The 72,089-nt window shown below is 43.2% G+C and overlaps 2 protein-coding genes across 7 annotated transcripts in view; one reads left to right on the top strand and one right to left on the bottom strand.

Moving 5' to 3' along the window:
• Window positions 1–14,911, top strand: part of abca1 (ATP binding cassette subfamily A member 1) — a 150,144-nt gene extending 135,233 nt beyond the window's left edge. For all 3 annotated transcript variants that reach the window (XM_033018219.1, XM_033018216.1, XM_033018218.1), the window contains exons 45-50: window positions 2,031–2,172; window positions 2,395–2,529; window positions 3,341–3,444; window positions 5,319–5,411; window positions 6,047–6,290; window positions 12,565–14,911. In XM_033018219.1, the coding sequence (XP_032874110.1) occupies window positions 2,031–2,172; window positions 2,395–2,529; window positions 3,341–3,444; window positions 5,319–5,411; window positions 6,047–6,290; window positions 12,565–12,705 (859 nt within the window). In that variant the 3' untranslated portion in view covers window positions 12,706–14,911. The remainder of the gene's footprint in view (window positions 1–2,030; window positions 2,173–2,394; window positions 2,530–3,340; window positions 3,445–5,318; window positions 5,412–6,046; window positions 6,291–12,564) is intronic.
• A 25,525-nt stretch (window positions 14,912–40,436) lies between these two features.
• LOC116971227 (protein NipSnap homolog 3A-like) lies at window positions 40,437–66,848 on the bottom strand. Of its 4 annotated transcripts, none has more exons than XM_033018215.1 (7): window positions 66,568–66,848; window positions 66,235–66,342; window positions 59,155–59,368; window positions 47,302–47,460; window positions 46,709–46,722; window positions 43,107–43,193; window positions 40,437–40,746 (listed from the first exon to the last, which is right to left on the bottom strand). In XM_033018215.1, exons 1-7 carry the CDS (start codon window positions 66,637–66,639, stop codon window positions 40,744–40,746), a joined length of 657 nt encoding a protein of 218 aa, XP_032874106.1. In that variant the 5' UTR covers window positions 66,640–66,848; the 3' UTR covers window positions 40,437–40,743. The 4 variants fall into 4 exon arrangements, with proteins under 4 accessions (XP_032874106.1, XP_032874103.1, XP_032874105.1 ...); XM_033018212.1 differs by having other exon boundaries at window positions 46,573–46,722; window positions 66,568–66,845; XM_033018214.1 differs by lacking the exon at window positions 46,709–46,722 and having other exon boundaries at window positions 66,568–66,847.
• Between the last annotated feature and the right edge of the window lie 5,241 nt (window positions 66,849–72,089).

Here is a 72,089-nt window from a genome sequence, read left to right as displayed (position 1 = left end):
CTGACAAATCCACACATGGCTCCTGAAGAGTGTTTCTGATCTGTTGAACAGGTGTTTGAGGATTTTTCTTTATAGAGAGAATTCATCTGACATCAGCTGTGGAGGTCTTGGCCTGCCAGTCCCTTTGCGATTAGTAAGCTCACCTTTCTTCTTAATGATGTTCCAAACAGTTTATTTTGGTAAGCCTAAGGTTTGGCTGATGTCTCTAACAGTTTTATTCTTGTTTCTCAGACTCATAATGGCTTCTTTGACTTTCATTGGCACAATTTTGGTCCTCATGTTGATAAACTGCAATAAAAGTTTCCAAAGGTGATGGAAAGACTGGAGGAAAGACTAGGTGCTGAGAGCTCTCTTATACCTGCATTATTGAGGCAATTAAACATACCTGAGAATTACAAATGCTTGTAAAGTCATGTGGCCTAAACATTATGGTCCCCTTCTTCTTGCGTACGATATGCAGAGCCTAAAGTTCTATTTGATCTTATTTGATTGTGCACGCCAGGTTGATTGCATTCGTTGAAACAGGGCGGACCACATGAAGGTTGCAATCTCCCACCCCATGGTGCTCTGAAATGGGGGAAACTATGTAAAACACAGCTGTAATTTTTACATGGTGAAACCAAAATGTATAAAAATGGCCTTTAATAAAATCTGACAATGTGCACTTTAACCACATGTGATTTATTTTTTTCCTATTACATATCTCAAATTGTAACGTACAGAGGCAAATAATGTCCCAAACATTATGAAGGGCATTGTATACAGCCATACAGCATGGAAACAGGCTCTTTGGCCCAACTCGTCCATGTCGACAAAGACGCTCCATCTAAGCTAGTCCCATTATTTCATTATTTATCTGCTATGTAATATTTGGTAAATGTACTTTATTGCTTGGCTTGTAGCACAAAGTTTGATAAATTAATTTAGCTAAAATCACTGGCTACTTTCAGGATCCCTTCAGTAACTGTGCCTTCATCCGTTCCTTGCCCATACTCTGTGTAATGTGAGGATGGTGTCAGCTGGTGCACCAGTGCATGAAAACTGTTCACACGAAGCCACGATGATCATCCAACATGCCAAGTACAACCTCTGGAGCTTGCCAAAGGCTCAGATTCCTGTATATTCTATTTGCCGGACTGGGCCAAGGCACTTTCCGGCAGAGTATAACGTGCAGACCACAGCCTTGTATAGAAGCAGTTGGATACTTTAATGGATTAGCACAGCAAATCAGGAGGGAGAGGAATGGAAAGCGGTCACCGGAGCGCCAGTTGTTATGGAGGATGGTTGCAGTATGATTAATTAAGGCATGTTTCAATAGCCTCTTTGGAAACGGGACATAATTTTTCATATGTATAACCATTTCTCCAACAAAGGTAGAAGATGTGAGATGGCCTGCTTTTCAGGTCTTGCGGTTAATCTCTCCCTTAGTATTTAGACCAGCTGTCAACCCCTCAGAGCACAGGCTTGGCCGATGAGTTTAAACTGTGGCCAAGCCAAATCTGTATTTTCTATCAGTGCAAAGCTAATTAGAATGAAGGTGGATAATGTACCAGGGAACAGGAGATGCAGGAGGAATGTGTATGAACTTCTCATAGCAGTGCATCTCAGATTTCCTTTATTGTAAGGATGACATGTGCACCACGAGCAGGCTCCTGAATTAGAGTCAAAATTGGAGCTTTCCAAAATTACTTTATCTTTACCTAATTTAGTTGATGTAACACAACATGATCCTAAACATGAAGAAGGGTCTCAACCCAAAACGTCGCCTATTTCCTTCGCTCCATAGATGCTGCCTCACCCACTGAGTTTCTCCAGCATTTTTGTCTACCTTCGATTTTCCAGCATCTGCAGTTCCTTCATAAACATGATCCTAAACATGATGATTTTTCATCTCAAGCTTAGAGATTGCTCTATCTTGTACTATATTACCATACAGTAGATTATGGGTTTTTTATTCAAAAGGAGAGCATGTTACAAAGAACTCATTAAAAACAAATGGCTTCATCTTGCTTTTTTTTTTGTTCCTGCAGTATTTTATCCAATATGCAAGATGTCCATCGGAACATGGGTTACTGCCCTCAGTTTGATGCCATCAACGAACTGCTGACTGGCCGGGAACATCTGGAGCTTTATGCTCTCCTCCGTGGAATTCCCGAAAAGGAAATCTGCAAGGTAAAGTAGTGTGCAACAGGCAACATCTGAATACACATCATCTCTCCGAGTGGCATTTTGCTCAGAGTTTGTATGATTTATTGTCTATTGTCTATCAGATCTCACTGATTAGCAGTTTTGGGAAAAGAGTGCAAGTAATTTGGGACTACTCACATCTTTGTGGGTTGTATGATGCTTTGTAGCAAATTATCTGTGTGCACTGACGTCTTTTCTGCCCTCCAGATCGCTGAGTGGGGGATCCGAAAGTTGGGACTCATTCGATATGCTGACAAGAGGGCTGGTACCTACAGCGGAGGCAACCAGCGCAAGCTCTCCACTGCCATGGCCTTGATTGGGGGTCCTCCTGTTTTATTTCTGGTGAGTAGTTTCTACCATTCACTGACTTTTATCTCCTTATGATATGAAATTGAAGGAGGTCACTTCAGCCCATCAGGTTTGTGCTAGATCTGAGACCAATCCCATATCCTCTTTAATTTTCCCTATAACCTGTTCACACCGTGTTCCCATCAATACCTTACCGAGATCTAACACCTAAATACACATTAGGGGCACGTCTTAAAGTTGCCAATTAATGCACTAACTTGCACCTCTCTGGGATGTGGAAGGAAACCGGGGCCACTGGGAAAATCCACAGCGAGAATGTGCAAACTCAGACAGACCACACCAAAGGTGAGGATCAAATCCACATTGTTGGTGATGTCTGGCGGCAGCTCGACTGGCTGTGGCACTGCTAGCCATTTTGCCCGCAGAGCTGAACCTAATGCATCAAAAACGAAGGATCAATGCATCTAAATATTACACTCACAATGAAGATGTTTTGATAGAGATTATAAAAAGAAATCAATTCTATGGGCAAGAAAATCACCCAATGAGCAATACCCATTTAATTGGTACAAGATTTGAAGCAAAATAAGAAGACTGCAAATTTCTATAATCTGCAGTACATTTTCCAAAAGGGTGAAGAAATGAAACAACTAGGAGATGATTAATGTGACCATCAAATTTATCTTTTAGATTTCAATCTACTCGTTTCTCTAAATTCACCATCAGGGAAACATAACACCTGTTAGGTAACCTTAACTATCTATGAATCCACTTATTTTGAATATGTTGGGTTCACAATCATTGACTGATATTTAATCAGAGCCTGCGTTGTTGTCAAAAACAGGATGAACCCACAACGGGGATGGATCCAAAGGCACGGAGATTCCTGTGGAACACAATTCTCCATATCATTAAAGGAGGTCGGTCGGTGGTTTTAACGTCACACAGGTGAGTGGCAAGCACCAGAAAGACGACATCTATTTTCTCCTCTGAAATTGTTCCCAGCAATGTGCCTCATGGAACTTCATAGCGAAGATCCTGGAGGTGCTGAGGACATGATGGTTCTGGGCAGGAAGACGTCCTGCATTTATGTTAAATATTGCACCTTGTAGAATATATACCAATCTGCATTTCACTATCACCTGTTTTTTATGCTTGCCGAGGAATTCGCACTTACTGAGTAGCACTGAGAACACTCTATAGTAGCCATTGACCATGGAACATAATTATTTCCTCAGTTGCTGCAAAGATTTTGTTAGTTGTCTGATTCAGTTAAAAGAGGACAAGGCGTATGATGATTCTGTAGTTATTCACCTCGAGTGTGGCATCACATACCCCAGCAGCACTGAATAGTGAGCAATATCAGCAGAACCACTTCCCGAGTTATATATATATTTATTCTTCATTGTGCCAGCCTATGCTGTATCTGCATTCTAGTCCTTAGAGCAGCATGGCATCAGAATTATGTTGATGTAGGGCTATTAATATTGAGCTAACACTATTAACAACCACTGCCTGGTTATATTTGTATTTCTCTGTACGTTTTCAATGTACAGAAAGGGAATTGAAAAAAAGGGGAGCAGTGGGAGGAACTTAGCAGCTCAGGCAGCATCTGTGAAGGGAAATGGACAGTCGACATTTCTGATCGAAACCCTTCATCTGGACGGAAAGAGTGGACGAAGTAACCAATATAAACAGATCTGTGGAGGGGTAAGACAAGAGCTAGTAAGTTATAGCTGGATACAGCTGAGGATGGGTTAATTGGAAGGTAACAGTCAGTTAGTGAAGGGGAGGGTGGAGATAGCAATAGAGGCTGGTAGGTGATAAGTGGAGAACCAATGGCTATAGATTCTGTAGGAAAGGAGGGTGAAGAATGGAACTGAATGATGAGGGGTGGTGGCAGATAGGAACAGAGGGAGTGGAGTGGTGAGCAGCAGGGGAGAACTGGATCTAGTGAGGAGTGTGTGGAAGAAGGGAGAATGAAACAGGTTGATAGAGAGCTGGCGTTTGAGGTAGGAAGAAGGGTGTGTGAGAGAGAACCCAGGGTGCATAGGAGGAGAGAGAAAGGGACAGAGGGGATATGAATTATCTGAAATTGGAGAATTCATTGTTCATGCTGTTGAGTTGTCAACTACCCAGGTGGAATATGAGGTGCTGTTCTCTAGTTTGCATTTGGCCTCCCCCTGACATTGAAGGAGTCTGAGGACTGACAGCTCAGTATGGGAATGGAAAGGGAAATTGAAATAGCTAGCAACCATAAAACATGCTGAGCTTTTCCAGCTGCTCTTCTTTTTTGTTACAACAGATTCCAGCATTTGCAGCCTCCTATGCCTTCAGGAAAAGATAATGTTTTCTCTGCACAACAGGGAGAGGATTATTATTAACATATACTTTTAAGATGTATTTTGTGTGAGTGTACGTACATACACTTGTGTAACAGAATATATGTATGCAGAAATCAATATACACCAAGTTAAACATTAGCTGTATAACATATGTATATAATAGCATTTGTTTATGTATAATATGCATGACTATTTAATGTAAATACAAACATATAAACTTTTATTCATTGCATGTTTGTGAATGGTATTCAGTTTTAAAACTTGAGACTCTTCTGCGGTACTTGGGGTAGAACTTGCAAAAAGTATTAGGCATCCCCAAATCACTGACATGATTGATGTGTTGTTTATTAATATGCAGCAGCTCAGCCCTTGCCCCAAATAATTCTGAATTCAAATTGACTGCTTATAACAAAATGTAGAGCAGTGTCTCCACTGAAGTTGCAAACCTAATGGCCTTCACAATTTGTCTCCATACAGCATGGAGGAGTGCGAGGCACTATGCACACGAATGGCAATAATGGTTAATGGCAAATTCCGATGTCTGGGCAGCGTACAGCACCTCAAGAACAGGTAAACCCCTCAATCTTCTTTTAACACTGAAGCTGATGCGTCTCAGAAAGAGGATTATTGTCTCCTGCTTATATTTGTTCAAAGCATCTCTCATTATTTATCATTGGGGGAAAATATCAAATTGATAGAAAGTATTAAAAATAGGTTTAAAAATATTTAAAAGTATTAAAAAATAACCTACTGAAAATAGCAGGTCAGGAGAGTATTGAGTTAAATTTTCGGGCTGCTAACCTTTTTTCAGAATGCTACTGTGAAAATATAGTAACTCAGCAATTTCCAAACATTGAATTGAGGAGCATTGGAATATCAAAGAAAACCGAAAACCAAACAATAGTTCATCTGAAAAATTATAGGCTTATCCAGTCAAACAATTGAAAATAATTAAAATTATTTCACAGGGCCAAATTGGATAGCAGTTAGGTCTTGTTGTGCTAGGATTAAGGAATTAAGTTGTGCTAGGATTGGATAGCACAACCTGATATATTAGAGGAGGTGGCCATCTGTATATATACATGCTAAGGAAAATACACTTAACCAATAGTTCCTCGTGTTAAGTTGTGACATACCGGTCTTCAAATTGTACTAGGGGTTTTCCTTTACCAGTAACTTATTCACTAAAACTGCCTTCTTTCCAGGTTTGGTGATGGATACACGATAATTGTGCGGATAGCTGGTCCAAACCCAGACCTGGGTCCCATGGTGCAGTTCTTTAAGCGGGCTTTCCCTGGTAGCATTCTCAAGGAGAGGCACCACAGCATGCTCCAGTACCAGTTGCCTTCGTATCAGTCATCCTTATCAAGGATCTTTAGTATTCTCTCCAACAACAAGGAGAAGCTTCACATTGAGGACTACTCCGTATCACAAACCACGTTAGACCAAGTAAGTGCTTGCTTTTTTTGTTTATTGATGCTTCAATGCCATGGGCATACATTATCACTGATTTAGAATAGTTTGTGAAGCAGGAACATCACAAGTGTAATATCTCTTCATGTGGCGGCACATTGGCTCTGCTGGTAGAGCTGCTGCTTCACAGCACTGTGGACCTGGCTTTGATCCTGCCCTCAGGTGCTGTCTGTGTGGAGTTTGCATGTTCTCCCTCGAGCCATGTAGGTTTCCTCTGGGTGCTCCAGTTTCCTTCCGCAATCTAATGACATGTAGGTGAGTAGGTTAATTGGCACATTGCCTATGGTGTGTAGAGAGTTAATGTGAATAAATAAAAATAAATAATAAATAAAATAAATACTTTATTGATCCCCTCGGGGAAATTCAGATGTCCAGAAGCCCCCAACCAACAAACCCACAGATTCAAAACGAACGCAGACAGAAAATACATAGAATACAATGTGGACACTACCTGAGAGCAATAAATACTTAAAAAGACCAATAATTAACAATTAAAAATTGCAAAATGCATCCCCCTACAGCCTAGCGGTCCGAATTATAAAATCTAATGGCTGCAGGGGTGAAGGATCTCCTGAACCGCTCCGTTCTACAGGGCAGGGAGAGGAGCCAGTTGTTGTTCCGAGTGCTCTTTTGACTCTCCAGAATTACATGGAGGGGATGCCCGGGGTTTTTCAGGATGACCTGCACCTTGTGCCTCATACGCCTCTCAAGCACATCCATCCCAGAGTCCACTCTCCCCTCCAGCACTGAGCTAGCTCGTTTAACCAGTTTGACCAGCTTCTTGTTGTTTTTTGCACTAATGCTGTTGCCCCAGCAGACAACAGCGTAGAAAATAACACTTGCAACCACAGTGTTTGTAAAACATGTGCAGCATATCATAATAATAATAATAAATCTTTTATTGTCATTGCACGTCAGTGCAACGAGATTTAGTGTGCAGCTCCACTGATGTACAAGAAAGGTAAATAAATACAATACATAAATAAACAAGCTGAATTGATTGACGTGACCATCTGAGGGAGACTGTCCAAAGGGGGTGGGTGGGGGGGGGGCACTCATTAGGGCCGGTTCAGAGCCGCTATAGCTCTTGGGATGAAACTGTTCCTGAGTCTGGAGGTTCGGGCGTAGAAGGCCTTGTAACGTCGTTCGGGCGTAGAAGGCCTTGTAACGTCAAGAAGGCCTTGTAACGTATCAGTCATCCTTATCAGTCATTACCCACATTGAAGGATTTGAGCCTTCTGAGGAAAAAGAGTCTGCTCTGGCCTTTTTTGTAGAGGGAGTCAGAGTTGACAGACCAGTCCAGTTTGTTATCAAAATGCACTCCAAGGTATTTATATGTCTGCACCACCTCAATGTCAGCCCCTGCAGCGTTGACCGGCTGAAAGGGGAGCTTGGACCTGCCAAAGTTAACCACCATCTCTTTAGTCTTAGTTGTGTTCAGGATGAGACAGTTCTCTTCGCTCCAGGCACAAAAGGCACTGGTCAAGTTCCTGTATTCCTCCTCCTGCCCGTTCCTTACACATGCCACAATCGCTGTATCATCTGAATATTTCTGTACGTGGCATGTGTCAGACTTATAGTTAAAGTCTGCTGTATACAGGGTGAAGAGGAACGGGGCCAGAACCGTTCCCTGTGGGGCTCCAACATTGCACACCACTGTGCCAGAGACACTGTCCCCCAGCTTGACAAACTGTGGTCGACCCGTCAGGTAGTCGTATATCCAGGAGATAAATGTGGAATCCACCCCCATCTTCTTAAGCTTGTCATTCAGAATCAGGGGTTGGATGGTGTTGAACGCACTTGAGAAGTCGAAGAACATAATCCTCACGTAGCCACCTGGTTTGTCCAAAAAGGAGTAGATCCAGTGCAGCATGTAGAGGACTGCGTCATCCACCCCAATGTTCTCCTGGTATGCAAACTGTAGTGGGTCGAGTGCGTGCTGGACTTGTGGTCTCAGGAGACGAATGAGTAGCCGCTCCATTGTTTTCATGATATGGGATGTAAGGGCCACCGGTCTGTAGTCGTTGATCTCGGTCGGCCGCCCTGCTTTGGGAACCGGCACGAGACATGATGTTTTCCACAGAACTGGTACCCTCCCTGACTGAAGGCTCAGGTTGAAAATGGTCTGGAGCGGCTCCGCCAGCTGAGCCGCACAGTCTTTTAGTAGCCTGGGACATACACCATCAGGGCCAGCTGCTTTACCAGGGCGCAACCTCCTCAGCTCAGCTCTCACCTCGTCCTCCGTGAAGAACAGTTGAGGAGATGCTGGCATAGGAGGTGCTGCAGCTGTGGTGTTGGGGGGGCTGCCTCGTGGAGGTGATGGTGGGGGAGAGGCTGCACCTGTAGAGGTGGGAGGGGATACCAGATCAAACCTGTTATAGAACAGGTTAAACTCATTGGCCTTGTCCACATCTCCTGACGGCTGGCTTCTCTTCTCCTTGAAGCCAGTGATGGTCTTCATTCCTCTCCACACCTCTTTGATGTTGTTGTACTGCAGTTTCTTCTCCAGCTTCCTTTTATAGTCCCCTTTTGCCTGCTTCATACTCCTTTTCAAGTGGTGCTGTACCCTCTTGATTTTTTCCCGATCACCCACCTTGAAAGCCTCCTTTTTCTCGTTTAGGAGGCTCTTGATGTTGCTTGTAATCCAAGGTTTGTTATTGGGAAAGCAACAAACAGTTCTTACTGGCACAACAACATCCCTACAGAAGTTGATGTAGTCCGTTATGCATCCAGCCATCCTGTCGATGTCCATACAGCTGTTTAATTCCTGTGGCTCCATCAGTACGTCCCAGTCTGTGCATTGAAAGCAGTCCCTCAGTGATTCACTGGCCTCTGGTGTCCACTTTCTGAAAGACCGGGTGGTTGTAGGCTGTCTCAGTACACACGTCGGGTCTGTAATCTCGCGACAGTCTCTTGGATGATGTCACATGCGACTACAGGCTCCGCTCGAGGAGGAATGTAAACAATAATGGCGACGATGTGGGAGAACTCCCTCGGTACATAATAAGGTCTCAGTCCAACCGCCAGGAGCTCAATATCCCAACAACAGATCTTATCTTTCACAGTTATGTGACCTGGATTACACCATCTATTGTTCACAAGCAGAGCAAGTCCCCCACCTTTGATCTTCCCACTCGCCTTTGGGTCTCTATCTGCTCGTACCGTAGTGAAGCCGGGGAGATCCACACAGGAATCCGGGATGATGTCCATCAGCCACGTCTCGGTAAAACACATGAGACTGCACTCACGGTAGACCCGTTGGTTCTTCATAAGGGCCTCCAACTCCTCACACTTGTTAGGGAATGAGTTGACGTTCCCCATAAGGATCGATGGCAAAAACGGCTTGTATCTCCACCTCCAGGCCCTTAGCCTGGCCCTTAGCCTGGCACCTGCACGGCAACCACGGAACGGCTTCTTCAGCTCAGACGGAATATGGTGTTTTATTCCGTAAACTGTCCGTCGCCACATAAGGAGTTCATCCCTCCTATACGCGACTCTACACATGCTGTGTAAAAATTACTGCACAGCAGCCAACGCACAAAATGCACTTAAGCACTAAAGCACTAAACAAAACTCTGAGAGGACTCTGTATCCAAGTCCTTGTCCTTGTCCTTCACAAAAACTAAACAAAACTAAATAAAACACTAAACAAAACACACTAAAACGCTAAAACACTAAAACAAAACTCGGAGCTACAAGGACTTGCTGCCTCTCAGTTCGGCGCATGCGGATACAAGTGGCATAGAATTAAACTAAACTAAACTAGTGTGAATGGGTGATCGATTGACGGACTCGATGGGCTGAGGGGCCTATTTCCATGCTGTATCTCTGAACTAAACTAACCCAAATGTTGTGCTTCCATATAACACCCTCCAGACAAGATAACTTTTTCTTCCCTCCCCACTTTAAGATTCTTGCATTCCCAGCTTCCACTTTGCCAATTTCTCTTCCCCACTTTTGGTGAGTTAATCTTGGCCCCTCAGTTGTGTAATCCTTTTCCAATCTGATGTCCTTGACCATTCTCAAACTCGTATCCGAAATCCAAAGGCTTTGAACAACCATTTGATCCCCTCTTTTCCTATTATTTCCTGATAAAGATCAATGTTGAATTTCAACTGGGTATTTGATTACATTTCTGGTGGTAGTAACTTGGGAAATGTTATTATGTTGCAGACACTGTGCAAGCACAAAATTACTATTGTCGGTTTATTTAAACTATGTCTACTAGCCTGTTACCACATCCATAAAATATGTCTACTGGCCTGTTACCACATCCCTATTTTTGTTAATTGTAATAAATTGACAATTATTGTATGTGCAGCCTTGCAAAGCACACCGTGTGTGGAACAGAGTAAAGTGCAGTTAGGTCTTGTTGTGCTAGGGTTAAGGAATAGAGCTCTGAGGTCGATATTTGTACTCTCTATTCTTACTCTCTTCATTCATCAGTTAGTCTGGTGAAGCCCAGGCATGTTAGAAAGTTCAGCTTAAAATGGCACTGAGGATAGGAAATGCATCCTTTGGCTGGGGATCTCAGTCCATCCGCTACTGTGAATCAGAAGGCCATGGTTTATATCACTCAAGAGGTTTGAGCTAAGATATAAAGGCAGGTAGCAGGCGTGTTCCTGTACTGATGATGATGTTGCCTTTCAGATAAGATGTTAATCCTGGATTCTGTGTGCTTTCTCAGGTGGTTAAAGGAGATCTTGGGTCACTATTTTAAGGAAGGGTGAGGTGATTGTCTCACCCAATATTTATAACTCAACCGGTTCATTCCATGAAGAAAGGTTGTACAGGGTAGGCTTGTAGGCGCTGCTGTTTAGAGCAGCAAGAGGGGATTTGATTGTAACATGTAAGATCTTGATGGAACTTGAAAGGGTAGATGCGGAGAGGACGCCTTTGCTTAAGAGAGAATCTAGAACTGGGAATCACTGTTTAAAAAATAAGCAGTCGCCCACTTAAGACAGAGATTAGGCACTGTTTTAGTCTCTGTAGGTTGGGACTCATTGCAATGCGCATTCTCGAAAGGCAATAAGAGCAATGTATTTTTAGTATTAATATGCAAGAGGATAAAATATTACTGTGGTAGCTCGTGATGTAGAGTTGAAATTATGGTTGGATTAGCCATGATCTTATTAGGTCATGGAGCAGGCTTCAGTGGCTGTATGACCTACTCCTGATCCTAGTTCTTATGTCCATACGTAACTCGACAGAAGATTCTTGAGTAGAGGGTCAGAGAGAGATGCGGTGCAAAAACAGACCCTTTAGGCCACCAAGTCCATGCCAACCATTAGTCATCCATTCACACGAATCTATATGAATAGTAGTGGTAGAGCTGCTGCCTCACAGCATCAGAGACCCAGGTTTGATCCTGACCTTGGGTGATATCTGGATGGAGTTTGCATGGTCTCCATGTAACTGCGTGCGTTTCCTTCTTCACATGTTGTGGTATCCTTCCATATCCCAAAGAAATGCAGGTTTGCAGATTAATTGCCCTCTGTAAATTGCCCTTAACATACAGAATGAGAAAGTAGGATAAAATAGAACTAGTGTGAATGGGTGATGGATAGTTGGCATAGGTGGGCTGTAGGGCCTGTTTCCACACTATATAACTAAACTAAACTACATACAACTAATGTGTAGGAAAGAACTGCAGATGCTGGTTTAAACCGAAGATAGATAAAAAATGCTGGAGTAACTCAGCGGGACAGGGAACATCACTGGAGAGAAGGAATGGGTGATGTTTCGGGTTGAGACCCTTCTTCTGAAGAAGGGTATAGACCCAAAATATCACCCAATCCTTCTCTCCAGAGATGCTGCATGTCCCGCTTAGTTACTCTAGCTTTTTGTGTTTATCTACATTAAACTAATCTCATTTATTATTCTCACCACATTTTCATAAATTCTCCTCAGATTCTACAACTCACCTGTGCACTGTGGCCAATTTACGATGGTCAATTAACCTACTGACCATCTTGCCTTTCGGAGAACCTGGTGGAAGCCCACACCGTCACAATCTACGCCTGTTAATATTTCTGTTTGTGCGACCTGACTATAAGCAAGTTGGTTGCCAAAGTTCCTTCTTTAAATCTAGGGATAAACTTCATCAATATTCTGTTGACCCTAAAGCATTTGCTTGAAGTTGTGAAATGTTCTATGCAAGTACAGATATTCTCCTTAAAATGTGACGTTATAAAGTAAGTTCAGTTCTTTGACCCGTGTTCTCTGTAATTAATTGTGTGTTTGTTTTCAGGTATTTGTAAACTTTGCCAAGGACCAAAGTGATGATGACCTGTTAAAGGACATGTCCATTCACAGAAATGAAACTGTCCAGAATGTTGCACTCCTGAACACATTTTTACATGACAACAATGTGAAGGAAAGCTGTGTGTGAACTGATGAAAAGAATGCCAGATCTGAACGGAAATTGTTCTTCCCTTCAGACTCTGAACTTTCCTTTAGAAAGAAGGAGAAAGAATTAAACTGGACTCTCTACTGATGCCATTCAATGCAATCCAATGCAATAATTCCACTATTTTGTGACAGGGCAGTGCCTCTGTTTGTGGTTGATTTGTACTGAGGTTAAATTTAAAACTTGAATATAGTTTGTATTACAATATGACCTTGTGAAACTCTAGTATTATATTCAATTACAGTTTAACAAAACAATGCGACAATCTTGCAGTTACTGATAACTCATCACCGGTAGCTAAGTTAGTTAATCAATAACACCCACATATACTGCACTCAGACCTCGCCAAATGGATGACAACATATTTACCAAATTCTGAAGCTTTCAGAATACATAACCAAAGCTGGGCTCATTTTCAATAATCCCTCTATGAGACAACTTTACAGATATTAACACAAATCTTAATATAGTATTTATTTACCAACTACAGGTATAAATAGTTAAAACAGAAGTGTTTACATTGTATTCTTTCAAGAATGATTTTGTACACTTCCATGAGTACTAGAGTTTTATAATGGTCATCTTTAAATATACTTTGTTCGTTTCATTCCAAGCACTTTATACAGAATGTTCTGGAACATATTGTTTTGTTTTTGTTTGCACTGTAAAACCAAGTTAGTCTTTATAAATGCAAACAAAGGAAAAGAAATAGCTCTGCTTGGAGAAGACAAAGCCTTGATGTTTATAACTTAAGTCATTTTTCATATCAAAATGTTACAGTACCAAAAAAAAACAACTTGCTTGAGGGAATATTAATGTCTAAATGTTTTTGTATGTTTTTTTTCTCTGTTTCCTGTGCATTAAGTAAGAAATTAAAATTGTATTAACATTGATATAATTTAGTTATCTGTGAGAAATAGGGGCAGGATTGGACTATTTGTTCCCTTGTGCCTGCTCCACTATCTGGTAAATTCATGGCTAATCTCTCAGCGCCACTTCCTGCATTGGCCCCAAGTGATCTACTGTCAGGCTTTTTATGTTCATGATCAATCCCTTCCATTGATTTCATCTAGTTTGGGGACTAGATGTTCGGGATCTGGGTTGCGAGCGAATTAAGCTATAAGAAACACAGATAAGTCTTCCTAAACCCGATGTGCAAGAAAAGGGTCAGTGCCAGGCAATGTTACGGAGAAAGGGTTGGTAGTTTTATGTTCCAAAGGCTTTATGTACAGACTGATGTTTCAAAGGTCAGCACATTTGGTGCTAAGTTCATTCTCATTATTAGCTAATACTTAACTAAGTTTAGTCCCACAAGTGAAAGCTTAAAAATTGGAAATGGAACTTTTATGAGACGGGTTTATCATGCTTTAGAGAGCACGTTGGTTTTATTGTGCTATAGAGAACAGATTGTGCATCTCACCCGCATTTACCCTTTGATGGCTTCTGCATCTAGTCATAATGAACAATGGTGCTGGGTGAATCTGCAAGCTTTCTCAGCTATTGACCTTGAGAGTCAGCCTTAACCTGACCTCAATACTTGACCACAGACTTGACCGCAGAGTCTGGGCCAACATACTCAGGTGGTAGCGAAGAAGTCTTTTAGTACCAGTGATGTTATTCACTGGATAAGCTGTTTAAGCAAAGCCTTATCCACCCTCTGACTTAATCCCCTTTCTCTGCCTGGAGTAAGGATTCATCCTCAAGTGCCCTTACCAACATTTATCTCTTCATGTGATGTCGCGAGAAGAGAATATCTGAGCATTATCCTTCTGGGATGTTGCTCTGCATAAAATTGCTGAATTTAACCACATTACAATATTGTCTGCCGTTCAAACAAACTACATTTTCTTTGGAGTATTTTGAAACTGAAAGATGATATGTAAATGCATCTTTTCTTTTTTACAAAATCTGAATCAAGGCCCGTGTGAATGTGTGTGTGTGTGAGTCCCTGTTATGTGCACCTAGCCAACTCATTGTACGGTGAATTTGTTGAAAAGACTTATATAGGTGAAGACACTTTAATATGTTAAAATATTTTAAAATTTAGCTTTGATAAGCCAACATTGACCTGAAATGTTAACTTTGTTGCTTTTTCCACAAATACTTCAGCATTTTCTATTTTATTTAATATTCGTGTCTGGAATTGCAAATTCCATGGCCTCGTCATAATTAAACCTTTTAAAATTTGTATCTTGAGTTTTGAATTTACTCTTGGCTTCACTGTTTACTTTCTCTACCACTTTTCCAGAAGAAAAAAAACTGCAAATGCTGGAAATCTGAAGTAAAACCAGAAAATACTGGAAGCACTCAGCAGGCCAGGCAGCATTGGTGAAAAGAGAAGCAGAGTTGTGGATGAAACACACTTTGTCAGAACTGGGAAAGAGAGGGAACTCCGCAATTTCCGCCACCTCCAACGTGACCCCACCACTCGCCACATCTTCCTATCTCCCCCTATGTCTGCCTTCCGCAAAGACCGCTCCCTCCGCAACTCCCTTGTCAATTCTTCCCTTCCCTCCCGTATCACCCCCTCCCCGGGCACTTTCTGTTGCAACCGCAAGAAATGCAACACCTGTCCCTTCACCTCCCCCCTCGACTCCATTCAAGGTCCCAAGCAGTCGTTCCAGGTGCGACAAAGGTTCACCTGTATCTCCTCCAACCTCATCTACTGCATCCGCTGCTCTAGATGTCAGCTGATTTACATCGGGGAGACTAAGCGGAGGTTGGGCGATCGCTTCGCCGTACGCCTCCGCTCAGTCCGCAATAACCTACCTGAACTCCCGGTGGCTCAGCACTTCAACCCCCCCTCCCATTCCCAATCTGACCTCTCTGTCCTGGGTCTCCTCCATTGCCAGAGTGAGCAACAGCAGAAATTGGAGGAACAGCACCTCATATTCCACCTGGGTTGCTTGCGTCCGGATGGCATGAACGTTGAATTCTCCCAATTTTGCTAGCTCTTGCTGTCTCCTCCCCTTCCTTAACCCTCGAGCTGTCTCCTCCCATCCCCCCGCCCTCGGGCTCCTCCTCCTCCTCCCTTTTTCCTTCCATCTCCCCCCACCCCCCATCAGTCTGAAGAAGGGTTTTGGCCCGAAACGTCGCCTATTTTCTTCGCTCCATAGATGCTGCTGCACCCGCTGTGTTTCTCCAGCATTTTTGTGTACCCAAGAGAGGGAACAAGTTGGTTTTAGTTGCAAAGGGGATGGAAGAGGGATAGATGGAACATTCTCTGAACTGAATCTTACCTGCTGCTTGACTTGCTGAGTGTTTCAGGCATTTTTCTTTTTAATACAACATGGAGATGTCTGAACTCCAATTCCTGTAGCTTCCTTGATTTTCAACACTCCAGTGCTGGTGACAATAGCTGCTGCTTCATGTGCCCCAAGTTGAAGTTCCCTTCTAAAATCACTCCACCTCTTTCCTCTCAGATGCTCTTCAACCAGTCGTTGTTCACCTGACGTCATACATTGAGTTTTGTCGGATGATGCTCCATAAAGAACCTAGGACATATCATCTTTCTATTCATTAGCAAATGCAGAAATAAAGTTAATGGATCTAGTCTTCAGACACATTAATGACCATTCATTAGGCTGTAAGAGACTGCGGTAATGTGGGAGCTCCATATATAGAACATGATTTTTCTCGATCTTGCCAGATTTTGTTATACAGTAGATAGTAGCTTTGTGAGTATCAACAAGTAGTCCAATAGTTATTTTGATGATAAATGGCAGTCTGGCAAATTTCACAGCCTGAGGAAGGATACCAGGCATGTGGTCCCTGGGCATGTAATATTACATCCTGAAATTGGTCTCCTCTTGGTTATTTTTGCATTCAGAAGACACATAATAAAGATACATTTTTCTGCAAGGCTATAAATTAGGAAAGATGGAAACACAAAGAGAATGGGGAGTGAGATAAATATGTACTGAACAAACTTGTGAAATATAATGATAATGTATTATAATATGTTAAACAGCAGGTTTTAAACTTACTGAATGGAGGAAATTGCCATTGCACATGGAATATGAGATTTGCTGCCACATAATGCTACATCAGCACCTTATGTTTTGTTAAATATTCAACGTGTTAAATACACATTTTGTTAAATATTCAAGAGTAAAATCTTTTCCCAGTTCAATTAGAATCTGACATAAATACTAATCAATCTTTCCCCCCCGTAGTCCATTCTCTCCCGACCTATGTCCAAGATACCTCACATGCCCTTGGTCTCTTTAATGACTTCTGCTTTCCGAGCCCCCTCTCCCTCATCTTTATTATAGACTCTACACCTCCATCCCCCACCAGGAAGGCCATAAAGCCCTCCGTTTCTTCCTCGACCAATTTCCCTCTATTAACACTCCGCTCCGCCTAGCAGAGCTGGTCCTCACCCTCAACAACTTCTCCTTTGACACCTCCCACTTCCTCCAAGTCCAAGGCATAGCTATGGGCATCCACATGGTCGCCAGCTATGCCTACGATGAACAATCCCTGTTCCAGGCATACACTGGCCCTATCCCCGAACTCTATCTCCATTACATTGATGACTGCATCGGTGCTACCTCCTGCACCCATGCACAACTCGTGGACTTCATCAACTTCATCACCAATTTTCATCCTGCACTCAAATTCACTTCAACCATCTCCCACACCTCCCTCCCCTTTCTTGATCTCACAGTCTCCATCACAGGAAATAGACTATTGACTGACGTCTATTACAAACCCACTGACTACCACAACTATCTTGACTGCACTTTTTCCCACCCTGCTTCTTGCAAAGATTGTCCCCTTCTCCCAATTCCTCTGTCTACACCGCATCTGCACCAAAGATGAGGTGCTCCATACTAGAACATCCGCGATGTCCCCATTCTTTATGGAACAGGGATTCCCCTCTCCCATCAAAGATGAGGCCCTCCGTCGTGTCTCCTTGGTACCCCGCAGCTCTGCCCTTGCTCCCCCTCCCCCTGGTCGCAACAGAGACAGAGTCCCCCTGGTCCTTACCTGCCATCCCATCAGCCGTCCCATACAACACATAATCCTTCTAAATTTCCGCCACCTCCAATGGGATCCCACCACTAGCCACATTTTCCCATCTCCATCCCTTTCAGCCTTCTGCAGAGACCAATCTCTCCGCAACCCTGGTTAACTCATCCCTTCCCACCCAAACCAACCCTCCCCAGGTACCTTCTCCTACAACCGCAGAAGATGCAACACCTGTTGCTATATCTCCTCCCTTGACTGTCCAGGGACCCAGACAGTCCTTTCAGTTTAGGCAGAGGTTCACTTGCACCTCCTCCTACCTCATCTACTGTATCCGTTGTTCAAGATGTGGACTCTTATGCAAAGGCGAGACCAAACACGGACTGGGGAATCGTTTTGTGGAACACCTTTGCTCAGTCCGCCTGAACCAACCTGATCTCCCAGTTGCCGGACACTTTAATTCTCCTTCCCATTCTAGCGATGTTACAAAACTTACCTTTTAATCACTAGACAATTTAATAATTGAATTAAAATAAAAAGCGACTCTAACGCCCTCAACGCCTACAACATGACGGATCGCAAGAACGGGACAAAACAAAGGGTAAGTCGTTTATTTTACATATAATCTTGCTTCCTGGGATGGCTTTAATCTAATTTTGCAAAAATGTTATTTGGGCCCCATACGATTCGGCAGTGTCTTTCCTGCCAACATGGGGTTCAAATTCACCGCAAATGCAACGTTCCAATCGATCGCGTTCCAGAAATGCCCAGTCGCAAGATGATTAAAATGCTCTGTTTTTGGACAATCATGTCATAAGAGCATCTAAATCGTCTATATTTTGTGTTATTGTCTATCCATAGTCAATATTTTTATACTAAATATCAGTTTTAGTCCCATGTATTGTGCAAAAAAAAAGTAATTTTGATTATATTGAGTGGATATTTCTAGATTAATTTATGGGAATTAAACATTAAATTCCTTCCATCTGGCATATAAATTCATGACAGTGAGATTTAAAAATCATGTTATATTGTGAATTCTTGTGTGAATGGGTTTAGTTTGTTATTTGGATACTTAGGCTATTTTTAAAATTATCCTTTCCTTAAGAAATTGAATCTACAGGACATTCTTAATGGGAAAGTAGTGGGCAGAAAGGCATGTCATGCATGGTTTGAAGAGCAAAAACTTGTAGCTTACAATGCCAAAATTGAAAAGTTGAGGAAAAACAAGGTGTACAGAGTTGCTTAATGGTTACAATCTGAGGAGTATGATGATGCTACTGATTATGATATGCCAATGTACCAGCTAGCAACTGATCTTCTCCATAAAGACTTGGTCTATTGCTAGAAATTGTAATTTATTTACCAAACTATTACAGACTTACAGCATATAATACAATAATATTAAAGTTCTGATCTTGAGAATATCACATTTTTGAATTTTCAACGCAGTCTGGGTGTTTATTATTATTTCCGTCACAACGGTCAATTTTGTAATCAGCTACAATTGGGTAATTAACTAATTATATGCTTTAATTTCAGGTCATCCAAGTAAGATATTTTATATTTGTTTCAGAATGCTTCAATCTATAATAACTGAAAATTTCATTCAGTTCTCTTAATTTTTAAGAAAGTTATGGGCTTTTGACTGTCCTCGATCACAGCTTTTGTGTTAAGTCAATGGAAAAACAATAGGGAACAAGATGCTAATTTCCGAGTATGAAAATGGCCTTTTTTTTTTAAAATACTGAAGATATGAAAGTGAATTAGGTGTCAAATTACACTTAATTTTATGCTTTAACTGATGGGATAAATTGCAGACTTGATTTTGAAAATCTCAAAATTTTGTAACATTGCTACCCATTCCTACACAAAACTTTCTGTCCTAGGTCTCCTTCGTTGTCAGAGTGAGGCTAACTGCAAATTGGAGGAACAGCATCTTATATTTTGCTTGGGCAGCTTGCAGCCCAGTGATATGAATATTGATTTATCTCACTTCAGGTAGCTCCTGCATTCCCTCCTTCTCTCTCTCTCTATCCCTCCCCCACCCAAGTCACACCATCTTCCCATTTACACCCTATAAACAGCTAACAATGGCCTGTTTCCTTTATCCTTTACTTTATTCATCCTTTACTGTTTCCTTTAACTTTTTGTATATCTTTCATTCATTGTTCCTTATCTCTTCACATCACCGTCTATATCTCTCGTTTCCCTTATCCCTAACCAGTCTGAAGAAGGGTCTCGACCAGAAACATCACCAATTTCTTCTCTCCAGAGATGCTGCTGGTCCTGCTGAGTTATTCTAGCTTTTTGTGTCTATCTTCGGTTTAAACCAGCATCTGCAGTTCCTTCTTACACATTATATCATTTTAATTTGACGTGGCAAGCATGGTCTCATTTTCCAGTGACATTGATTTCTCGGACAATAGGCTGGATAATGCCGTAGACAAGACAATAGTTCCTGGCCACATTGAACTGTATCAGTTAATTCCAGACTTCAGCGCATATGTACTGCAACATAGATTTAAACAATGCTTCAGAGGTAAGATGTATCTAACCTTTTACCCTTTCCCTTTGCTACAGAATTTGATAGTGAGTCCAGAAGGTATTGTTTCTGATCCCTCTGCCTTATGCCAGCCACTAAGCTCTCATTCATTTAATTGGTAATGCCATCCTTCTCTGGAAAGATTACTATTTTGTGTTAATTTTATTTTAATTAATATGAATGTGTTTAATCTAATGTGATTTTTTTTTAAACACTATTTTCATCTGTTTCTTAATATCTTCCATCATCAGAGACATAGACATAATGAAAATGCTTTTAACAGATCCGGTTGTCCGCACGTCCATGGATGGGACCATGCTTCCTATCACCTGGAAATGAGTTGTTGCTTGTGGGACTAGTACTTGGGTCAATGAGTTCAGGCTGTGAACATGATCCAGCCCTGTGATTTGTGGGCATGTTATATGTACACACATTGGCATAGGAACCTCCATTGGTTCCTAAAGTATTAATATTGAAATGTCCAGGTTACCTTGGATACTTTTGTCTTCGGAGTTCCTTAGTGTGCTGTCAGTGGTAGAATCTGGGGAAGTTAATGAGGAATTGCTGGGAATTAAAAATGGGGTTAACGTAGGATTAGGTTAAATGGGTGGTTGATGGTTACCGTGGACTCAGTGAGCCAAATCATCCATGCTATCTCCATGATTCAATAATCAATTCTAAGTGGGGAGAGAATCCAGAAATCAGAGGTGCAAAGGGGCTTGGGAGTGCTGGTGCGGCATTCCCAAAAAGTTAATTTGCAAGTCAAATCGGTAGTAAGGAAGGCAAATGCAATGATAGCATTTATTTCACGATGACTAGAATACAAATGCAGTTTTATAATGCTGAGGCTCTATAAGGTGCTGGTCAGGCTGCATTTGGAATATGGTGAGCAATTTTGGGCCCTATATCTGAGAAAAGATTTGCTTGCGCTGGAGAGGGTCCAGAGGAGGTTTAGGAGAATGATCACAGGGATGAATGGGTTAACATATAATGAGCGTTTGACGGCACTGGCCCTCTACACGCTGGAGTTTAGAAGGATGGGGAGGGACCTCATTGAAACTTATCAAATATGAAAGGCCTGGACAGAGTGGATGTAGAGAGAATGTTTCCACTAGTGGGAGAGTCTAGAACCAGATGTCAGAGCCGCAGAATTAAAGGACGTTCCTTTAGGAAGAAACATAGAAACATAGAAAATAGGTGCAGGAGTAGGCCATTCGGCCCTTTGAGCCTGCACCACCATTCAATATGATCATGGCTGATCATCCAACTCAGTATCCTGTACCTGCCTTCTCTCCATACCCCCTGATCCCTTTAGCCACAAAGGCCACATCTAACTCCCTCTTAAATATAGCCAATGAACTGGCCTCAATTACCTTCTGTGGCAGAGAATTCCAGAGATTCACCACTCTCTGTGTGAAAAATGTTTTCCTCATCTCGGTCCTAAAAGATTTCCCCCTTATCCTTAAACTGTGACTCCTTGTTCTGGACTTCCCCAACATCGGGAACAATCTTCCTGCATCTAGCCTGTCCAACCCCTTAAGAATTTTGTAAGTTTCTATAAGAAAGAATCTTCTAAATTCTAGCGAGTACAAACCGAGTCTATCCAGTCTTTCTTCATATGAAAGTCCTGACATCCCAGGAATCAGTCTAGAAAGATGAGGACTAATTTGTTTCCTTAGACCTCAGATTGTACACATATCCAGTTACAGCAATCCAAGTTGATTGAGGTGTCTTGTTGATGATTCCTGGATGAACGGCAGAGAATTCCTTACAGTTCCTATAATTTGTTTTCTTTTAAAGGAAGTCCACCATCGATAAAATACTATATGGGGAAATATTTCAAAGCCATGCAGTAGTTACCCAGGGCTCTAACTGGCTTCTGTGCTTGAAAGGCTACACACACAGATAAGGCATGCATTAAAGCTAAATGCCAACCCGTTAATTCATCACATCATGGAATACTGGTCTTTCTTTGAAGATCGTGCCAAATTCATTGCACTCTTGAAAGTCCCCTGTGGCTGTCATTGCACACTGACTTGTATCGGCTCATGTGTTGGGCAAACAATTATTGTTTGTTTCAAAGTGTTTATCCAGTATCTGAGAACCTGAAGCTTATAACTGAATCCAATTTATAGACAAATGTTATGATTGTAGTATTTTATAGGCATCATTAAGAAGACAATTTACAAAATACTGTTTAACATTAATGGGCTCTTGCATCTGTTAAAGTAACAATTCTGAGCATATTCATATCAAAGCATATGGCGATAACCATATTTTTCTGCTGGATGAAATGCAGAGTGACAGTAAATGCATCACATTAATGCAATCTCTTAGCTGGTAACTAAAGGCATTGACACACTATGGGCTAGTTGAGCTGACAGATACTTAAAGAATTGTTCTCTGATTTGGGCAAGGGGGAGGGATGGAGATGAGTGTGTGGATTCCATCAAATAGGAATCATTTTATTCCTGCTGTCCTCAGTAGAGTTGATATTATTGGGGTCCAGTTTCTCAGACATCAAATATAATTCCAGCACAGCAACTAACTTAATCTCCTGAACTGGCATCTCCCTTTTTTATGTCTAACACAGGAGACCAAGGCCAATGTTAATGTTTCTTTACTTCTTTCAGCTCAGATCTCACATTTCTATTGTGAAACAGAAGAAGCCCATTCTGCCCTCCTAAGGGAGCAATCGTGCAAGCCCCATCCTCCCCTCTCATTTTCCTGTATCTCTGCAAAGTATTGTCTCTCACTTGCCTATCACCTCACCTTTGGTTCTTCTGTCAATTACCTACTACCTACATTAGGGGGAATTTACAGTAGCCAATTAACCTATCAGCACGCATTTGGTATATCGGAGAAAACTGGAGCACCGGGGAGAAACCCTAAAATACTTCATCACCTGCTGTTGAAAATCGGAGCATGAAGTTCAGTTTAGATATACAGTGTGGGAACAGGCCCTTCAATCCACTGAATACATACCAACCAGCGACAACGTGCCAACCAACGTTATCAACAATACTCGACAACCTTCATGTTTTGCATTTCCACTCAGTTGTTAGAACCAATTACTCATTACCGTTGCAGTTGCAAATTGTATCTTGCTTGTCAAATTCATTTTCATTGTAGACAAAATAACTGAATTTTGGAACTAGCGGAATACATGTACAGAAAAAGTTTACAAAAAAACTGCAGACACAGACACTGAAAATCTGGAATAAAATAATGTGCCAGATACTCAGTGGGTCAGGCAGCACTTATGAAGAGAATATTTCAGAACAATTAGCCTTCATCAGAGCAACCACAGAAATATTACTTCTATTTCTTGCTTCACATTTGCTACCTGACTTACAGAACAGTGCCAGCGTTTTCTGTTTTTTTAAAAATAATTTATACATGCAAATACATGCATATCATGCTCTTGTCACATACTTCTCTTTTTTTTTGTCATGTTTCCTTATAAAATAAAAGGTCACCATTTGTCTTATCCAGTCTATTTTACTAAGCAAAATATGGAGTCTCTGTAACCTCTTCTTTCACATAAGCTGATTGTTCTCCTATGCACTTGCATGAAGGGCAATTTACTGTTGCCAACTCACCAACAATGTGACCATGTATACATTTCTATTTTATCTGCAAAAAATATTTGATTGTCAGGTTTAATACCAATAAAGAAAATAATGCTGAGTGATCCAAGGTTTATTGTTTAGCCAATGTTACCAAAAGTCAGGAAGTATTATTTTTGCTCATCATCTAATACTTGCTTACATTTTCCTAACATTTTCATTTTTCTGATTTTCAAACTATTAATATAGTTAGGTAAGTAAATATTCAAAAGATGTGGGAAACTGCAGTTCAGATAAAATATTAGCCATGATTTAGCTGAATAACAAGTTGGGTTTGAGAACGTTATGGCTTATTCCCCTTTCTATTTCTTGTGATTATCTAGAAATGAGGCTTGTAATTCATATGGTGCTCCTTAACCATGGATGAAATGAAAGGAGAAATGAAAGGAGATAATTTCATTATTTTGGAAAATGGCCTTTCAAAATTGTATCTTTTTAATACGTCTTCAAACTAAAGTTAATTATTTTATTCTATACTTTATTGTATTGCCTAACAGCTAATTTTAAAGTCCTCTCAAATTACTTATTTAACACACAATTCTTAGTTATCAAAGTGGCTTCCAGGTTGCAATTAATTTATAGATGATGGGAATATAATTGGCATCACATCACTCCAAGCTTGTTGCATTTATAAACCTTCCTGTTACTAACTTGGAATTGTGATTTTTGCTAAAATGAGATGCTGGTTAGAAGCTGTGCTGGACATTGTGGACTATGCTCATGATTGTGTTCTAGTGCACTATTTTTGGAACATAACAGCATCTATATTTGTGGCACAGTGACTTTAATTTGAGTACAATGTTGACCTTTTGGATTTAGTTTTGGATTATTTTACCATTCAAAATACTGTCTTGATCATATTATATTATACTGAGTCCCTTCATCTAATTAATTAATACAGATTATAAATAGCTAAGGGCCAAGCATCAATCGCTTTAGTACAGTACCCTATACCTGTTACAGCTTGCCGGTCAGAAAAGAATAAATCTGCATCTACTTTCTTATCTGCCCTTTAACTAATCTTCTCACCTTGCAATTATATTACACTAACCTGTGTCATAACCTGGAATGATTTAAAAAAAAAACCTAATAGCAAGGAAATAGGCCAATCAGCCCATCAAAACCATGACAGAATAACAGTTAATCTCATGTATGCATCACTGCAAATGATTTGACCTCTTGGTTACCCAATTTCCTTTCGAAAACACAGATTCCATGGCTTCTTCGTGTCCTGTTCCAGTTCATAACCACTTTATGTAAAATAATTATTTCACACAAATGCCCAATTGGCAAACAAAATTTTTGAACAATCTTTTCATTACATCTCATCAACTGCTTCATATGAATTCAAATTATGTTGTGGCTACCTCTAAACAGATGTGTCAAACTTAATTTCAAATTCACGTTCATGTTAGAAACATAGAAACATAGAAAATAGGTGCAGGAGTAGGCCATTCGGCTCTTCGAGCCTGCACCGCCATTCAATATGATCATGGCTGATCATCCAACTCAGTATCCTGTACCTGCCTTCTCTCCATACCCCCTGTTCCCTTTAGCCACAAGGGCACATCTAACTCCCTCTTCAATATAGCCAATGAACTGGCCTCAACTACCTTCTGCGGGAGAGAATTCCACAGATTCACCACTCTCTGTGTGAAAAAAGTTTTCCTCATCTCGGTCCTAAAAGATTTCCCCTTTTTCCTTAAACTGTGACCCCTTGTTCTGGACTTCCCCAACATCGGGAACAATCTTCCTGCATCTAGCCTGTCCAACCCCTTAAGAATTTTGTACGTTTCTATAAGATCCCCCCTCAATCTTCTAAATTCTAGCGAGTACAAACCGAGTCTATCCAGTCTTTCTTCATATGAAAGTCCTGACATCCCAGGAATCAGTCTGGTGAACCTTCTCTGTACTCCCTCTATGGCAAGAATGTCTTTCCTCAGGTTAGGAGACCAAAACTGTACGCAATACTCCAGGTGTGGTCTCACCAAGACCCTGTACAACTGCAGTAGAACCTCCCTGCTCCTATACTCAAATCCTTTTGCTATGAATGCTAACATACCATTCGCCTTCTTCACTGCCTGCTGCACCTGCACGCCTATTTTTAATGACTGGTGTACCATGACACCCAGGTCTCGTTGCATCTCCCCCTTTCCTAATCGGCCACCATTCAGATAATAATCTACTTTCCTGTTTTTGCCACCAAAGTGGATAACCTCACATTTATCCACATTATACTGCATCTGCCATGCATTTGCCCACTCACCCAGCCTATCCAAGTCACCTTGCAGCCTCCTTGCATCCTCCTCACAGCTAACACTGCCCCCCAGCTTCGTGCCATCCGCAAACTTGGAGATGTTGCCTTCAATTCCCTCGTCCAAATCATTAATATATATCGTAAATAGCTGGGGTCCCAGAACTGAGCCTTGTGGTACCCCACTAGTCACTGCCTGCCATTGTGAAAAGGACCCGTTTACTCCTACTCTTTGCTTCCTGTCTGCCAGCCAGTTCTCTATCCACATCAATACTGAACTCCCAATACCGTATGCTTTAAGTTTGTATACTAATCTCTTATGTGGGACCTTGTCGAAAGCCTTTTGAATGTCCAGATATAACACATCCACTGGTTCTACCTTATCCACTCTACTAGTTACATCCTCGAAAAATTCTATAAGATTCGTCAGACATGATTTACCCTTCATAAATCCATGCTGACTTTGTCCAATGATTTCACCACTTTCCGAATGTGCTGCTATCCCATCTTTAATAACTGATTCTAGCAGTTTCCCCACTACTGACGTTAGACTAACTGGTCTGTAATTCCCCGTTTTCTCTCTCCCTCCCTTTTTAAAAAGTGGTGTTACATTAGCTACCCTCCAATCCTCAGGAACTACTCCAGAATCTAAAGAGTTTTGAAAAATTATCACTAATGCATCCACTATTTCTGGGGCTACTTCCTTAAGTACTCTAGGATGCAGCCTATCTGGCCCTGGGGATTTATCGGCCTTTAATCCATTCAATTTACCTAACACCACTTCCCGACTAACCTGGATTTCACTCAGTTCCTCCATCTCATTTGACCCCCGGTCCCCTGCTATTTCCGGCAGATTATTTATGTCTTCCTTAGTGAAGACAGAACCAAAGTAGTTATTCAATTGGTCTGCCATGTCCTTGTTCCCCATGATCAATTCACCCGTTTCTGAGTGCAAGGGACCTACGTTTGTTTTAACTAATCTTTTTCTCTTCACATATCTATAAAAGCTTTTGCAGTCAGTTTTTATGTTCCCTGCCAGTTTTCTTTCATAATCTATTTTCCCTTTCCTAATTAAGCCCTTTGTCCTCCTCTGCTGGTCTCTGAATTTCTCCCAGTCCTCTGGTAGGCTGATTTTTTCTGGCTAATTTGTACGCTTCATCTTTTGTTTTGATACTATCCCTGATTTCCCTTGTTATCTACGGATGCACTACCTTCCCTGATTTATTTTTTTGCCAAACTGGGATGAACAATTGTTGTAGTTCATCCATGCAGTCTTTAAATGCCTTCCATTGCATATCCACCGTCAACCCGTTAAGAATCAATCGCCAGTCTATCTTGGCCAATTCACGTCTCATACCCTCAAAGTTGCCTTTCTTTAAGTTCAGGACCCTTGTTTCTGAATTAACAATGTCACTCTCCATCCTAATGAAGAACTCAACCATATTATGGTCACTCTTGCCCAAGGGGCCACGCACAACAAGACTGCTAACTAACCCTTCCTCATTACTCAATACCCAGTCTAGAATAGCCTGCTCTCTCGTTGGTTCCTCTACATGTTGGTTTAGAAAACTGTCCCGCATACATTCCAAGAAATCCTCTTCCTCAGCACCCTTGCCAATTTGATTCACCCAATCTATATGTAGATTGAAGTCACCCATTATAACTGATTTACCTTTGTTGCACGCATTTCTAATTTCCTGTTTGATGCCATCCCCAACTCCACTACTACTGTTAGGTGGCCTGTACACAACTCCCACTAGCGTTTTCTGCCCCTTAGTGTTTCGCAGCTCTACCCATATCGATTCCACATCCTCAAAGCTAATGTCCTTCCTTTCTATTGCGTTAATCTGCTCGCTAACCAGCAACGCTACCCCACCTCCTTTCCCTTTCTGTCTATCCCTCCTGAATATTGAATATCCCTGGATGTTGAGCTCCCAGCCTTGGTCACTCTGGAGCCATGTCTCCGTGATCCCAACTATATCATAGTCGTTAATAGCTATCTGCACATTCAACTCATCCACCTTATTACGAATGCTCCTTGCATTGAGACACAAAGCGTTCAGGCTTGTTTTTACAACACTCTTACCCCTTAGACTATTATGCTGAAAAGTGGCCCTTTTTGATTTTTGCCCTGGATTTGCCGGCCTGCCACTTTTACTTTTCACCTTGCTACCTATTGCTTCTACCCTCATTTTACACCCCTCTGTCTCTACGCTCACACATTTAAGAAACCCTTTCCCTTTAACTCCATCCTTCACTATCCCATTCGACACCCCACCCCCCTTATTCAGTTTAAAACCACCCGTGTAGCAGTGGCAAACCTGCCTGCCAGAATGCTGGTCCCACACCTGTTAAGATGCAATCCGTCCCTTTTGTACAGTTCCCCCTTACCCCAAAACAGATCCCAGTGATCTAAGAATCTAAATCCCTGCCCCGTGCACCAGTTCCTCAGCCACACGTTCAGGTCCCGTATCTCCCTGTTCCTGCTCTCGCCAGCACGAGGAACTGGAAGCAAACCGGAGATAACAACCCTGGAGGTCCTGCTTTTCAGCATTTTTCCGAGCTCTCTAAAGTCACGCTGCAGAATATTCATCCCCTTCTTTCCGACATCGTTTGTGCCGACATGCACTACCACGTCCGGATGTTCACCTTCGCCCTTGAGGATTTTCTGCACTCTGTCCGTGATATCCTGGATCCTGGCACCAGGAAGGCAGCACACCATCCTCGCATCCCGTCTGTTGCCGCAGAAACCCCTGTCCGTACCTCTCACAATGGAGTCTCCCACTACAATGGCGTTGCCTGCCTTAGGCCTTTTTGGTTCTGGCTCAACAGCCCTATTCGCATCGCAAGCCAGTCCGCCGCTCAGTGTAAACACGTCTTCTGTCCCGACAGCTTCTAAGTGGGTGAACCTGTTCACAAGAGGTACAACACCCGGGGACGTTGGCATTCCATGCTTCCCTCCCTTTCTCACTGTCTCCCACCTTCTCTCTTCCAGTACCTTAGGTGTAACAATCTTACTGTAGGACTTGTCGAGGAACGACTCCGTTTCTCGGACGAAACGGAGGTCATCCACTTGCTTCTCCAGTTCCCCAACACGGTCCTTCAGGAGCTCTACCTGGATGCACTTCTCGCATTTGTAGTAGCCAGAGGCACCAGCGGTGTCCTTGACCTCCCACATACTGCAAGCATCGCACTGAATCAGCTTGCCTGACATCTCCTTCTTTCGTCTCTACCTCTCAAGCGTATTGCGTGGTCTCCTCGCCGAAGACTCTCGAGCCAAAGACTCACACTTTTCTCACAGGGCACTTTGCTCACTCACTGCCACTTGCTTAAATTGACTGATAAATTGCCTGATTTACCAATTTACAAACCTCAGTTTACAAATTCCTCAGTTTTCAACTGGTTTCCCAACACTGACTCACTTCTCTCCTCCCACTCGGGCTAGAGCCAATCAGTCGTATCTCTTGCTAAACTCCTGCTGCTGTTGCTCCCAAATCTACAGCAGTTCTGGAGTAAAGTCTGCCTGTGCTTGGCTTCTACTCTTCAACTGTTTTCACCCCTCTGACTCACTTCTCTCCTCCCACTCGGGCTAGAGCCAATCAGTCGTATCTCGTGCTAATCTCCTGCTGCTGTTGCTCCCAAACCTACAGCAGTTCTGAGTAAAGTCTGCCTGTGCTTGGCTTCTACTTTTCAACTGTTTTCACCCCTCTGACTCACTTCTCTCCTCCCACTCGGGCTAGAGCCAATCAGTCGTTGAATCTGACCAACCATATTATGATCTAAGTACTGTATATTTATTTTGCTAAATCACAGTATTTTCCCTCCTACTATTGTATGTCTAACCGTTCTGTAGTTCTCTGCATTTTACATTGAATAGTGCGGGTATGTCCACTGTAGCCTGCACTGTAAATACTGCACATCTTATGAAAGCAGATGACTATAATGATCTCAAGGAACAATAGGTCCATGATGTCTGGGCTTAACAACCACTGAGTGAGCTAGTGGTAAGAAGTAAGAGTTACCTATGGCCTCACTTCAGCTTTGGGCGGAAAAAAAAACGGCATGTTATCAATACAATTAGTTCTGATCAAAGGTTGTCAACCTGATATGTTAACTGACCCCCCCCTCTTTCTTTCTCTCCCCTCCGCCCCCTCCCTCCCCCCACCAACTATCTGAACTGCTGAGCATTTCCAGCATTATTTTGATTATTCCAACATCTGCTGGGGGGTTTTTTGCTCAAAACCTTGCTAGCAAAATTAAAACAGCAGATTCAATGACCAGGCTGACAAACTGAACTATGTGTTTTTAACTGCACAGAAAATTACAATTTTGTGCTGGTTACAGACTACCAGATAAATTAACTCCAAAGGCTTAATTATTCTCAAAGGCTTAATTATTCTGAAGAAATGTACACCCATAATTGCTCTGCCATCAAGCATTTGGGTTAATGGAAATTTTTGATTTACTTTACATACTACTTTGCGCCAAGTAAATACATCTGCTGCTGTGCAGCTTTATTTTAAATAAGACGGGTAGAGTTGTTTCTGGAGAATATAAATTTGGGGAAATTGGTAAGCTGCCAATGGGCAAACATTTGTACACCAGTGAAAACTACAGCAACAACTTACTTTAACAATTTCTAGACAGCATTATCAATCTTAGATTCATAGAATCATAGCTTCATACTGCATGGAAACAGACCCTTATCTACTGTAGTCTCGACTGCCTGCATTTGGCCCATCTATATTACTAAAAGTCTGATCTTGACCACTTTCTGGTGTTCTGTATATTGATTTTAGACTTACGGCTGTGATTTTTGCCCATCTTACTCAGAGTCCACCTCCGCTGCGCAGGACAAGAGGATTTTTCCCATCGATGAAAAATAAAAGAGTTATTAGTGTTTAAAAAAATGTTGAGATTCTCTCTCCTGAAGGCCACGCCCCTTCCCGAGGGACTATAAAACACAGAAGTGTTGAGTGCCTCCGTCAGTCTCTGCAAGATGGGGGAGCGAGAGGGTCACGTCTCTCAGTCTGAGCTGTGAATAGCACGGAACACATGTCTACTAAACTGTGAGTGGTTTTACTGACATGTCAGTGCCCTTAATGTGGTTTGAAAATATAGTTTGGAAATGCTAAAGCTGCGTTGCCTTTGGTTTGGAAATGCTAAAGCTGTGTTGCCTTTGGTTTGGAAATGCTAAAGCTGTGTTGCCTTTCGTTTGGAAATGCTAAAGCTGTGTTGCCTTTGGTTTGGAAATGCTAAAGCTGTATTGCCTTATTAAAGTTGCCTTGCCTAATTAAAGTTGCCTTGCCTAATTAAAGTCGCCTTGTCTAATTAAAGTCGCCTTGTCTAATTAAAGTCACCTTGCCTAATTAAAGTCGCCATGCCTTCTATATAATGAAAAGTCTAATCTTGACCACTTCCTGTTTGTGCTTTATATTGATTTTATAACAAACGCTACCATGTACGGCTGTAATGTTTGGCCATCTTACTCAGAATCCTCCTCCACTCATCAGGTGTCGAGGATTTTTCCCATTGATGAAAAATAAAAGAATTATTAGTGTTTAAATAAAGTTGAGATTCTCTCTCCTGTCGGCCACGCCCCTTCTGGTGAGAGGTGGGGGAGGGACTATAAAACCCAGAAGTGTGGGCGTGGCTCTGTCTCTGCAAGATAGAGGAAGGAGAGGTCACGACTTGCTGTCTTTAGTGGCCTTGCACCCTGCTTGAAATGGTATGAAACTGCACTTGAATTTGGTGGCCTTGCACCCTGCTTGAAGTGGTAAGAAACTGTCCTTGAATTTGGTGGCCTTGCACCTTGCTTGAAATGTAATTTCAAGGAATAGCCGTGAGTCAACTGCCAGCCCATCAGCCGTGAGTGAGTGAGCTGCTAGCACAACAGTCTTGAGTGACTGAGCCGCAAGCCCAAGAATCCATTCGGCCCACAATGTCCATACTAACCCTCTTGAAACCAGCCCCTTCAGCCCACAACACCCATACTAGTGCTCCAGAACCCCCCCCCCCCCCTCCCCACACTGGCCACCAATATTGGAATTGGTGGAGAGGTGGAAAATTGCGTTGGGGGAACCAGCCCTCCCCGTGTGATGCCTGGACTCAACGGGTCCCACTTAGTCTAGTGTCCCTCTAAATTTTTCCTATGCTTGTACCTGTCTAAAGGTTTTTTTTAATGTTGCTCTAGTACCTGCTTTGACCACTTCTTCTGGCAGCTCGTTCCATATATCCACCAGCCTCTGTGTGAAAAGTTGCCCCACAGGTTCCTATTAAACCTTTCCCCTCTCAACTTATACCTATGTTCTCTGGTTAATTCCCCTACTCTGGGTAAAAGGCTATGTGCATTCCCCCTAACTATTCCCCTCATGATTTTATACATCTCTGCAAGTTTACCCCTCCATGTGCTCCAAGAAATAAAGTCCTAACCTGCCCTACCTCTCACGATTGCACAAGCCCTTGAATCCTGGCGATATCCTTGTAAATCTTCTTCGAACTCTTTTGAGCTTAATTACATCTTTCCTAAAGCAGGGTGACCAAAACTGAACACTGTACTCCAAATGCAGCCTCACCAACGTGTAAGACCCATCCCAACTTCTATATTCATTCCCGACTGCTGAAGGCCATTGAACCTAAATCAGGGCAGTCACGGTGGAACAGCAGTAGAGTTGCTGCCTTACAGCGAATGTAACGCCAGAGACCCGGGTCGATCCCAATTACGGTTGTTGTCTGTACGGAGTATGTACATTCTCCCCGTGACCTGCGGGGTTTTCTCTGAGATCTTCGGTTTCCTCCCACATTCCAAATGCTTACAGGTTTGTAGGTTAATTGGCTTGGTAAATGTAAAAATTGTCCCTAGTGGGTGTAGGATAGTGTTAATGTGCGGGGATCGCTGGTCGGCGCGGACCCGGTGGGCAGGCCTGTTTCTGTGCTGTATCTCTAAACTAAACTAAAAAGCCTTCTTGACCACTTTCAAGGAATTATGTACCTGCGCTCCTAGATCCCTCTGCCCTACCATTCACTCTGAAGGTCCTGATCTAGTTTGACTTCCCAAGATGGAACATCTCGTACTTTTCTCCATTAAACTCCCGTTATCTATTCTTCCATCTACTTATCCTGCTGTACATAGATACATAGACAATAGGAGGAGTAGTCCATTCGGCCGTTCAAGCCAGCACCGCCATTTAATGTGATCATGGCTGATCATCCACAATTCCTGCCTTCTCCCCGTACTCCTTGATTCCGCGAGCCCTAAGAACTCTAACTCTCTTTTGAATGCATCTACTGAATCGGCCTCCACTGCCTTCTGAGGCAGAGAATTGCACAAATTCCCAACTCTCTATGTGGAAAACTTTTTCCTCATCTCAGTTCTAAATGACTTTCTGAAAGTCCAGGTACATGACATCCCCTGGCTCTCCCTTGTCTATTTTACATGTTACATCCTCAAAAAATTCAGATTTGTCAAGCATGATTTCCCCTTCGTAAATCCATGCTGACTTGGACCGATCCTGTTACTGCTATTCAATTGCGCCACGATTACATCTTAGATAATCGACTCCAGCATCTTCTCCACCACTGATATCAGACTAATTGGTTTATAATTCCCTGCTTTCTTGAAAAGTGGGATAACATTAGCTCCCATCCAATCCACGGGAACTGATCCAGAATCTATAGAACATTGGAAAATGATCATCAATGCGTCCATAATTTCTAGAGCTACCTCCTTGAGTATCCTGGTGTAAGTTATTGGGGCAAATCCTCCAAAATTATGGAAGAACTTGGATAAGGACATGGATATTTTAAAAAGACAGATTTGCTGGCTGCAACGGAAAAACCCCCAATCCACAGAAAGAATCAGTTTCAAGTTTCAAACCCGTCTGGCCTGTGGACTTGGTCATCACACAACGGTGTGAACAGGAAAGGCTGAGACGGAGATAACGAGATTCTCTTGGATACACAAAGGAAGGAACCAAGCCTCAGCAGACGGTGGTAAACAGGCCAGCAGAAGCACAATCACCATCGGGGATGATAACGATCAGGCTGAGGGATCATGACATCAGCAAACCCCTTATCATCGGAAGCCTATTGTTCATGCCAGATCGAAACTGGGAAACATCAAAAGAACCCCTTTTATCCAGAGGACCACCTGGGGGTTTCAAAGGAATCTCAGGTATAAAACAGGAGTCAAGCCAGAACTCGCTCTCTTCCGGCTCTTCCTGCTCTTCCTGCTCTTTCTGCTCTGCTGGACAGCTCGTGGGCCTGCATCGACTTAAGCTGTGAGTATCCTGGTGACCTGGTGAAATTCCCGAAATAGGATAGAGGTTGAGGGGGAGTAAAATTGTGTTAAAGTAAGTTTCACGACGTGCCCGATAGTTTTCCGTCCATAGTCTTAGTTTAAAGCATAAGTTCAGCCACGTATTATGTAGTGTTGGTGAGATTCGATTTCTCATTGTTTAATAAAGCCTGTAAATTTAGACTTGCTTTGAGTCCATCTTGGTTTCTGTTTTCTCTCATCAGCACACTCTTGTCAATTCAACCTTTTTATCATATCCCACCATAATTCCGAGGTCTAGAACCTAGGGGAATCCCTTTTGTTGTATTCTCTCTCTTGGAAACCGCTCGAGTGGAGTGGTGGCCGTTTGACCCTCCGACAAGGGAGAGAATAACTCGGGCAGTTGGGCCCGAAGTGGAGTAAAGGAAAACGAAAACCCCTACACTGGGATGCAGACTATCAGGCTCTGGGGATTTATTAGCCTTCAGTCCCATCAGTCTACGCAACACCATTTTCTGACATGTGAATTTCCTTCAGTTCCTCTGTCCCCTTGTACATTGTTTGTTTGTGTTCTCCTTAGTGAAGACAGAACCAAAGTACCTGTTCAACATCGTCTGCCATTTCCTTGTTCCCCATAATAAGTTCACCTGTTTCTGTCTTCAAGGGACCCTCATTTATCTTAACTATTTTTTTTCTCTTCACATACCTAAAGAAGCTTTTATTATTCTTGGCTAGCTTCATACTTCAATTTTTCTCCATGTATTACCTTTTTAGTTATCTTCTGTTGCTCTTTAAAAGTTACCCAATCCTCTGGCTTTCCGCTCATCTTTGCTGTTCTCTTTTATTTTTACACTGATCTTGACTTCCCTTGTCAGCACGGTCGCCTCTTACTCCCCTCAGAATCTTCCTTCCTCTTTGTAATGAAATTACCCTGCATCTTCTGGATTATCCCCAGAAACACCTGCAATTGCTGTTCCATCGTCATCCCTACTAGGGTCCCTTTCAGTCAACTTTGGCCAGCTCCTCCCTCATGCCAACATCGTTCCCTTTGTTCAACTGCAATACTGACTTGATTATACCTTCTCCCTCTCAAATTGCAGTTTAAATTTATCATGTTATTGTCACTGCCTCCTAATGGTTCCTTGACCCTGAGTTCCCTTATAAAATTCAGTTCATTACACAGCACTAAATCCAGAATTGCCTTCTCCGTGGTAGGCTTCAGTACAAGCTTCTCCAATAATCCAATTTTTTGGTCCAGTACCAACCTGATTTTCCCAGTCTACCTGCATGTTAAAATCTCCCATAACCACTGTAGCATTGCCTGTTACATACTAATTTTAACTCCTGCTGCAACTTGCACCCTACCTCCAGGCTACTGTTTGGGGGCCTGCAGATAACTCCTATTGGGGTCTTTTTATCCTGACAATTTTTCTCAGTTCTATCCACAATGACTCTTTGATAATGAATTGTTGATAGTCTTTGATAATGAACTGTCTATGATGCAAAGTACTTCAATGTCATCTGAGAACTCATACTGATAATGATGCAACATGGCCAAGATCCCCATTGAATTCAGTGTGGTGAAAGAAAACATAGCAGTACAAGTGGTTCTTAGTACAGAAGCAAGGACGTCTTACTTAAATTCCCACGGACCCTTGGCGAGACCACAGCTGGAGTATTGTCCTTTATTTTGGTCCCCTGGCCCACAAAATAATACACTTGTCAGCTCACCAGTCTCATTCCAAGAATGCAAGACTATTTGATGCCTGAAGGAAGATTGGCTTGACCAAACCTGCATTCACTATCATTTTTTGGAAGAATGAAATTGGATTTCATTGAAATGACAGATGACAAAGTTCTGGCAGATTAGATATGCATAAAATAGCTGGGGATCAAAAATAAGGGGCCAGTCTCAGCATATAGGGCAAAACATTCAGGGATGAGAGGAGAAATTTCTTTGCATTTAAAAAAAATGAACCTGTGGAATTCTCAATCACATGGAGCGCTGAATGTACTTGGGAGATACATTTCCAGTTATTATTAGATGCATCTGTGGGTACAGAGAAAATAGGTTTACCGTAGTGAGACTAATGTTCAGCTATGACTGCACTGAATGTCCTGCTCAAAATATTCTATCTTTACACACTGGTTGGGTCACCCATTTCCTCAGCAGGAGATCGAAAGCATCTGGTATTCCTCTTGGTGGTCTCCCATCTGTAGGTTCTGTTTCTCTGGGTACTTGGGCACCAGAAGAGCACTCACCGATTCATATCAAGAGGTATGAAGGCAAATTATCACAAATGTTGAATAAAGATTTCAAAGAGCATCTTAAACGTAGGCACAAGCTCACTGAGGAAAATTGACAACATTAAATCCAGTTGAAAGTTATGAATGAGAATGGAAACTAGAGAAGAGCAAGAAGCCAGATTTGAAGGATCCGTTGGCAGAGGCAGGGAGATGGAAGTTTTGATCATTAAGGTTTCGAATTGTCAGGCAGATAGGCAACCACTGTCAGCCTGGAAACATTGCATGAACTGGAGATGATGCAAGTTAGGATGTAGACTGTATCATTTTTGAGTTGTTCAGTTGCTATACTTCAATTACTGGGGCACTAATTGGAGGACTAATCGGAATAACAAAACCATTGTCTTATTGGGATCACTTTTTAATGTGGGCTTATAGCTATTTGTGACAATTATTATTAATTTCCTGTAATATTCCTAGTGCCCTGGGAAATACGAGCAAGGCAGGCAAATGGTACTTGCTGGAGAAAGCAGCCAAAGGTCGAGTCAGATTATTCTGTACCTTTATATCTGGCTACCATCTGAACCAAAGTACTACTGCTAAGGTGACAGCACTTAGTTCACATGCTTAATTGATAATGTTTTATTATTAATGTTTTATGTGTCATTCCTAACTGTCACTGTATGTTAAGTTGTCACTTGCGGGCAGAGCACCAAGGCAAATTCGTTGTATGTGAATACTTGGCCTATGAACTTATTCATAAACATAAACTTCATAAACTTACAATTTGAATTGTGACCTTTAAATTCCAACGGGTATCATCACCTGGGAATTATTCCATGGAATTTCAGCCCCAGTGGATGGTGCTCCACAAAATCATTTTCATTGTGGGAACATAGGAAGGCAAACCATTCAGGCATTAGTAGATGTTCTGACTTTCAACAGGTCATAGCTGACCTCAATCCAACTCCGTATTCTCTTGATATACACAAAATGCTGAAGAGGCAGCATCTCTGTAGAGAATAAATGGGTGACTTTTTGGGTCAAGAACCGTCTTCACATTTCGTCTGGCCTATATATTCTTATTTGGCCCACTATGTTGATTCAAATATACATCTAAGTTGCAGCACAACTGTGGAGCTTATTGAGCATTTCTTTAATTAGTTTGCTAATGTAAAGGGCCTGTCCCACCTACGTGTCCTTGGCACGCAAATTACGCGACCTCGTGGTCGCGTTGAGCCGAGGTCGAGCGAAGGTCGGGCACGATTACATGCGTACGCACAGCCGTCTGGAGCGCGTGACGTCATTTGAAGATGAACACAAAGCGGGACCGCAGCATCTCTGGAGAGAAGGAATGGGTGACGTTTCGTGTCGAGACTCTTCTTCAGTCTGAAAAGGGCCTTGACCCGAAACATCACCCATTGCTTCTCTCCAGGGATGCTGCTGATCCCGCTGAATTACTCCTGCATTTTGTGTCTATCTTCAATTTTCTTGGCCCCGCTCTGGAAGTAGAAGTGGGGGCGGATCCGGACCGCAACGGCTGTGAGCCCCAGGCTGAGCTCGGCGATTGTTTGCCTGCTTATGCTGCTGTTGAAGGTGGGACGTTGCGTCGCGCCAGGTTCTTGGGCCTGTCCCACTTTGGCCGTCAGTTCCGCGACAGGCCGTTGGCGCGCGAAGATTTCGTTCACTGCAAGAATTTCGGAGCCCCGCATGATGCCGGGACCGGCCCCGCACAACTCCATACCCCTCCGCGCTTCTATGTGGGACAGGCCCCGCGCGGCCATATGGTGCCCGTATGCCTCAAGCTACCACGAGGTCGTGTAATTTGCGAGCTAAGGACGCGCAAGTGGGACAGGCCCTTAACTTCTCTACAGCAACATTTCAAATCTAATTTATCCACGCAAACTATCTCAGTATACTTGACAATAAACTAAACTACAAAGCTCTGCAATTCTTTACATACAGAATATTCATTTTCTAAATTGTAATCTCTTGTTCTTTAAAAAGTTGGGACACCATAGTGTTCTCTTAGAATTTCACACATGCTTGCAACTCCTGGTCAGAATAATGATTAGATAATTTGTCTGTAGTTTGCACCAACACTGTTGGAAGTGACTGAGGCTACATAGTTTTTTAATTTAAAAGGACTAGAATCACAGTAATCTCCAATTACTACCTTGGTGTTTATCTTGGTGAAAATAAATGATCCTGCCTTCATCAGTTTAATGCATTTTGGACATAGAAAAAAAAGCTTAATTACATAGAAAAATAGAATATAGGTGCAGGAGTAGGCCATTCGAGCCAGCAGCACCATTACAATACAATACAATACATTTATTTGTCATTTGGACCCCGTTGAGGTCCAAACGAAATGCCGTTTCTGCAGCCATACATACAAAACAAAAAAGACCCAAGACCCAACACAATTTACACAAACATCCTTCACAGCGCATCTTCTCCTCGCTGTGAAGGAAGGCAAAAAAAAACATATCTCTCCCCTGCCCCCCCCTCTCCCCCCCCCCCCCCCCCCCCCATGTCAAAGTCAAAGACAGAATCAAAGCCCCCGGCGGGCGATGTTAAATGTCCCGCAGCCATTAAAGCCACGCCGGGTGATGCAAGGCCACGCACCGGGTCTTGGTGTTGGCGCACCGGCGGGCGCTCACAAAGTCCCGCGGCCATTCCAAGCCGCGCGGGGCGGTGATGTAAGGCCCCGCTCCAGGTAATCTTCAACCCCGCAACTCGGGCGAGAGAAGTCACCGTTGCGGAAGCCCCGAAAAGCGGTCTCCCAACAGGGACCCGTGGGCTCCCGGTATTACTGTCCACAGACCTGCGGTAGGAGCTTCTGAAGCTCCGGGTGTCGGGTCACAGCAGCGCTCCACCACAGCTACACCCGCTCCGGACTCGGCCAGCCCCGTGATGGTGAGTAGATCCGCAGCTCCGCGACTGGAGCCCCAGGTAATTCCTGTTGGAGGCCGCTCCACGTTGCAGCCCCAACGACAACGGAGACCCGACAAAGAAAAGGTCGGGTCTCCCGTGCAGGGGAAAGACCTTAAAGTTCCCCCACCCCCACACACATACCCCGACAAAAAAATAAATAAAAACTACATAGAAACAAGACAGAAAACAATAAAAAAAGACAGACGGACTGCAGAGGCCGCTGCTGACAAGAGTCGCGCCGCCCACCGGACTGGCTGATCATCCAGAATCAGTACCCCGTTCCTGTTTTCTCCCTATATCCCATGATTCCGTTAGCCCTAAAAGCTATATCCAACTCTCTCTTGAATTCTTCCAGTGAATTGGCCTCCTCTGCCTCCTGTGGCAGAGAATTCCGTAGACTCACAGCTCTCTGGCTGAAAAAGTTTTTCCTCATCTCAGTCCTAAATGGCCTACCCCTTATTCTTAAAGTGTGACCCCTGGTTCTGGACTCTCCCAAGATCTGAAACATTTTTCCTGCATCAAGCCTGTCCAATCCCTTAATAATTTTATATGTTTCTGTAAGACACCCTCTCATCCTTCTAAATTCCAGTGAATATAAGCTCAGTCGATCCATTCTTTAATCATATGTCAGTCCCGCCAATCTGGGAATTATCCTACTGTGCCTACGCTGCACTCCCACAATAGCAAGAATGTCCTTCTTCAAAATATGAGACCAAAACTGCACACAATATTCCAGTATTAATTACTGTCCCCCATTACCATGGTGACAACATTTATTATGTTAAGTATTCCTCAGAGCATTAGAGATGTGAGATGAAAATGTGAAAATAATGACTTCACAAGAGACTTCACAGAACAAAAATTTGAAGTTGATTTTTTAATTTAACCAGTACTGACTTGTTAAAAAATATATATAAAATAAAAGCAAGGAATAACGAAAGCATTCATGAGCAAAAATCAAATTGCTGGAGGAACTCAGCGGGCCAGACAGCATCTCTGGAGAGAAATAGACACGAGCACGTTTCGATTCGGGACCCTTCATCAGACGAGACTCTGGGATTCTGTAGGATGACTTGAATAACAGGATGGAATCATTGCAGAGGCGAAAAAGGCGTAGGAACAAGGAGTTTGTTGTTCTGGGATACCAGGTAGTTAACACTATCCCTCACTGTAAAAGACATTGGATGTTAAAATCTATTTAGGATTAAAAGTTATTAGTGCACATCAAAAAAACACCCAAAAATTGGTGGTTTCAGATTTGCAGACATCACAAGCTATGCATTGAGCACTGAATAAACAAATCAAACAATAAACAAAGTCAGCTTTAACCAAACTCATTCATTCAATTCTACAGAAATGCTTACAATGTGTACATTAACATCTTTAAGTATAACAATTAGGCAAAACATGGATATAAATACAGTACTTGAGGCAAAAGATTGTTTAGACAATACTTAAGATTGTTGGGATTCAGAATATTGCTTTCTACTGTGTGTTGAACCTTAATCCTGACAGCTCACCAAGGCACGTGTTCCCTTTATTTTTAGATAGTACACAACAGGACATTCAGCTGCACAGGTCTATGCTGGAACTAACAGTCCACACAAATCTTCTTCCACCTGCTGTTATACCAGGATGAAGTTGAGTTTTAAGCACATATCCCGGTGCCATCATTAAGATCATCCATTTAAACTGATGTGACATTAAACAACTAGCACTCATCTCTGCTGCTGAGACCCTGATCAAGCATTTGTTACCTCTAGTTTTGACAAAACCCAACACACTCCTGACCTGCCTCCCATCTTCAACTCTACATAACAGAGGCCAATTCTGCACACGTTAACTCCAACCAACCCTCCCTTGTTTAAGAAGGAACTGCAGATGCTGGTTTACACCGAAGATAGACACGGAATGCTGGAGTAACACAGCGGGTTAGACAGCATCTCTGGAGAAAAGGAATAGGTGACGTTAATAGGAATAGGAAACTCATCTATTCCTTTTCTCCAGAGATGCTGCCTGACCCACTGAGTTACTCCAGCAGTTTGTGTCCATCATCCCTCCCTTGTTCACCTAAACTGGCTATTAATGATTCAACACCTTTTCAATCCCAATTACCTTGTTTCAAACCCCTTTCCAGTCTCAACCTTCCCTGATCTCCTCCAGTCCTTCAATCCATTTTAAATTTGAGAACTTTGATTTGACTGTGAAGAAGGCACACCAACACTGTTACTTCCTTAGGAGACGGAGGAAATTCAGCATGTCTCCAATGACTCTTACAAACTTCTACAGATACACCATAGAAAGCATACTGTTCCAATGCATCACAGCTCGGTTTGGGAACAGCTCTGCCCAAGACTGCAAGAAATTGCAGAGTTGTAAATGTAGTCCAGTCCATCACACCACAGACCAGACACAGACCACTTTGACTCCATCTACACTTCACGCTGCCTTGAAAAAGTAGTCAACAAAGTCAGACTTGTCCTATACCAGTCATTCCTTCTTATCCTTGCTCCCATCTGGCAGAAAGTACAAAGGCTCAAAAGCGCACACCCTCAGTCTGAGTAACAGCTTCTTCCCATCTGTTATCAGGCATCTGAACAGCCCTTTCATAAGCTAGGGAACTGTCCAATTCACCTCCACACCGTTGTGAACAATGCACTTTGTCTATGGATCTGATGTGGAGAACTATATTCTGTACTGTATCCTACACTTTGGCCTATCTATTGTACTTGAGTTTGACTAGATGGTATTTATGTTTAGTACAACCTGATACAATTAGATGCATGAAATACAAAGCATTTCATTGGACCTTAGTACACATGACAATATGCAGCCTATAGCCACACCTAAATCCTTCACGTAAGGCTCCTCAAACACCCCCAATTTTAATCACTCTATGACATCAGTCCCAAGCATTGGATTTCTTAGACCAGTCTAGAGAAGCACTGTAGCCACACAAGGAGCATTTGTAATCTGGAATTTGCTGCTTGCAAAGACGGTGAAAGCAGATTCAATTATTTCTTGCAAATTGAAATGAAACAAGACGCTTCAAAAAGAAAAAAAATAACTGCAAGGCTGAGGCAACGGCCAAGGAACAAGAGCGTGGAATGTTTCAGTAAAGAGATGACTTGGGTTCAATGAGTCAAACTTCCTCATCCTGTGCTTCTGACATTCCTTTATCCCAATTATATGACTTTGCTACTTCTTCTGTCACGAGTTCTATTCACTGCAGTTCAATGAGACTTTTGATTGCAACCTTCATGTGGTCCACCCTGTTTCGACAAATGTAATCAACCTGGCGTGCACAAACAGAAGATCAAACAGAACAAGTTGTCTTACATCTTTAGGCTGTGCACGCCATACACAAGAAGACTTTGTTCAAGTAGCCTCAATGCTTGGTGTGAAATAGAACCTTTCCGGGAAATCCTATCCCGCCTCCATCACACCGTTCAGGCCAGAAGCAAATCATGTGGCCATCGGTCTCTGAAGTTAATATTCAATGGAGCAAGCAAATAAAGAAATTCTTACCTGCTGCCACCACCCTGACATCCTCGTGCGCTCTGTGCCTTCCAGCTGCTCGTGCATCGCAGTCCTCATGCCACCAGAGGGCGTGGACTGTTAAATTAGAGCACAGCACATTAGAACAATATTAGCTGGTGACTCAAGAGGTAACTTATGGGGCTCAATACAGTACATGGAAAATAGGCGCAGGTGTAGGCCATTCGGCCCTTCGAGCCAGCACCACCATTCAATATCATGACGGATCATCCCAAATTAGTACCCCTTTCCGGCTTTTGCCTCATAACCATCGATTCCCTTAGCCCTAAGAGCTAAATCTAACTCTCTCTTCAAAACATCCAGTGAATTGGCCTCCACTGCCTTCTGTGGCAGAGAATTCCACAGATTCACAACTCTCTGGGTGAAGTCCTCATCTCAGTCCTAAATGGTCTACCCCTTATTCTTAAACTGGTTCTGGACTCCCAACATGGGGAACATTTTTCCTGCATCTACCCTGTCCAATCCTCTACGAATTTTATATATTTTTATAAGATACCCTCTCATCCTTCTAAATTCCAGTGAATACAAGCCCAGCCTGCCCATTCTTTCATCATACGTCAGTCCCGCCATCCCAGGAATTAACCTGGTGACCTACGTTGCACTCCCTCAATATCAATAAAGTCCTTCCTCGAATTAGGAGACCAAAATTGCACACAATACTCCAAGGCCCTGTACAACTGCAGTAGGACTTCCTTGCTCCTAAACTCAAGTCCTCTCGCAATGAAGGCCAACATGCCATTGGCTTTCTTCACTGCCTGCTGTACCTGCATGCTTACTTTCAGTGATTGATGTACAAGGACACCCAGGTTTCGTTGCACCTCCACTTTTCCTGATCTGGCACCATTCCCATAATAATCTGCCTTCTTGTTCTTGCCACAAAAGTGGATAACCTCACATTTATCCACACTATACTGCATCTGCCATGCTTCTGCCCACTCACCCAACCTATCCAAGTCACCCTGCAGCCGTCATAGCATCCTCCTAACAGCTCACACTGCAACCCAGCTGTGTGTCATCCGCAAACTGAGAGATGTTACATTTAATTCCCACGTCTAAATCGTTAATATATATTGTACACAACTGGAGTCCCAGCAACGAGCCTTGCGGCACCCCATCAGTCACTGCCTGCCATTCTGAAAAGGACCCGTTAATTCCTACTCTTTGATTTCTGTCTGCCAACCAGTTCTCTATCCAAGTCAATACCCTACCCCCAATACCATGTGGTCTAATTTTGCACACTGATCTCTTGTGTGGAACCTTGGCAAAGGCTTTTTGAAAGTCCAGATACACATCCACTGGCTCTCCTTTATCCATTCTACTTGTTACATCCTCAAAATATTCTAAAAGATTAGTCAAGCATGATTTTCCCTTCATCAATCCATGCTGACTTTGACCGATCCCATCACTGCTTTCCAAATGTGCTGCCATAACATCTTTAATAATCAACTCTAGCAACTTCCCCACTACTGATGTAAGGCTAATTGGTCTAAAATTCCCCGTTTTCTCTCTCCCTCTTTTCTTAAAAAGTGGAGTCACATTGGCTACCCTCCAGTCCACTGGAACTGATCCATAGTCAAGAGAACGTTGGAAAATGATCACCAATGCATCCACAATTTCTAGGGTCGCCTCCTTGAGTACTCTGGGATGCAGATCAGGCCCTGGGGATTTATCTGCCTTCAATCCCAACAGTTTACCTAACACAATTTCCTGACTAACATGGATTCCCTTCAGTTCCTCCCTCCCACTAGGTCCTCGGTCGCCTAGTATTTCCGGGAGATTGTTTGTGTCTTCCTTAATGAAGAGAAACAAAGTACTCGTTTAACTGTTCTGCCATTTCCTTGTTTCCCAATATAAATTCACCTGTCCCTGACTGTAAGGGACCTACATTCGCTTTCACTAATCTTTTCCTTTTTACATACCCAAAGAAACTTTTACATGCTTTCTCTGGCTGGGACATCAAGGACAAATAATCTGTATCTTAAAATAAGGGCCAGCATTTCAGGACAAAGGAGAAGGATTTCTTCACTCATCATAGGAATTCCAATTCCAACGTTTGTGGAAGCTCAATTGCCAAGTATATTGAAGAGACCTTTTGTACATTCAGGGGATCAATAGATATGGAGTAGGCACAGGAGTGGGCAAAATACAAGAACAGTCATAGTCTTATTGAATGGTGGAGTAGGCATAAGGAGCTGAATGGCAAACTAATGGTTCTTTTATTTATGTTCATGCTAATTATTCTTTAATATTGAGTTGAGGGGTGACATACAAATGTTTGTTCACATGGTTTTATAACATTTTATTCCTTAGGGACAGCATGCTATAATTTAACTCATTGCTTGACACAAGTTTCATTGGATCCCCAGTTCCTAAATTTGTAAATAAGGTGTACAAATTCATTCCCCGACGTACCGGTAGTTTATTTACATGAGGATCCTCAGATGCTGATTTATCAAAAAAAAAGCAGCAGCTTTTTTTCAAAGTTTATTTTCAGGGCCGATAACTAGTTTGACTGCCCAAAATGCAAAAAGGTATACTCGGACATAACATAGGTGGGCCTGGAATATTCAAGAGCATCTCTCAAGTAGGCATCCCATAGCAGCACAAAGGGCCAACATTGAAAGGTTTGTTATTTGGTCTTTAAGGGACACAAGAATCACAATGCAAGAACCAAGCGACCCATCAGATGGTAGCAAATGCAAGAACAATGCATGTGGGTTTACAGAGCGGCACAGCAGCGCAGCAGTAGAGTTGCCACCTTGCAGCGCTAGAGACCCAGGTTCAATCTCGACTATGGGTCTTGCCTGTATGAAGTTTGTATTTTCTCTGTGACTGCGTGAGATTTTCCCAGGTGCTCCAGTTTAGTCCCACATTCCTAAGATGTGCAGATTTGTAGGTTAACTGATTTATGTAAATTGTCCCCAGTGTGTAAAACTAGCGTATGGGTGATAGCTGGTCGGCACGGATTTGGTGGGCCATAGGGCATGTTTCCACGTTGTTTTCTTTAAACTAAACAAATTGTCCATGCGTTGTTATTTAAAGACAAACACGGGACAACACTCATGCACTCAGCAGATGATCCTGTACCTCAATCCCACTGGATACTCCTATCCTTTCATTCCCCGAGTGTCTGAAAATGTATTGGCCATAACCTTGAGCATACCCAAAGCCTCCGCACCCACGGGTCTCCATGGTAACCAACTACAAAGCTTCACAACCAGCAGAGTGAAGACATTTCTCATTTCAGTCCTGAAGAGCCACCTCTACTCCCAGGGATTTACTTCCTGGGCCACCCAGTCTGAGGATACAACCATAAAGCAGAATCTTGCACATTTCAAAGAGTTTGCCTCAACAAACCACGTGATTTCTCAGTGAATAATTGAGTAGATTTAATCCATTGAATGATCATGGGTTTTAAATAAAAACTCAGCGTTACCTCTGTTGAGTTGGCCAAATTCACTGTGGAATGCGCCAATTAGTTTGCAATATCCAACATGGTCATGTGCGCTCACAGCTTTCTGGAAGGCTTTTCCCCACACAGCAGGCCCGCCTGCCACCATCTGGTAACTTACTAATTCATATACACCTGGTATCGGGAAAAAAGATATATTCAAAATTAGTGTGAGATGATAGTCGATCTAATGAATACCAATTTCCCTCCTGGCATATACAAAGTTCTATCATGTCATCGTTTCATATCATATCAATGAACAAGATGGAACATTACTGCACAGGCAGAGACCAATGTGTGGATCCAACTTGCTACTAGGGTACAGTCCGATCCATCTTGACCCTAAAGTACATTGGACTTAGGTGCAGGAGTAGGCCATTCGGCCCTTCGAGCCATTCAATATGACCATGGCTGATCATCCAAAATCGGTACCCCATTCCTGCTTTCTCCCCATATCCCTTGATTCCGTTAGCCCTAGGAGCTATACCTAACTCTTCCTTCAACTACATTAGTGAAGAGGAGGTTTTTAAACAGTCTAATCGTTTCTCAGTGACCATTAGGGAAAAGCATATAATTTTATTCTAGGATTGCGCAATTTGTTTCCTACTTCCATGCTGGGATTCCATCTCGCTTCCAGATCACATCCCCGCCCTGCCCTAACAAAGAAGCTGATAAAACGAGACTTGATGTGGAAAAGAAAGTTTTTCAACATACCTGGTTTTGACGATGTATGCATCTGTGCCCAAGGCACCAGGTAGGTGACTTCGCTGATCTGATGGTTAAGCATCGGCATCATTTTTGAAATATAATTCTGTTGCCAATCCTTCTCCTGCATTAAAGATCTTCGCACTGCAGTTCGCTCCTTGTAACTGCCTGAGGGAAAAGTCATTTGATAAACTCTGTTACTCAGACACCACATATTAAAGTTTGCGCTTCTTCATTACTTATCATAATGTTACATATAAAAATTGTATTACTTAAAGGTTGACAATATGCAAACCCCAGTTCGCCTGGGTCATAGCTCTGTGGATGGAAATGTGGCCCATAGAGACATCACCTAACCTCAAAGGTATAGCAGACAACAAGATGTATCCCCAAGCTTATGAATATTGGGAATGAAAGAGGAGGATTCCATCATTAGCCCATGAAGGCTGCCTGCCATTTAATTGGACCCCGGTTGCTTTGTTTCTTAACCTCAGCGCCTTTCTGTCTCTCGCATCCCTTAAGGGTTTCGGATTCAGATGAAAAGCAATCTTAATGCCCCGTCCCACTTAGGAAACCTGAACGGTAACCTCTGGAGACTTTGCGCCCCACCCAAGGTTTCCGTGCGGTTCCCGGAGGTTTTTATCAAGTCTCCCTACCTGCTTCCACTACCTGCAACCTCCGGCAACCACCTGCAACCTCCGGGAACTGCACGGAAACCTTGGGTGGGGCGCAAAGTCTCCAGAGGTTTCTGTTCAGGTTTCCTAAGTGGGACAGGGGCATTACCACTTGTCCCTCTGCACCACAAGCTTCAACACCCAGGTCCAACTCCAGGCCACAAAAGTCTAGATTGATATTTGGGGAGTGCGGCATAAGCTATCTTTCTGTGTAGGAAGGAACTGCAGATGCTGATTTAAACCAAAGATAGACACAAAATGTTGGAGTAACTCAGCGGTCGGTCCAGGTAGCATCTCTGGAGAGAAGGAATGGGTGAGGTTTCGGGTCAAGATCCTTCTCCAGAATGAAAGTCCCAGGAAAGGGGAACGAGACATATAGACGATGATGTAGAGATAAAGAACAAACGAATGAAAGACATGCAAAAAGTGACGATGATAAAGGAAACGTGATTGTTAGCTGTAGCTTGGTGAGAACGAAAGACTTGGGTGGGGGATGGGTGGAGAGAACAGGAACTGTCAAAGTCAAACCCTTCAATAAGACTTGTGGACGACTTGATTAACCATCAGCAGTGAGTTTATTTTACTTGCACAAGGAGAGAGTGTCACAGCCAAAGGTTGCGATCACAACTCTAAAACTGAGTCGGTATACCAGAGCATTTATGCACCAAAAAGATAATTACTAAGGAAGTACAAGGGTGAGGTAGATCAATATGTGAATTACCAGACCTATACTTTACTTTTACGTTACACAAAGGTCGTGACTCCTTGGCTCTGCACTTGACTGGGTACAAAAGGCAAGGATAATTAATATGTTAATAATCCAGACACTAGATCGCAACCTGGCCCAAGAGGATCCATGGATAATGAAGGTACCTGTGCTCAATAGTGGTTTCCGGCTGGTGGTTTCCGAGTGCCGCAATGAACTAAGGATAATGTGTATGTTAACTGATTGATATTAACTGGCATCTTTGGAGTTTCACCAAGAACGGAACACAAAGGCGAGGGAACGATGTGTTAATGATATTTGCGTCAGGGCTGGGCGTTGTGGAGATAGTGGTGGGTATTGGAACTCGCTGCAGAACCCGAGATGCAGCACGGGGCGTAGCAGTGTTGGAAATGGTTTTGTGGCATGGAAGGTGCTCGCTGGTGACTTTATTAAATGTATTTAATAAATAAAGCACCATCAACAGCTTTGGGACTTCCACAGAATGCAAGGGTTACTTGAATTTAGAGAAATCAATATTCAATATCCATGCATTGTAAGCTGCCCAAGCAAAATATGAGGTTCTGTTCCTCCAATTTGCATTTAGCCTCACTCTGACAATGGGGGAGGCTTAGGATTAGTACATCTTCGCTCTGGCTGCCTGATCTCCTGGTTGCTAAACATTTTAATTCCCCTTCCCATTCCCACTGACCTTTCTGTCCAAGGCCTCCTCCACTGCCAGAGTGAAGTTATCTTTCTGATGAAACATCAAAACTTAAGTCATGTCTGCTCTTTTAATGTGTCTTGGTCAATCTATACATTTTACAAATAGATAATCTGATCATTATTGTGGGAGACTGATGTCTGGCCGACGAGGAAAAGGGGAGATGCAGCGAGACCTGGGTGTCATGGTACACCAGTCATTGAAAGTAGGCATGCAGGTGCAGCAGGCAGTGAAGAAAGCGAATGGTATGTTAGCTTTCATAGCAAAAGGATTTGAGTATAGGAGCAGGGACGTTCTACTGCAGTTGTACAGGGTCTTGGTGAGACCACACCTGGAGTATTGCGTACAGTTTTGGTCTCCAAATCTGAGGAAGGACATTATTGCCATAGAGGGAGTGCAGAGAAGGTTCACCAGACTGATTCCTGGGATGTCAGGGCTGTCTTATGAAGAAAGACTGGATAGATTTGGTTTATACTCTCTAGAATTTAGGAGATTGAGAGGGGATCTTATAGAAACTTATAAAATTCTTAAGGGGTTGGACAGGCTAGATGCAGGAAGATTGCTCCCGATGTTGGGGAAGTCCAGGACAAGGGGTCACAGCTTAAGGATAAGGGGGAAATCCTTTAAAACCGAGATGAGAAGAACTTTTTTCACACAGAGAGTGGTGAATCTCTGGAACTCTCTGCCACAGAGGGTAGTCGAGGCCAGTTCATGTGCTATATTTAAGAGGGAGTTAGATGTGGCCCTTGTGGCTAAGGGGATCAGAGGGTATGGAGAGAAGGCAGGTACGGGATACTGAGTTGGATGTTCCGCCATGATCATATTGAATGGCGGTGCAGGCTCGAAGGGCCGAATGGCCTACTCCTGCACCTAATTTCTATGTTTCTATACGTCAGCTGCCACATTTCCTAGGTTACAATAGCAACAATAAACAAAAGTTAATTATCGGCACAAAATGCTGGATGTAGATCCAGAGTTCTTCTTTCTGATGTCTGCAAACCTTTCTAATCCAAAGATGCATTGATCTCAGACTTGAAAGTGGCGATGTTTGAAGCCAGCAAAACCTTTTAAAAGATGCCAGAAAATTAAAAAAAATACACGCTCACCAGCTAACACTAAATGCAGCCATGTTCATCGTGATGACTCAGTCAATTAAAGCATTATGCCATTGACACTCTGTCAATGAAAGCACAGTGCAAACTGAACTCTTTAGAGCTAAATCAGTTGGCATCTTTGTTCCCTGGAACGCGTCCCGAGTGTTAACTGACCTAATTGCAAATTTCTAATATTCCTACAGAAAATACCCCCCCCCCCCATTTTGCTTAAAAGTGGCTAACATGATATTCTCTTTGTTCTGAATTCTAACCCCATCCATCAAGGGAATTATTATTTTTTTTTTGTATGTCCTCTTTAGAAGAGCCGCTTTCTACTTGAACCGTCTAAACTTACTGAATTGCACATCATGCACATTAGGCTTCTGGTCAACTTGTGACACTATCCAAAACTAATATATTCTTCCCGAAATGTTGTGCTCACAGCGGAAGTGCAACCAATGGTCCAGTATATTTATGAGGCAATCTCCTCCCTTTTGAGCCCCCTTAAGATAAAGGTCTCAAGGTCATCAATCAGTTAGCTGCAGACTCCGCCCAGGACAGGAAGGCTCTGCAGGAACGGAAGGGACGTCACGACCGCGGTGCCACAGGTGCTGTCGCCGAGGGAGGACGGACGGAGCCGCGGCTCGAGAGACTAACAGAGACTAACAGAGGTAAAGAGGTTTGCCACGCACTGCAAGGGAGCAGTGGACCAGACAGGAAGAGCGGACGGAATTACCATTAGACAGCCAAACCAGTAGGTAATTTACGGCTGGGGTGAATACTTTCCCATTTATAGGAGGTAGGATTATATAAATAAGGGGTGTATCAATACAGTAGGGGATTCTTAAATAGGACCAGTTAATTACTTATATAAGATGGGCGGTCAGGAGATGTGCCAATACTGCGAGATGTGGGAATTTGTCGACACCATTGATGTAGAAGATCCCTACAGCTGCAGTAAGTGTTTGAGGCTAGAGGAACTCCAGCTCCGCATTGATGAGCTGGAGACCCAACTTCATACGCTGCGGTACATCAGGGAGGGGGAGTATTACCTGGATGTTTTGTGCCAGGGGATGGTCACACCGACCAGTTTAACTAATTCAGTAGGCAGTGAGCAAGGAAAGGAAGGTGTGGCCATAAGCGAGGCAGGTAGGGGGAACCAGGAGGAGAATGCGGCAGGAGCCACAGCCCTTGTCCCTGACGAGCATGACCGAGGCTCTTACTCAATGTAAGGACGGGATCAGGGGCTGTGGGAGGGATGAGCAACCTGGCTGCAGCACCGTGGATCAGGAGGCCATTCAAGAGGGGGGAGTTAGAAGAAAGGCCGTAGTGATAGGGGATAGTATTATTCGGGGGGTAGATAAGGTTCTCTGCGGCCAGCAGAACATGTCCCGAAGGCTGTGTTGCCTACCCGGTGCTAGGGTTAAGGATATCTCTGCGATGCTGGAGAGAAATTTGCAGAGGGAGGGGGAGGATCCAGTGGTCGTGGTCCATGTGGGGACCAATGACATAGGAAGGACGAGGAAGGAGGATCTGCTGAAGGAGTTTGAGCAGTTAGGGAATAAATTAAAAAGCAGAACCTCGAGGGTACTGATCTCCGGATTGCTACCTGAGCCACGGGCCAAATCGGCGAGGGTACGTAAAATTAAAAAGCTGAATGCGTGGCTCAAAGACTGGTGTGGGAATAATGGGTTTGGTTTCTTGGGCCACTGGCACCAGTACTGGGACAGGGGGGATCTGTTCTGTAAGGACGGACTTCACCTGAACGGTGCTGGGACTGGGGTCCTGGCAAATCATATAACTAGGGCAGTAGAGAGGTCTTTAAACTAAGTAGCGGGGGGGAGGTATCAAGGGGGGTAATAACGGCAGGGGTAGAGGAAATAGAGCAGGGTATCAGTGGGGAAGCGGAAAGTCAAAATGTGACAGGAGACAGAATGTGTGAAGATAAAGCTCTAGATGTAAAAGGGGCAAAAACGGAAAGGAAGGGTAGTAAAAATCATCTGAAAGTGCTTTATCTAAATGCACGGAGTATTCGTAATAAGATAAATGAATTAACGGTGCAATTAAGTATATATAGTTATGATATCGTGGCCATTACGGAGACATGGCTGCAAGGGGATCAGGACTGGGAGTTAAATATAGAGGGGTACTCGACAATTAGGAAAGATAGACAGGAAAGAAAGGGAGGAGGGGTGGCCCTTTTAATAAGGGAGGGAATAACGGCAATAGAGAGGAAGGATATTGCGTTGAAGGATCAGGATAGTGAAACAGCTTGGGTACAGATAGAGAATAACAAGGGGAAAAAAACACTAGTGGGTGTAATTTATAGACCTCCAAACAGCTGTGACGCTGTTAGTCAGAACATAAATCTGCAAATAGTTGACGCATGTAAAAAGGGAACTGCTGTAATCATGGGGGACTTCAATTTTCATATTAATTGGGCAAACCAAACTGGGCAGGGTAGACTAGAGGAAGAGTTTATAGAATGTATTAGAGACGGGTTCCTAGAACAGTATGTCACAGAACCAACAAGGGGGGAGGCAATCTTGGATCTGGTCCTGTGTAATGAAGCAGGATTAATTAAAAATGTCATAGTTAGGGACTCGTTGGGAACAAGTGACCACAATATGGTCGAATTCCATATTCAAATAGAAGGGGAGCAGGTTGAAACTCAGGCTAGGGTGCTTAGTCTAAATAAGGGGGATTATGAAGGTATGAGGACTGAGCTGATCAAAGTTGACTGGGATAGCAGACTCAAGAATAAGACGTTACATGAGCAGTGGTGTACGTTTAAGGGTCTACTGTATAACCTTCAAGAAAAATTTATTCCTAGGAAGAAAAAAAGGGGTAAGGGTAAGAACAGTCAGCCATGGCTCAGTAAAACTATAAAGGATAGTATTCGGCTGAAGGCAAGGGCATATAAGGTAGCCAGAGATAGTGGGAGGGTAGAGGATTGGGAAGCATTTAAAGGTCAGCAAAAAATAACTAAGAGATTAATTAAGACGGGGAAAATAGACTATGAAAGGAATTTAGCGAACAACATAAAAACTAATAGTAAGAGTTTTTATAGCTATATAAAAAGAAAAAGGGTGGCTAAGGTGAACGTTGGTCCATTGGAGGGTGAGACTGGAGAGTTGTTGGTGGGGAACATGGAAATGGCAAAGGCATTAAACGAGTATTTTGTATCAGTCTTCACCATAGAAGACACAAAAAATATTCCACCGCTGGATAAACAGGGGGCGGTAGGAATGGAGGAGCTAAATACTATTAAGATCACCAAGGACGTGGTATTAGGGAAATTAATGAGACTGAAGGAGGATAAATCCCCTGGGCCTGATGGATTACATCCAAGGGTCTTGAGGGAGATAGCGGTGGGGATTGTGGATGCATTGGTGATAATTTTCCAAAACTCCCTGGAGGCAGGAACGGTCCCAGTGGATTGGAAAATGGCCAATGTAACACCTATATTTAAAAAAGGAAGTAAACAGAAGGCGGGTAACTATAGACCGGTTAGTCTAACATCGGTGGTGGGTAAAATGTTAGAGACAATTATTAAAGAAACACTAATGGGGCACTTGGATAAACATGACTTCATCGGACAGAACCAGCATGGTTTTGTGAAGGGGAAGTCCTGTTTAACGAATCTGCTCGAATTCTTTGAGGAAGTAACAACCCGGGTGGATAAAGGGGAACCGGTGGATGTGGTATACTTGGACTTCCAAAAGGCTTTTGACAAGGTGCCACATAAGAGACTATTGCTAAAAATAAAAAATTATGGGATTGGGGGTAATATATTAGCATGGGTAGAGGATTGGCTAACAAATAGGAAGCAGAGAGTGGGGATAAATGGTTCATACTCGGGATGGCAACCGGTAACTAGTGGGGTTCCACAAGGGTCGGTGCTGGGACCTCAGTTGTTCACAATTTATATAAATGATTTGGAGGAGGGAACCAAGTGTAATATATCAAAATTTGCGGACGATACAAAAATGGGAGGAAAAGTAGGGGATGAGGAGGATAGGAAGAGCCTGCAAAAGGATATAGATAAGCTAGGTGAGTGGGAAACAACTTGGCAGATGAAATTTAATACTAATAAATGTGAAGTCATTCACTTTGGGAAAAAAAATGATAGGGCAAGTTATTTTCTAAATGAGGAGGAGCTGCGTTGTAATGCAACGCAAAGGGATCTAGGGGTATTAGTACATGAATCACTAAAAGTTAGTATGCAGGTGCAGCAAGCAATCAGGAAGGCCAATGGAGTTTTGGCCTTTATTGCTAGGGGGATTGAGTATAAAAACACGGAGGTCTTGCTGCAGCTGTACACAGTATTAGTGAGACCACATTTGGAATACTGTGTACAGTTCTGGGGTCCATACTTAAGAAAGGATGTACTAGCCCTGGAGGCAGTGCAGCGAAGGTTTACAAGATTAATTCCTGCAATGAGGGGATTGACATATGAGGAAAGGTTAAGTAGGCTGGAACTCTACTCTTTGGAGTTTAGAAGAATGAGAGGCGATCTCATTGAAACATATAAGATCGTGAGGGGCCTTGATCGGGTGGATGCACCGAGGATGTTCCCAATGATCGGGGAAACTAGAACTAGGGGACATAGTTGCAGAATAAGGGGGGGCTCTTTTAAAACTGAGATGAGGAAGAACTTCTTCACCCAGAGGGTGGTTAATTTATGGAATTCACTGCCCCAGGGAGCAGTGGAAGCAGAAACTTTAAATATATTTAAGACTAAAATAGATGGTTTTTTAGCTGCCAAGGGGATAAGGGGCTACGGGGAGAGGGCAGGGATATGGACCTAGGTATGGTTAGTATAGTAAGACCTGAGTGATCTCCTGGACAAGTGTCGATCGCCTGGATTGGGGTCGGAGAGGAATTTCCCGGATTTTCTTCCCGAATTGGACCTGGGTTTTTATCCGGTTTTTTGCCTCCCCCAGGAGATCACGAGGTTCTTGGGGTGGAGAGGGGTGATAGCGGTATAAAGGGGAGGGTAGTGTCTTGTGTTCTGTGTCTTGTGTCTACTGTTTGTGGGTAAGTGTGTCTGTTTAGTGTTCAGCCATGAGCGAATGGCGGTGCGGGCTCGACGGACCTGGTGGTCTACTCTCGCACCTACTTTCTATGTTTCTATGTTTCTAATCAGACTGCTCCTGTACATCAACTTTTAATAAATTATGTAATACCATTCAAAATCCTCTTGACATTTAGAAAGTATCGTCATGCCTATTTTGAGTCTGAAGTGAATGACCTTGCATTCCTCCATACTAAACTCCACTTGCCTGTGCAGCAAACAGATCTGTCTAGACTCTCGAGCACTCTCCACCATCCTGTGCTCCTCTACCTGGCTTCAAATGCAGTATAACCTGAAGATGGCAGCGGTGAAAGGCAAAGGGGCAAGATTGTGGCTGTGAGCTCGTCTCTCACACCCCCCTCAGAAAGAGCCTCGATTTTTGTGGCAGTTCAGGGCAGCGGTACATGGCGACCGTGGAGGACAGAGACGTGGCTGTGGGAGGTGACGGCTAGTGTGGCGGCAGTGGCTGCAGGTCGTGGTGAGGGAATGGGAAGACGAGGCGGCCGCTGGAGGCCCTGCAGCCGTCGGGTGAGCGAGCAGATCAAGCGCAGCCTGCAGCAGCTGCACAGCATAGGAGTGGCCGTGAAAAGAAACCTTCCGCGGCGCGTAGGAGCAGGATGACTCTGACATCTTTGATCCAGTGCCGCCAGGATTTTATGCAGTGTCATGCACTTTAATAGTCTCTTCAATGTAACTTCATAAAATGTCTTTAAACGAGTGTTCAATACTTGTGATTCATTTTCTAAAATGCCAAAAGCAGGTCTCGTGCATGAGCACAATCACAATTAATTAAAACAAAAATTAATTTACTAATTTAGTCTTCCTGCAAGCAATGCGTGATGAAACTGAACAAATCTCACTAGAGCACTACCAATCCCTGCTGTTCAACTATTCATTAAAAAAGTGCCCTCTTGTTCCCGAGCTTCCTTTCACAGCAAACAGCTTGATCCCGCGTAAACCTCAATTTCAAAACACTAAATCTTCTCTTAACCTTCACTGCTGTAATGAGAACCATGGAGACACAAGAGACTGCAGATGTTGTAATTTTGAGCCAAAAAAAAAAAAAATTGTTGGAGGAAGTCAGCAGGTCAGGCAGCATCTGCCCACACCACGTGTTTTTTGGTATACAAGATGAACAATGTTAAGCCATCAAACATATCTTCTAGTGCTCTCGCTTAACTTTTTTTCCCTGGTGCCAGCTGGGCAACCTTGGCAGCTTTTTAGGTTGCCAAATGACAGCTTAGGTGGTCATTTAAGATGGTTTGCATGACGCGTGCGATAATGTGCTCGGACGAAGTGTGCAGTTACCAGTCGGTATTATACTCAATGAAGCATTCACATATTATTTCTGCTTCAAATAAAGTCACAAACTAAACATATTCACCAATCAAGGCATGATATATCCCACAATGACATGCAGCAAAATTATAAGACAGTATCTCAACTCTTTTTACACATTGCAATTAATGCAATTTCTATTAGTTCTTTCCACTTACAAACAAAAATGTGGTTGGATTATTCAGCGTATGATCAACCTGTGTCAATAAATCCTGGACCATGGTAACATATATGCGTACATATAGTTGTGAATGTTGCTCATTAAATAACTACAGTACTGATACTCCATATGAAGAGCATTGATTTGCCGTTAAAATGAATTCTGTAATAACGTGTCAACGGCAGCAGTGACAATCGAACACTGCGGTTTTAATGTTCCACGTGTTCACAATTTAATTAATCCATCTTTATGGATTAAAACAAATAATAACATTGGGAATTAAAACACATTTGATTGCATTCCGTTATCAAACAGTCAATGTTCACTCTGAAGACATTCCCAGGACAATAGGGTCAGGGAGGGGGATGTGTGTGAATCAGTGCGGGGTGGATAGATGGCGGGGGGGGGGGGGGGGGGGGGGGGGGGGGGGGGTAAGAAGGCAGTCGGTGCAGAATGGATGGATTGAGGCAGGTGAATTAGTACGTGTTGGTTAGATTAGGTAAAATTGTAAGGGGAGAGCACGGGGGATGTCAGTGGTGTTGAATGGGGGGATCAGTACGGGATGGATGGGGGTAGACAAAAGTGCTGGAGAAAATCAGCGGGTGAGGCAGCATCTATGGAGCGAAGGAAATAGGCAACGTTTCCGGTCGAGACCCTTCTTCAGACTGTTCCCCCCCCATTCTTCTTGAATGGGTGGATCAGTACAGGATGGATGGGGGGGGGGGGGGGGGGGGGCGGCGGTGTCAGTACAGTGTGGATCGGAGGGTCCGTGCAGGATGAATGGTGAATTACTACAGGATGAATGAGGGGAAGGAGCAGGGTAAATGGAGGGTGGGTCAGTACGGGATGAATGCGTGAATTAGCACAGGATGGATGGAGGATCAGTACAGGATGGATGGAGGAGAAGTGCAGGATGGATGGGAAAGGGGTAATGACAGGGTGAATTGGGGAACCAGTGTAGGATGGATGGGGGGGGTGGCAAGAGAATCAATGCGAGGTGGATAGGGTGATCAGCGCAGGATGAATAGATTGGGGGGGGGGGGGGAAGATGTGGAGGGGAGCACAGGGGATGTCAGTGAGGACTGAATAGAGGCGGCAAATGGGGATCAGTGCGGGATGGAGAGGAGGGGTCCCAGGATAGTGGGGGGGGGGGGGTGGGGGTGGAGGGGGCGTACAAGAGAGAGAGAGAGAGAGAGAGAGAGAGAGAAAGAGGGAGAAGTGGGGGCGAGGTATGGAGGAAGGAAGGTCAGCTCTCCTCGGACCACATTGCCCCGCTGCCTTGGCCGTTATGATTCCCTCGCCACCGCCTCCCTCCTCCGCCAGCCAACAGCAAGGTGCGGGGCCGAGCGGTGCAGCTCAAAGATCCTATAGCTATAGTATCTTTGGTGCATCTGCTTCAGAAGGGTCGGAGCGAATGACGGGCCCCGAACAGCGGCAGCAGCGGCCGCGACAGCGACTCCATCTCCTCCTCCTCCCGCACCCCGCCCGTCCTGATAGCAGGCAGCGGCCGCTATCAGGGCGGGCGGGCGGGGAGCGGGAGGAGAAGGAGATGGAGCCGCTGTTCGGGGCCCGTCATTCGCTCCGACCCTTCCTCACCCCGCACCTAGTATCTTTCCCACGCAATACAGCCGTCACCGCCAACACAAAACGTCGCGTTCCTTTTCTCCAGAGATGCTGCCTGACCCGCGTAGTTACTCCAGTTTTTTTGTGTCTCTCTTCGGTACAAATCAGTATCTGGTTGCCAAGCCGGGCAAAATGACTCGGTGTTTAGGTTGCCCGGCGGCGCTTTGAGTGGTCAGTGGCACCCGGGCAACCGTTAATTTCGAGCCCTGTCTTCCCCCTTCGAGTCGTAGCAATCCTCTAATCTCCCTGTTTTACTGTCTTGCAGAAGCAGAACCAAATGGGTTGGGGCATTGAGACCCAAATGCAATAAGTTAATTATTTTAACCATCTATCTGGCTTTACATTGATGCCCCCTTTAAGGACAAAAAACACTCTTGGGCCCTTCTGAGATGAAAAGCTCAGCGTAAAAGCTTTGTGAATTTACCTTTTGTATCAATGACATTACCTGAGGAATATTACTTTTTCTTACCATATTTCCAAATATGAAAGACTTCATTCATATTCCCAAACTCCAGAAACCAGTAGCCAACCAATTCTGATATGGCAGTACGCAGGTGAATCTTATCTTCTGTAAGGTTTAAAAAGTCAGCCATCTTGCCTGGCTTTATATTGTATGTGCGAAATTCGTAAAATGTGCCATGTTCCTGCTGGGGTCCTGTGGATGTTCCTACAGATCTGTGAAGCTGAGAAAAGAAGATTATATAATAACATTGAAATATGGCTTTGCTATTTTAGAACTTCAAATCAGCATCCACCTCCCCATTGCACCATCTGCAAATAAAGGAGAGTGTGCCGAAATCCCTCCAGAATTAATTTACAACTAAGTGCCTTCAATTTGTGCACACGTCATTTTGAGCCTCTTATGGCATCACAAATTAAAAGATGATCTTTCGCCAGCATGAGAAAACAAGGCACATTTTAAGACATCTGCAAACTGGCTTAAGCATTGGAAAATTCTATATGGTATGCCCAGGCAGAAAGTATATATTGAGTGCTTTGTGGTCAGAATCATACAGCAGGGAAGCACAGGCCCTTTGGCGCAACTCGTCCATTGAATAAAATTGAATACATTTTATTAGCCATGTATACATACAAGGAATTTGCCTTGGTGCTTTGCTCGCAAGTAACAACACGATATACAGTAGACAATTAAAAAATAAAACATTATAATTTAAACATGTGAAGAATGAAATAAAATACCAGAGCAAAAGGAGGCTACAGACTTTTGGCTGTTGAGTAGAGCTACTGCTCGTGGAAAAAAGTTGTTTTTATGTCTGTCTGTTGCGGCTTTGACTGTCCGGAGTCGCCTTCCAGAGGGAAGTGCTACAAAGAGTGTGTGGCCAGCGTGAGAGGGGTCAGAGATGATCTTACCCGCTCGCTTCCTGGCCCTTGCAGTGTACAGTTCGTCGATGGGGGGGAGGTGGAAAGTTTGCAGCCAACAAACTTCTCGGCTGATCGAACGATGCGCTGCAGCCTCCGGATGTCATGCTTGGTGGCTGAGCAAAACCAGACCATCATGGAGAAGATGAGGCCAGGCTCTATGATGGCAGTATAAAACTGGACCATCATTGCCTGTAGCAGATTGTGTTTTCTCAGCTGCCGCAGGAAGTACATCCTCTGTTGGGCCTTTTTGGCTGTGGAGTCGATGGTGGCCTCCCATTTAAGGTCCCTGGAGATGATGGTTCTAAGGAACTTAAATGACATCACAGATGAGACTGTGGTGTTGTTGATGATGAGTGGGGGAGAGGAGGGGGAGCTCTTTTAAAGTCTACAATCAATTCCACCGTCTTAAGAGCATTGAGCTCATGCCAACCATGCAGACCAAGATGCCCCATCTAAGCAAATCCTACTTGCCTATGTTCGACCCATATCCTTCCAAACCTTTCCCATTCTAATACCTATCCCAAGTGTTGTTAAATGCTGCTATAGTACCTGCCTCAACTTCTTCCTGCAGCTCGTTCCATAAGTCACCACACCCTGTGTGAAAACATTGCTCCTCAGGTTTCTATTAAATATTTCCCCTCTCACTTTAAACCTATGTCCTCTGGGTCTTGATTCTCGTATCCTAGGTAAAAGACTGTGCATTCACCTTATCTATTTCCAACATGATTTCATATCCCTCCATAAGATCACCCTACAGCCTCTTGCGCTCTAAGGAATAAAGTCTGAGCATGTTCAACTTTTCACTATAGATCAGGTCCTCAAGTCATGAAAACATCTCCAATGGTTTCTTAAGAAGTTTTAAGTTGGGTTGTATGCCTTTGAGCAAAACATATTTGAGAGGAGATTTGAGAGTTGGACAAGATCACAGCTGGTTTGGATAAGGTGGCGAGAAGATGGTCCACTTAGTAGATGGATTAAGAACCAGATGTCCAGATTCAGAGACATCGGAGACTGGGTGATGGGAGAAAAAGACTTGTTGAGATGGAATACTCAAGGAGTAGTGGAAATAGAGCCAATCAGGGATTCCAAATGGGGTACTGGATAGGTGCAAGATAAAAAAAATTTGTATGGGAACAAGCAGGAGAATGGAACCAAATGAACTGTCCACTGTAAATTACACAAAAATGTGGGGAATTGATAGCCATGTGAAAAAGAATAGGTCAAGGAAAGGTGGTGGAAAGTGATTGAAGATACTTCTCTGACTCAGCAAAGACTTGGGTGAATGGCAAACATCTATGTCATATTGGAAAAGAAGATGATTATTCAGCAAAGATACAGCATGGACTCAAAAGGCCTATTTCTGTGCCATTACAATTCTAGTGAAGACTACACATTCCAAGAACTCATGTGTTAAGTTAATATACACTAGCAGATTTAAATAATGCATCACACATCAGGCTCTCTGGAAAACATGCTTCATAGACAAACATTTACAATACCAGTACCAATTCACTGTACCAGAGAGCACAGATGGGGGCTATGCATACTTGTGCATGGATATTTTGGCATCAGAGATATATTATGTGTAACTGCAGCAAGTCTCCTATTGGAGACTTCCTCAGTGCTAAAGCACATTAGCATAATGGAAGCTGCAGTGCATTTTCATTTGGACAATGTATGAGGAACTACAAGGATGAAAAAAAACCCGAAAATAATTAGCTCTGTTGGAGAGAAATTGAATGATTTGTTAAGAGTTGGTCAAAGTTAGAAATAGGATGTTTGGAAGAAGCATTCTGATTTAAAGGAGGATGAAGTGACCCCATGGAAACATGACCCTTAGTAGTATGAGAAGAATAGTGGGCTGGTTGATGCCATGAAAATCCTCAAAAAGGCAGCGAACATCATCAAGGACCACACCACCCTGATCACACTCTCATTTCACTCCTGCCATCAGGAACAAGGCATAGGCACTTGAAAACTGTAACATCCAGGTTCAGGAACAGCTTCATCCTAACAACCATCAGGCTATTGAAAACTATTAACTCCAAACTACCTTGATTGCACCAGGGAATTTGTGTTGTCAGGACATAAAACACTCTTGACTGTTTTCCCTCACACACTCAACAACTTCCACTAAACTCACAATGACTTCTCCACTTCCTCTTGCCTCCACCAGCGATGCTACCCTAGGATTTAATCTGCAGTAGTAGTGGTATTTTAAAATCTGTCCTCACTCTTTCCCCTTAAATGTTCTAGCTCTCTTGGAGTAGAGCAACTTGGAACCACAAGCTATTGATTTCATCCTTTCCTATTCCCTTTACATTGCTGATCTTTGTCCTTCTTTTCCGGGTCCCTCGGACGATTTAGGATTAAGAAGGCGTGGGACCAACTTTTCCTGAAGATGTACCTACACTTGTTCTTAACCTTATCAAACACCAACCCACCAGTTGACACCCCAGATGGTGTGATCTATAAGCAATCAGATGATTAATTTAAAACTTAAATGCAATGGAAAGGCCAGCCAAGGATCTTGTTGAGATGAAAACTTGGAAGATGAGTGGACTCTCTGCGTTCCACTCTGTAGACCATCAGCTGCTCAATAGATTCACCATTAGCCATGAAACTTCTGCATCACACCAGAGAGTTAGGAGGAGCCCATTACCAGCATTAGTGTGGATTAGCTGGATCGTAATTAAACTTTTCAACAGTGGAGTGTACAGTCGCTTTCATCAATGCCATAGCTGATCACTTCTAAGAGTCCACTGGAGAGCTTCTCAGTGCTGCAATTGTATAATTTTAACCCCACAACTTTCCTCCAACTTGAACAGGTTCCTTAACCAACCAAACAAACCAAGCAACTTCCTCCTCAAAATGTATCTGTTTCATTACCTCACTCCCTGCAAGATGCATTAAAACTTTAGCCACTCTTTTGGTCAAGTATCCTAAAACATTATGTCCATGGGTGTTAAATGAACCATGCAGCACCATAGGACGTTTTACCACATTCGATGTAAATGCTTGCTTTGCTGTTTAATTGCCCACCCCGTCATGGATCAACAAGTGCAGTAATTTAGTGGGAGCAAAGTGCAATGTCCTTTTCAGTGAACAGACCTGGATCATATAATTATCGAGCTATGAAGCATGAAAATAGGCCATTCAGCTAATTTGTCCATACAGACCAAGTTAGCATTTTGGCCCAGATCCATTTGCCAGGATTTGACCCATTTCCCTCTAAAACCATCCTATCCATATATCTGTCCAAATGCCTCTTGAAAATCAGAATTATATATCCGCTTCTATAATTTCCTTTGGCAGGTAATTCCAGATACGGACTACACTCCGAGTGAAAAATTGCTCCAAAGCTTTCTCTTACATCTCTCTCCTCTCAACTTAAGTCTATGCCCTGTAGTTTTAGAATCCTCTACCCTGGGAAAATGACTAGCGTTCACTTTATACATACCCCTCATGATTTTGTATACTTCAATATGGTCATCCCTTAACCTTCTACACTCCAAAGGAAGATATCCCTGACCCTCATAATTCAAGCTCATAAGTCCATGTTACATCCACTTTAGTTTCTTCTGCACCCTTTCCAAATTAATAACATCCTTCCAATAAGTGGGCGACCAGACCTGTACACCAAGTGTGATTCACTGATGACATGTGCATGGTGTCCCAGCTTTTGCACTTAGTACCCTTCCCAATGAAGGCAAGCGTGCCAAATGCCTTCTTCACCACCTTGTCCACTTGATTCACAACTTTCAGGGAAGCATGCACCTGTACTCCTAGATCTCTTTGTTCCACAACATTCTCCAAGGCTTTTCCATATATTGTGTAAGACGTACCAAAGACAATTATCAGATCTTCCCAATAGATTCAAATCCTGTTGTAAATGTAGATATCTTCCTCGCTGTCCACTATGTCAATAATGTTAGTGTCATCTGCAAATTACAAACTACATTGTTATCCAAATCGTTGAAGTAAATAACGAGCAACATTGGACCCAGAATCAACCCCGGAGCAGACTACTGGCGACAGGCTTCCAAAGCTAAAACTACCTGAGACTTCTTACTCCAAACAAATTTTGAATCCAATTGACTAGCTCACATTGGATTCCAAAGGATCCAATCTTCAAGACAAGCCCACCACGTGGGACCTCGTCAAAGACCTTGCCAAAGTCCATGTAGACAATATCCACCATCCTACCCATATCAATGCTCTTGAAACCTCTTCAAAAAATCTCAGGTTTTTAAGACACAATTTCCCATGCAAAAAGGCATGCTGACTATCTCTAATCAGTCCTTGCCAAATGTTGGTAGATCCAGTGTCTCAAAATCCCCTTGAAAATTTTTTTCCACTACTGATGTCAGGTTCTCCACATTGCCCTTATAAAACATTACCCATCCTACAGAACTACATCAGAGGCTGAAGGTGATGCAAATACCTCTGCCAAATGCCTTTGAAATTTCTTCCTTAAATGTCCATAAGTCCGAGGATGCACTTAGTCAGGTACTGGGGGTTTGTCTACCTTAATGTCTTTTTAAAATGCCTAAACTGAAGAAGAGTCTCAACCCGAAACGTCACCTATTCCTACCCTCCATAGATGCAACCTCACCCGCTAAGTTTCTCCAGCATTTTTGTCTACCTTCGATTTTTCAAGAATCTGCAGTTCTTTCTTAAACTCCCTCTTTGGTAATTTATATATTGTCCAAGACATAGCAACTCATATGCTTCAATTCTTCAGTAAAAACTAATGAAAAATATTAATTTAACATCTTCCCCCATCTTTTGTGGCTATCACAACAATGACCATGTTGATCTTTAAGGGGACCTATCCTCTGCCTAGCCACCATTTTACTCTTAATATATCTGTAGAATGTCTCAGGATTTTCCTGTACCTTGCCTGCCTGCCAGATCAATTTCATGACCTCCTTTTGCCCACCCGATTGCCTTCTCCCCCAACAGTTGTTGTACTTGCAGAGCGACTCACTCAACCCCAACTGCCTAAATCTGACATAGGCCTCCGTCTTTTTCCTTACTCAACATCTTCCATCAACCATCTCTCTTGTGATGTGCTGCTGTGTACATTTAGGTCTTCCTAATGAACAATTGAAGGCCACTGATTATTGGCATTTCAAAAGCAATGTCAGTTTTCACATTGCCAGAACATTGGATACAATTCACCTCATAAATTGTGGGATACAGTGGACTACGCTCTTGCTTTAGACATGAAGTTGTGTGACTACCGACACTTGGCCACAAAATTCATGTTTGACGCCACGGTATTAGGTGAATGTTGGAAGTGCCTTATTTCCATTAGATTATTATCTTCTCTCAGTGGATGCAAATATATCAAGGAACCCGGGCCTCACGGGTCGGAGCCCCTCGGGCCGAAGCCTCGCGGGTCAGACGTGGAGCCTCGCAGGTCATTGAAGACCAGGACCAACTGCGCCTGGGTCAGCGCCACGGAGGTGTCTGGAGAGGACCCGGCAACAATGGTGGAGAGATCGGTGTGGCGGTCGATGATGGCACCGACCGACGGACGAGGACAGACATGTGGAAGCGCGGATGCCAGAAGGAACAAAGGAGGACTCAGCGTGGGGGGACCGCCGCGAAGAGGGGAAGGGGGGAAGAACAAAGGGGGTCCTGGCGCAGGGATACTTTGTAACTTTGTAAGCACCCTTTATGAGCGAGAATTTGCATACCTTGGGTATGCAAGCAAAGAATTTCACTGTGACAATAAAGTATTCATTCATTCATCCAAGAAAATTGGGGCTTTTTAACTAGTGTCATGATCAACGTACAATCATCAAATTAAGATTGCCAAAACAGAAACCACAGATCATAGGATGTAGTCAACATGTTCACATCACTTCAGTTGTTGTTCTCCCTGTTATGATCTGTCCTTTCTATAAGTGACAATATCACCCATTTTTAAATTGAAACTATATTTTCACAAGTTGTTTTTGTAAATAAGCTCAAAGAACAAATATAATTTCTTTTTTTTTAATGTTATAATGGAACTTGGAACATATTTTACTTTTTTTTCAAAAATAGATCCAATCAGCGGCTACTTTGCATATCAAGCTTTCATTAACTGATATCACTCACTAGTCCTCGCTGAAGTCTTTAATGAACAAGGCTTTCTTCGGACACGTTCCCTTACCCAGCGCCTGGATTCCCAGGAAATGCTACGTGCAGCTGGTCTGGCTCCATTGCTCGACAACCGGAGCTGCTGACTTGCTCCACCGTATGTAACTTGGAGTAACTTATCCTGGCCCAGGAAAAAAATAATTCTTCAACATTAGCATATCGAGCCATTAAGCGGGTGAGAAGTAATAAATAAGCATGCAATAGGAAATCGCGTCGGTTTATGCGTGAAGCAAAGCCTCAGAAAATACAATGGCTAACTAGAAGGGTCAAATATTGCAAAGTCAGATGACCGTAGACAATGAAACGCCAATGTCGCCCTTCGGCCTGGTGACTGTTGCATGTTTACCTGCAGTCCGGGGAAGACACAGCGTGCAGCGGCCACCCGGACTTGGCCCAGCTTGCTGCCGAGGCCCAACATGATCCTGGCGAGGGCAAGGCGAGGAAACAGCGGCGGGCGAACGCGGTGACAGCGCCGCGGAACGTTGAGACACCGCTACCGAACGTTGCTACAGTTGCTCGGAGCCTGTGGCCGCTGGGACTGGGCGCACGGCGCTGCACCGCCCCCCGCCTCACACTCTCTTCCCTTCACCCCAGCCTGCAAAGTCCCAAGCCACACTGTCCTGCACGCACGTATTGCACGTTGGCATTGCTTTGTTATTATCACGTGGACCGAGAGAAAGTGAAATACTTTATTTTTTTCCTGTTATCCGGGTAAATTATACCATGCACGAGTACATCAGAAGGTGCAAAATAGAAAATATACAGTGTGTCAGCTACAGAGAACGCGCAGATTATAATAAAGTGCAAATAAAGTTCAATTAGATTGGACGATTCAGAATGTTGTCTCTAGCACAGGAGAGGTCAATTCAGGAGACTGATAACCAAAGATCTTATAGCAGAGCATATATAAAATCTTTGCTGATAACTGCTTTTGAATCTTGGTATGTTCATTGCCACATTTATACCACCTAATCTCTTGAAACTATAATAACATTTAAAAGATGTTTGGATAGGTACATGGAAAGGAACGGTTTAGAGGGATATGGGCCAAGCACGTGCAAGTGGGACTAGTCGAGATGGAGCATCTTGGTCGACATAGGCAAGCTGGGCCGAAGGGTCTGTTTCCATGCTGTACGACTCCATGACTATCTATTCTGCCTGATGAGAGAAGGGAAAAGAGGGAACGACGAGTGAAAATTACCTTTAATTATGTTGGATGCTTACCCGAGGCAGCATGAAGTGTAAATGCAGTTGATAGTGGGGAGGCTGGTTTGTGTGATGGATTGGGCCATATCCATAACTCCGCCGGTCTTGGGCAGCGCAGTTGTCATACAAGCTGTGTTGCATCCAGATAGGATGTTTTCCATAGTGCATCTGTATAAATTGGAAAGAGTCTTTGTAGAGACGTCAAATAGCCTGCTGAGAAAATAGAGACATTGGTGTGTTTTCTTGGCTGCAGAGTAATTGTTGCATAGAGCATTGCACTTTTCTCCTTTATAATCATTGAATCCTTTAGAGATCTTACAGGCTGTCCCCGAGTTACAGATGCCTGAATTCTGGACAGTCCTGCCAAGGAACAAACACCTATAATATTAAATTCAAACTCTACATATGTACATATGTTTGTTTTTTATGAATGACAAAATTAGTTTTCTTTCTCTCCACATTTGGTAATTGTTCTTTCTTATTGTCTTGTGTCCTTTTGCTGCCATTCATTGTAATACAGTGGAGGTATGGTTGCCATATCAGGCAACTGAATCTTCCTACCACAACCAGAGAGCAGTGCTGAACTACTATCTACCTCTTTGATGTCCCTCAGACTATCCTTGATTTGACTTTGTTGGCTTTATCTTGCACTAAACGTCATCCCCTTATCATGTATCTATACACTGTAAATGAATCAATTGTAATCATGTTTTGTCTTAGAAACATAGAAACATAGAAAATAGGTGCAGGAGTAGGCCATTTGGCCCTTCGAGCCTGCACCGCCATTTAATATGATCATGGCTGATCATCCAACTCAGTATCCCGTACCTGCCTTCTCTCCATACCCACTGATCCCTTTAGCCACAAGGGCCACATCTAACTCCCTCTTAAATATAGCCAATGAACTGGCCTCAACTACCTTCTGTGGCAGAGAGTTCCAGAGATTCACCACTCTCTGTATGAAAAATGTTTTTCTCATCTCAGTCCTAAAGGATTTCCCCTCTATCGTTAAGCTGTGACCCTTTGTCCTGGACTTCCCCAACGTTGGGAACAATCTTTCTGCATCTAGCCTGTCCAACCCCTTAAGAATTTTGTAAGTTTCTATAAGATCCCCCCTCAATCTCCTAAATTCTAGTCTTTCTATTGGCTGGTTAAGCACACAACAAAAGCTTTTCACTGTACCTTGGTACACTTGACCATAAACTAAACTGATCAGTTACCAGGTGATTTTTGTGTATTTTCGGACTTCCAGACAAAATTAACTAATGTAAAAGCGAATCCATTTGTCAGCCAGGGTCACCTGTATAGAAACATAGAAAAATAGGTGCAGGAGTAGGCCATGCGGCCCTTTCGAGCCAATACCGCCATTCAATATGATCATGGTTGATCATCTAAAATCAGTACCCCATTCCTGCTTTTTCCCCATATCCCTTGATCCCCTTAGCCCTAAGAGTTAAATTTAACTCTCTCTTGAAAACATCCAGTGAATTGGCCTCCACTGGCTTCTGTGGTAGAGAATTGCACAGATTCACAACTCTCGGGGTGAAAATGTTTTTTCTCATCTCTGCTAAATGGCCTACCCCTTATTCTTAAACTATGACCCCTGGTCCTGGACTCCCCCAACATCGGGAACATTTTTTCCTGCATCGAGCCTGTCCAATCCTTTAAGAATTTTATATGTTTCTATGAGATCTCCTCTCATCCCTCTAAATTCCAGTGAATACAATCCCAGTAGACCCATTCTGTCATCATATGTCAGTCCCGCCATCCCGGAAATTAACCTGGTGAACCTACGCTGCACTCCCTCAATAGCAATAATGTCCTTCCTCAAATTAGGAGACCAAAATTGCACACAATACACGTGCGGTCTCACCAGTGCCCTGTACAACTGCAGTAGGACTTCCTTGCTCCTAAACTCAAATCCTCTCGCAATGAAGGCCAACATGCCATTAGCTTTCTTCACTGCCTGCTGTACCCGCATGCTTACTTTCAGTGACTGATGTACAAGCACACATAGGTCTCGTTGCACCTCCCCATTTCCTAATTTGACACCATTCAGATAATAATCTGCCTTCCTGTTCTTGCCACCAAATTGGATAATCTCACATTTATCCACATTATACTGCGTCTCCCATGCATTGCCCACTCATTCAACTGATCCAAGTCACCCTGCAGCCTCATAACATCCCCCTTGCAGCTCACACTGCCACCCAGCTTTGTTTCATCAGCAAATATATATTGTTAATATATATTGTAATATATATTCAGTGTGAGGTTTGCAACGCGAGTTTAGAGAGTTAGGAAGAAGACTGAAAAGCAGGACTTCTAGGGTGGTTATCTCTGGATTGCTTCCAGTACCTCATGCTGGTGAGGGCAGGAACAGGGAGATAGGGGATCTGAATGTGTGGCTGAGGGGCTGGTGCAGGGAGCAAGGATTTAGATTTATAGACCACTGGGCTCTCTTCTGGGGTAGGGGTGACCTGTACAAAAGGGAGGGGTTACACCTTAACTGGAGGGGGACCGTTGGTTTGCTGGTGTTACATATGTGGGTTTAAACTAAATAGTGGGGGGGGGGGGGTAACGATTGACAAATTGAAAGTATAAAGATGGAGTTAAAGGGGAAGTGAGTATAGGAAAAGCTACAAAAGACTCCTGAATTAATGGGAAGGAAAGTTCCAGAAGGGATAAGAGAGTAAGGTCAGGGCCAATAGTGACTGGTGTGAGAGGGGAAGTGAATATATCGAAGTCAAAGTGATGTATATGAATGTGCAAAATATAAGAAATAAAGTGGATGAGCTTGAGACTCAGTTAGAAATTGGCAAGTATGATGTTATGGGAATTACAGAGACATGGCAGCAAGAGGACCAGGGGTGGGAACTGAATATTCAAAGGTATATATCCTATCGAAAAGACAGACAGGTGGGCAGTAGGGGGTGGGTAGCTCTGTTGGTGAGAAATGAAATTCAGTCCCTTGTGAGGGGTGACATAGAATCAGGTGTAGAGTCAGTATGGAAATAATTGAGGAATTGTTAGGGTAAAATGACCTTAATGGGAGTTATCTACAGACCTCCAAACAATAGCCTGGATATAGGATCCAAGTTGAATCAAGAGTTAAAATTGGCATGTCATAAAGGTAATGTTACGGTTGTTATGGGAGATTTCAACATGCAGGTAGACTGGGAAAATCAGGTTGGTACTGGACCCCAAGAAAGGGAGTTTGTGGAGTACCTCCATGATGGATTCTTAGAGCAGCTTGTACTGGAGCCTACCAGGGAGAAGGCAATTCTGTATTTAGTGTTGTGTAATGAACCAGATTTGATAAGGGAACTCAAGGTAAAGGAGCCAAGAGGAGGTAGTGACCATAATATGATAAGTTTTAATCTACAATTTGAGAGGGAGAAGGGAAAATTGGAGGTTTCAGTATTAGTTGAACAAAAGGGACCATGGAGCCATGAGGGAGGAGCTGGTCAAAGTTGACTGGAAAGATAAACCAGCAGGGATGACAGTGGAACAACAATGGCAGGTATTTCTGGGAATAATACAGAAGGTGCAGGATCAGTTCATTCCAAAGAGGAAGAAAGATTCCAAGGGGAGTAGGGTTACCGTGGCTGACAAGGAAAGCCAAGGACAGTATAAAAATAAAATAGAAGAAGCCTGAGGATTGGGTAACTTTTAAAGAGCACCAGAAGATAACTAAAAAGGCAATACGGGGAGAAACGATGAGGTACAAAGGTAAGCTAGCCAAGAATATAAAGGAGGATAGTAAAAGTTTATTTAGGTATGTGAAAAGGAAACAATTAGTTAAGACCAAAGTTGGACCATTGAAGACGAGAAAGGTGAATTTATTATGGGGAACAAGGAGATGGCAGACGAGTTGAACAGGTACTTTGGATCCGTCTTCACTAAGGAGGGCACAACCAATTTCCCTGATGTACTAGTGCCCAGAGGATCTGGGGTGATGGAGGAACTGAAGGAAATGCACATTAGGCAGGAAATGGTGTAGGGTACACTGATGGGACTGAAGACTGATAAATCCCCTGGGCCTGATGGTCTGCATCCCACGGTACTTAAGGAGGTGGCTCTGGAAATCGGACATGCATTGGTGATCATTTTCCAATGTTCTATAGATTCAGGATCAGTTCCTGTGGATTGGAGGGTAGCTAATATTATCCCACTTTTTAAGTAAGGCGGGAGAGAGAAAACTGGGGATTATAGACCAGTTAGCCTGACATCGGTGGTGGGGAAGATGCTGGAGTCAATTATAAAATATGAAATAGCGGCACATTTGGATAGCAATAGCAGGATCGGTCTGAGTCAGCATGGATTTACAAATGGGAAATCATGCTTGACTAATCTTCTGGAATTTTTTGAGGATGTAACTAGGAAAATGGCAAGGGAGAGCCAGTGGATGTAGGGTACCTGGACTTTCAGAAAGCATTTGATAAGATCCCACATAGGAAATTAGTGGGCAAAATGAGAGCACAGGGGATTGGGGGTAGGGTGCTGACATGGATAGAAAATTGGTTGGCAGACAGGAAACAAAGAATAGGGATTAACGGGTCCCTTTCAGAATGGCAGGCTGTGACGAGTGGGGTACTGCAAGGCTCGGTGCTGGAACCGCAGCTATTTACAATATACATTAATGATCTAGATGAAGGGATT

The sequence above is a fragment of the Amblyraja radiata genome, chromosome 3 (assembly GCF_010909765.2).
Source record: "Amblyraja radiata isolate CabotCenter1 chromosome 3, sAmbRad1.1.pri, whole genome shotgun sequence".
Lineage (NCBI taxonomy): Eukaryota > Metazoa > Chordata > Chondrichthyes > Rajiformes > Rajidae > Amblyraja > Amblyraja radiata.
This window is presented reverse-complemented; position numbering and strand designations above follow the sequence as displayed.

Coding starts and splice junctions, on each gene's coding strand:
- LOC116971227 (XM_033018212.1), bottom strand. CDS start 66,639: ATGTTGGGCCTCGGCAGCAAGCTGGGCCAAGTCCGGGTGGCCGCTGCA. Junction 59,369..66,234: donor CCTGGGAATCCAGGCGCTGG/GTAAGGGAACGT, acceptor TTCTTTTCTCAG/CTTCACAGATCTGTAGGAAC. Junction 43,194..46,572: donor ATTTGGCCAACTCAACAGAG/GTAACGCTGAGT, acceptor CTAATTTAACAG/TCCACGCCCTCTGGTGGCAT.